This window comes from Triticum urartu, chromosome 7A (genome assembly GCF_056163025.1).
Source record: "Triticum urartu cultivar PI428250 chromosome 7A, HENAU_Tu73, whole genome shotgun sequence".
Lineage (NCBI taxonomy): Eukaryota > Viridiplantae > Streptophyta > Magnoliopsida > Poales > Poaceae > Triticum > Triticum urartu.
This window is the reverse complement of record NC_141879.1, coordinates 87,339,223-87,411,311: the sequence shown is the minus strand read 5'-3', so window position 1 is coordinate 87,411,311 and position 72,089 is coordinate 87,339,223.

Here is a 72,089-nt window from a genome sequence, read left to right as displayed (position 1 = left end):
TATGTTCTAAGATTGATGTTGCTACGACTTTGCTATGCTTAATGCTTGTCACTAGGGCCCGAGTGCCTTGATTTTAGATCTGAACCTATTATGTTTTCATGAATATATGTGAGTTCTTGATTCTATTTTGCAAGTCAATAGTCACCTACTATGTGTTATGATCCGGTAACCCCGAAGTGACAATAATCGGGACCACTTGTAACGCCCGGATAATCATGCTACAGTGATCTCACGTTAATGGTGACACGTCGCCTCTGTCACCGTAATTAATCTCGGGTTAATTCAAAACCGTTTCAAATTTAAATCCTAAATAAGTTAAACGACAAAAGTTTTCAAATATTTAAATAAAATGTTCGGGCTATGTCTAATATTGCATCGGTAATTATGGTGAAGTAAACACCTTTTTATAAAATGCCTAAATACTTTTAAATGAATTAAATAGGAAAGAGATAATAAAATAAAATAAATAAAAGGAAAACAGAAAACTAAAACAAGATAAAAAGAAAAAGAAAAGGAGAGAAGGCCACCCCCCCACTGGGCCAGACGGCCCAGCCGGCCAGGCCACCAACCGGCCCAACTGGGCAAAGGCCCAGCCGGCCAACCCCATTCCCCATATCCCCACGACCCAAACCCTAACCCCCACCCCGTCACCCACTCGCCCCCTTCCCCCCAGTCGCTCTCCCCCTCTTCTCGCCTCCTGATCCGATCTGGATCAGGGACGAACTGCCCCCCTCCCGCGACGCCAGCGCCCCACTTCCCCATCGCCTTGACCCCGACGCCGCGCCCCATCGCTCGTCGTCGTCCGAAGCCCGCGCCGCCGCCTGGACCTCGCCGCCTCGACCCCCGACGCCACCATCGCCTTCTTCCTCGCCGGCGCCATCGTCACCGGACCACCTCGACCCCATTGCCGAGACCCTACGCCCCGCCGTGAGCTCCGGCCTCCCTCCCTCTCTCCCCTGGCTCTCTGTCCCCGGCCATCGAGGCCCACTACCGCGCCGCCCCGCCCCACTCCCTGCTAGCGCTGCCGCCTGCGCCTGCTGCGCGCTGCTTAGGGCCGCCCGGCTCGCCACTGCCCGCGCTCCTCTTGCGCCCCTGCCGTTGCGTCCGCCGGGCCGCACCCCTTTCCCCACCGCTGGCGCTGCCGCCGGCCACTCCCTCTGCCCCGCTGCTCATCGCCATCGATCCGGCCGACCGCGCCGCGGTCGCCGCGATCCGTCCCCGTTCCTTGCCGCGCGAAGCACCTCGCCAGGCCGCGCTTGTCCCAGCCACCGCCGCACCCGCACCGGCCTCTACTGCAGTGCGCCGGCGCCCTCGAGAGGCCACGGCCTTGCCTTGCCCCCACCCCGGGTCGGTCTCGGTCTTCGCACGAGCGACGCCGGTGCCCGTTACCCGAACGCCCGCTAAGGCTCTCGCTGAGCCATTGACATGGGGGCCCCGCACAGAACGTTTTTTTTTTAAAAAGGAAGAAGAGAAGAATTAAAAAAATATAATAATAATAAAAATAAAATTAATTAATTAATTAATTAAGGAATTAATTAAGTTAATTAATTATAATTAGATTAACCTAATCACTAATTAACCTAATTAACTGTTAGTTAATTAAAACAGAGTATGACGAACGGGACCCACCTGTCAGGTTGACCAAGTCAACTACTGACGTCATGCTGACGTCATGATGATGTCAGTAGACACTATTCTGGATAAGGTTGATTAAATTAAATAAATAAATCCTAAAAATGATTTAAATCTTTTAAAATTAATATAAAATAAACCGTAGCTCGGATGGAAAAACTTTGTACATGAAAGTTGCTCAGAACGACGAGACGAATTTGAATACGCAGCCCGTTTATCCGCCACGCATCCCTAGCATAGCGAACACGCAACTTTCCCCCTCTGTTTCATCTGTCCGAAAACGCGAAACACCGGGGATACTTTCCCGGATGTTTTCCCCCCTTCACCGGTATCACCTCATACCGCGATAGGGCACCCCTAGCACCGATACTTGTCATGTCATGCATCGCTATGCATCTGTTTGCTTAAATATTTATTGTTTCTCCCCCCTCTTCTCTCGCTAGACACCGGGACCGACGCCGCTGCTACCCAGTACGACTACGGAGTTGACGATCCCTCTCTCTTGCCAGAGCAACCAGGCAAGCCCCCCCTTTGATCACCAGATATCGCCTACTCTCCTCTATACTGCTTGCATTAGAGTAGTGTAGCATGTTATTGCTTCCCGTTAATCCTATACTGATGCATAGCCTGTCCTTGCTACTACTGTTGTTACCTTACCTGCAATCCTAATGCTTAGTATAGGATGCTAGTTTTTCATCAGTGGCCCTACATCCTTGTCCGTCTGCCATGCTATACTATCGGGCCGTGATCACTCGGGAGTTGATCACGGGTATATACTATATACTTTATACATGATACATGTGGTGACTAAAGACGGGTCGGCTTGAGGAGCACCCGCGAGTGGATCTTTGAGGCGGAGCGACAGGGCAGGTTCCGACCACCTAGGAGAGAGGTGGGCCTGGCCCTGGTCGACGTTCGCGGATATTTAACACGCTTAACGAGATCTGGGTATTTGATCTGAGTTTGGCCATTTGGTCTATACGCACTAACCATCTACGCGGGAGTAGTTATGGGTATCCCGGCATCGTGGTATCAGCCGAAGCCTTCGTGACGTCAGCGACTGAGTGGCGCGCGCCGGATTGGAACGTAAGCCTGCTCTTGTATTAAGGGGGCTAGTTCTGCTTCCGGCCGCGTACGCAACGTGCAGGTGTGCTAAGGGCGATGGGCCCAGACCCCTGTGCGCTTAGGTTTAGACCGGCGTGCTGACCTCTCTGTTGTGCCTAGGTGGGGCTGCGACGTGTTGATCTTCCGAGGCCGGGCATGACCCAGGAAAGTGTGTCCGGCCAAATGGGATCGAGCGTGTTGGGGTATGTGGTGCACCCCTGCAGGGAAGTTAATCTATTCGAATAGCCGTGATCTTCGGTAATAGGACGACTTGGAGTTGTATCTTGACCTTATGACAACTAGAACCGGATACTTAATAAAACACACCCTTCCAAGTGCCAGATACAACCGGTGGTCGCTCTCTCACAGGGCGACGAGGGGAGGATCATCGGTTAGGGTTATGCTATGCGATGATACTTGGAGGACTTCAGTCTACTCCCTTCTACATGCTGCAAGACGGAGGCTGCCAGAAGCGTAGTCTTCGAAAGGATTAGCTATCCCCCTCTTATTCTGGCTTTTTGCAGTTCAGTCCACCGATATGGCCCTTTACACATTTACCCATGCATATGTAGTGTAGCTTCTTGCTTGCGAGTACTTTGGATGAGTACTCACGGTTGCTTTCTCCTTCTTTCCCTCTATCCCTTCTACCTGGTTGTCGCAACCAGATGTTGGAGCCCAGGAGCCAGACGCCACCGTCGACGACGACCCCTACTACACCGGAGGTGCCTACTACTACGTGATGCCCGCTGACGACGACCAGGAGTAGTTAGGAGGATCCCAGGCAGGAGGTCTGCGCCTCTTTCGATCTGTATCCCAGTTTGTGCTAGCCTTCTTAAGGCAAACTTGTTTAACTTATGTCTGTACTCAGATATTGTTGCTTCCGCTGACTCGTCTATGATCGAGCTCTTGTATTCGAGCCCTCGAGGCCCCTGGCTTGTAATATGATGCTTGTATGACTTATTTTATTTGTAGAGTTGTGTTGTGATATCTTCCCGTGAGTCCCTGATCTTGATCGTACACGTTTGCGTGTATGATTAGTGTACTATTGAATCGGGGGCGTCACAAGTTGGTATCAGAGCCGACTGCCTGTAGGAATCCCCCTTCCACACTCCTTGGCCGAAGTCGAGTCTAGACATTACAAAACCTTTTACTAACATGGCTGTGTGCCTTACGGGCCCACGTCGCCATCTGGGTGGTATTAGGATCTTTTACTCCTCGATCCTTACTCTGGGACTCTGAACCCTCTTCTACTCGGGTTAAACGATTTTACTAACTCTAACACTAGGATCCCGTGACCACGTTCACCCCAAAGTTGGATAAGCCCTAGTTATTCTTTAGAGTAGTACTTGAACATTATCCACATTGTCATTTGACTCCTGTGAAAACATCTTTGTTTTCAGATGGAACCCACGAGGCAGGTCGTGCGCCACACGACGGCCATTGGTGCCTCAGGATCACCTGCTGTGTTAGTTGAGATGATGACCTATCTGGGTTATCGCTGGCACCCTGAGTACACCGTCTATGAGGAGTATCAGGACTTCAACCAGGAGCAGTACCGTGCCATCGTCCACCTCTACTCTCGGGAGTATGACTCCACTACCGTGCTGCACACTGCTCATGGTGTTGGAGTGACTATCGATATGGCGGTCCACGATGATGCTTATGCTGCTCTGACACGTCTTCGTGGAGAGTATCAGGAGTTGGACACCTCCCCCTTCAGGCACATTGCTATCGCATCCGATGTTGGTGCGGAGGGATACTACACTGCTGCCTACTCCACTGTCACCCGAGAGCCCTTCTACCATCAGAACCTGGTTCTGCATGCTGATGGGCTGGATAGAGCTAACCGAGCTCTTCGCCACGAGTTGTACACCACCCGTCAGCACCTGTATCGTGCTCTGACGCTGTTGCACCCCTCTGTCCGCTCTGGTGATCTGTCGCGTTCTGCGATCTACCCTGCCCGGACCGTGATGCACCAGGGTGTCGGTTGGCCAGAGGTGGGAGGCTACCCTCCCGCACTTGGTCCTCTTCTGCCACTTGAGTGTCAGGTTCTGCACCAGAGTACCCGCGGACCCCAGGTTGCCGACGTGGTGTACCCGATGCCACACTACCATCTTTCAGGCAACAGCTACCTCCGCAGTACCGCGTGGGACTGATGTAGACTTGCTTGTTAGTGTTAGACGCATTCGCCGCGAGCCTGCGTGCCGCCTATGATGTCTTAGTCTATGTACCAGACTCTGTGTAACGAACTCCATGCATGATCTCTTTTGTAAGATATGCCGACTACTATGTAGTATCTATCGTGCTGCTTTCGTTGTGCATGTTTCATCATGAATGATTCTCGTCTTTGCACATTTCTCAATACTGAACTACCCCTGTTATATATTAGCAGGATGGTTAGACCAGGTGGTCGTGGTCGTGGTCGTGGTGGCAACGCCCCACCACCGCCTGAGTACATGGCTGGGATGATGCAACAGTTTGAGCTGAACCGTCAGTTCATGGAGAATATTATGGCTCAGTTTCCTCGCCCCAATATGAACCAGCAGCCAACCCAAGTGACTCTGCAGGATTTCATGCGCCTCAACCCAACCGTGTACCGCAGCTCAACTCAGCCTCTGGATGCTGATGACTGGCTCCGTGACATCACCTATGAGATGGAGTCTGCTGATGTAGCCCCTGCCAGCTATGTCACCTTTGCTTCCTTCTTCCTGAAAGGACCCGCAGCTCAATGGTGGGATAGCCACAGGCGTACTCTGCCAGCTGGAACAATCATCACCTGGCCAGACTTCCAAGCTGCCTTCCGTGCTCGCTTCATTCCTCAGGGAGTCATGGACCGGAAGAAGCGTGAGTTCCGCAATCTCACCCAAGGCAACAAAACTGTGGAAGCTTACCAGCGGGAGTTTCTTGACTTGTCCCGCTATGCTGAAGAAGACATCGCAACTGATGCACGCAGACAGGAGAAGTTCCGTGATGGCCTTCAAGCTGACATCAAGCTCGCACTTCTAGTGCATGACTTTGCTGATTTCGCCACTCTGGTGAACAAAGCCATCAATGTCGAAACTGGTCTGCAGGAATACCAGAGCTCTCACAAGCGCAGCCGTGACACGGGCTCATCTTCGGGCCCGTCCTCGCAGAAGCGCAAGATATGGATCCCCAACAGCATGTACCAGCCGGATGCACCTGCCCCAAGGCAGTCCTATGCTGCACCTCGTCTGCCTGCTCCTCCAACTAGGCAGACAAGACTTCCAGCTCCACCACCACAAGCTCCTGTTCCCACTCCCAATAATGGCCTCTGCTACAAGTGTGGTCAGCCAGGTCACCGTGCTAGGGATTGCAATCAAAACCAGAATCAACTGGCCCTCCCAGCAACTGGCCGTGGAAGCAACCAGCCTCACAACAACAGTGCCAAGTCTTATGGTCATGTTCATGCCAACCATGTTGATCTCAATGAAGTTCTAGACCAGCCTGCTACCGTGATGGGTACACTCCTCGTAAACTCAGTACCTGCATCTGTTTTATTCGATTCAGGGGCATCGCATTCATTCATGTTAGAAGATTTTGCATACAAGCATGACGTTAAATGTGAGGAGATGAACACTTCGGTATTGGTAAAAAACCCCGTGGGACAATGTCAAACCTCACTGGTTGGCATCGATGTCCCCGTGGAAATCGAAGGGCTGGAATTCTATGCCTCTCCCATTATCCTGAAGTCGTCTAACATCGACCTCATTCTGGGAATGGATTGGTTGAAAGCGCATACTGCTTCTATAGTTTGCGCCACTAAGGTCGTCCATCTGCTACACCCTTCTGACGAAATAATAGCTTACCAAGCTCATCTAGTTCAGAACGCCGAGGCACGACTTTATGCCTTGAATGCGTTGAACGCTGCACCACTCGAGGGCATTGAAAACATTCCCGTCATTCGTGAATTCCAAGATGTCTTCCCAGAAGAACTTCCAGGGATTCCCCCTGCTAGAGCTGTCGAATTCATCATCGACTTGAAACCCGGCACCACCCCTATAGCTAAACGACCCTATAAGATGCCGCCGCATGAACTCATTGAGCTTAAGGAGGAAATCGACAAATCTCTTGTCAAAGGTTTCATTCGCCCAAGTTGCTCTCCTTGGGGAGCACCTTCTCTCTTTGTTAAGAAAAAGGATGGGACAAACCGATTAGTCCAAGACTACCGTCCTATAAACCAAGCTACCATTTAGAATAAATATCCTCTTCCTCGGATCAATGATCTTTATGATCAACTGGCTGGTTCATCAGTGTTCTCCAAACTTGACTTGAGGTTGGGTTACCACCAGATCCGTGTTCGTGAGGAGGACATCCCAAAAACCGCCTTCGTGACTCGGTATGGGTCATACGAGTACACCGTCATGTCATTCGGCTTAACGAATGCTCCCGCCACCTTCTCTCGTCTGATGAATTATATATTCATGGATTACCCTCGACAAGTTCGTCGTGGTTTACCTGGACGATATCCTTGTATTTTCCAAGAACGAGGAAGAACATGCTGGACATTTGCATCTTGTGCTAGAGAAGCTTCGAGAACATCAACTGTATGCTAAGTATTCCAAGTGTGAATTCTGGCTCCCCGAAGTAACCTATCTTGGGCATGTCATCTCCAAGGATGGTATTACCGTCAACCCTGAACGAGTTCAGGCTATTCTCGATTGGACTCCTCCGAAGAATGTGAAGCAAGTCCGAAGTTTTCTCGGCCTCGCCAGCTACTGCCGTCGATTCGTCGAGAACTTCTCCAAGATTGCCAGGCCTCTGACTAATCTGTTGCATAAGGGTGTCAAGTTTGACTGGACAGACAAGTGTCAGGAAAGTTTCCAGGCGCTCAAAAACAAGTTGACTTCTGCCCCCGTACTTGCTCCACCTGATACTAAGAAGGACTTCGTCATTTACTGCGACGCTTCCCGTCAAGGATTAGGCTGTGTCGTAATGCAAGAGCGCAGAGTGATTGCTTATGCCTCTCGTCAACTGCGCCCTCACGAAGAAAACTACCCAGTTCATGACCTCGAGCTTGCTGCTGTCATTCATGCACTGAAGCAGTGGCGACATTACCTTCTCGGTAATCGTTGCGAGATCTTCACCGACCATCAAAGTCTGAAGTATCTGTTTACTCAGCCAGATTTGAACCTACGCCAGCAAAGATGGATGGAGACTGTTGCAGACTTTGACGTGGGTATATCCTATACCCCCGGCAAGGCTAATGTAATGGCTGATGCCTTGAGCCGCAAGTCTTACTGCAACCACCTCCAGGTCCACAAAGTTCAGCCCTCGCTTGCCGAAGAATTTAGAAGGCTGAACCTCAATATTGTTCCTCCGGGATCACTCGCTCCCCCTCCCGAAGATTTCCCCAAACGGAACCTCCATGTTGTTTCCAGGGGTTCTCTCAATACCCTGGTTGTGAAACCAGATCTTGTGGACACCATCAAATGGATACAGAAATGTGACGATGAAGTCCTCAAGATTAAGCGCGACCTAAAAAAAGGAAAGCCCTCATTCTTCACGATCACCGACGATGGCGCCTTGTATTTCAAAGGCCGCCTAGTGGTACCATGTTCGAAGAAAAATCTGGATAAGACTAAAAGGGTTATGCAAGAAGCCCATGATACGCCTCTGTCCATCCATCCTGGCAGTACAAAGATGTACCAGGATATTCGTCAGATTCTGGTGGTCTAATATGAAGCAGGACATTGCTCGTTATGTTGCTGAGTGTGACGTTTGTCGCCAAATCAAAGCAGAGCATCAAAAGCCTACTGGAACTCTGCAACCTATCTCTATTCCTGAATGGAAATGGGACCATGTTGAAATGGACTTCGTCACTGGATTTCCCAAATCGCAGAAAGGTAATGATGCTATTCTTGTCGTCATTGACCGGCTTTCCAAAGTTGCCCATTTTCTGGCGGTCAAAGAGACAATCACTGCTAGTCAGCTTGCCACTCTCTACATGGCCAGAATTGTTTCACTTCACGGAATTCCACTGGTTATCAGTTCAGACCGTGGCAGCTTATTCACTTCAAGGTTTTGGGCGAGTTTCCAAGAAGCTATGGGGACTCATCTGTCGTTCAGTACTGCGTTCCATCCTCAGTCGCAAGGACAGGTTGAACGTGTCAACCAAGTTCTCGAAGACATGCTTCGAGCTTGTGTAATCTCATTCGGCAAGAAATGGGAGGAATCTCTTCCATATGCCGAGTTCTCTTATAATAATAGCTATCAAGCTAGTCTGAAGATGTCCCCCTTCGAAGTGCTATATGGACGAAAGTGTCGAACCCCTCTGAACTGGTCAGAAACTGGGGAGCGTCCACTCTTCGGTCCGGATATTATCCAACAGGCCGAAGAACAAGTTCGCATTATTCGCGAGAATCTCAAGACTGCTCAGTCACGTCAGAAAAGTCAGTATGACCGACATCACCAAGACATGGTCTATCAACCTGGCGAAAAGGCTTATCTTCGAGTTACACCAATGAAGGGTGCACACCGCTTCGGGATCAAAGGAAAGCTAGCTCCCCGCTATATTGGTCCTTTCACTATTCTCGAAAGGCGTGGAAAGGTGGCATATCAACTGGAGCTTCCGCCGAACCTTTCTCAGGTTCACGATGTGTTCCACGTGTCACAACTCCGACGCTGCTTCAAGGACCCAATCCGAGCAGTGGATCATGAAGTGCTTGAATTGCAACAAGACCTCTCCTATAAAGAGCATCCGGTTCGCATTCTCGACCAAGCTGAACGCCGCACCCGTCAGAAGGCGATCAAGTTCCTCAAGGTCCAGTGGTCGAATCACTCTGAAGACGAAGCCACCTGGGAACGCGAGGATCGTCTTCGCGATGAATACCCTGCACTGTTTCCTTCTACCTCCTAAATCTCGGGACGAGATTTCTTGTAGTGGAGGAGATTTGTAACGCCCGGATAATCATGCTACAGTGATCTCACGTTAATGGTGACACGTCGCCTCTGTCACCGTAATTAATCTCGGGTTAATTCAAAACCGTTTCAAATTTAAATCCTAAATAAGTCAAACGACAAAAGTTTTCAAATATTAAAATAAAATGTTCGGGCTATGTCTAATATTGCATCGGTAATTATGGTGAAGTAAACACCTTTTTATAAAATGCCTAAATACTTTTAAATGAATTAAACAGGAAAGAGATAATAAAAGAAAATAAATAAAAGGAAAACAGAAAACTAAAACAAGATAAAAAGAAAAAGAAAAGGAGAGAAGGCCACCCCCCCCCACTGGGCCAGACGGCCCAGCCGGCCAGGCCACCAACCGGCCCAACTGGGCAAAGGCCCAGCCGGCCAACCCCATTCCCCATATTCCCACGACCCAAACCCTAACCCCCACCCCGTCACCCACTCGCCCCCTTCCCCCCAGTCGCTCTCCCCCCTCCTCTCGCCTCCCGATCCGATCTGGATCAGGGACGAACTGCCCCCCTCCCGCGACGCCAGCGCCCCACTTCCCCATCGCCTTGACCCCGACGCCGCGCCCCATCGCTCGTCGTCGTCCGAAGCCCGCGCCGCCGCCTGGACCTCGCCGCCACGACCCCCGACGCCACCATCGCCTTCCTCCTCGCCGGCGCCATCGTCACCGGACCACCTCGACCCCACTGCCGAGACCCTACGCCCCGCCGTGAGCTCCGGCCTCCCTCCCTCTCTCCCCTGGCTCTCTGTCCCCGGCCATCGAGGCCCACTACCGCGCCGCCCCGCCCCGCTCCCTGCTAGCGCTGCCGCCTGCGCCTGCTGCGCGCTGCTTAGGGCCGCCCGGCTCGCCACTGCCCGCGCTCCTCTTGTGCCCCTGCCGCTGCGTCCGCCGGGCCGCACCCCTTTCCCCACCGCTGGCGCTGCCGCCGGCCACTCCCTCTGCCTCGCTGCTCATCGCCATCGATCCGGCCGACCGCGCCGCGGTCGCCGCGACCGTCCCCGTTCCTTGCCGCGCGAAGCACCTCGCCGGGCCGCGCTTGTCCCAGCCACCGCCGCACCCGCACCGGCCTCTACTGCAGTGCGCCGGCGCCCTCGAGAGGCCACGGCCTTGCCTTGCCCCCACCCCGGGTCGGTCTCGGTCTTCGCACGAGCGACGCCGGTGCCCGTTACCCGAATGCCCGCTAAGGCTCTCGCTGAGCCATTGACATGGGGGCCCCGCACAGAACGTTTTTTTTTTAAAAAGGAAGAAGAGAAGAATTAAAAAAATATAATAATAATAAAATTAATTAATTAATTAATTAATTAATTAATTAAGGAATTAATTAAGTTAATTAATTATAATTAGATTAACCTAATCACTAATTAACCTAATTAACTGTTAGTTAATTAAAACAGAGTATGACGAACGGGACCCACCTGTCAGGTTGACCAAGTCAACTACTGACGTCATGCTGACGTCATGATGACGTCAGCAGACACTATTCTGGATAAGGTTGATTAAATTAAATAAATAAATCCTAAAAATGATTTAAATCTTTTAAAATTAATATAAAATAAACCGTAGCTCGGATGGAAAAACTTTGTACATGAAAGTTGCTCAGAACGATGAGACGAATTTGAATACGCAGCCCGTTTATCCGCCACACATCCCTAGCATAGCGAACACGCAACTTTCCTCCTCTGTTTCATCTGTCCGAAAACGCGAAACACCGGGGATACTTTCCCGGATGTTTTCCCCCCTTCACCGGTATCACCTCATACCGCGATAGGGCACCCCTAGCACCGATACTTGTCATGTCATGCATCGCTATGCATCTGTTTGCTTAAATATTTATTGTTTCTCCCCCCTCTTCTCTCGCTAGACACCGGGACCGACGCCGCTGCTACCCAGTACGACTACGGAGTTGACGATCCCTCTCTCTTGCCAGAGCAACCAGGCAAGCCCCCCCTTTGATCACCAGATATCGCCTACTCTCCTCTATACTGCTTGCATTAGAGTAGTGTAGCATGTTATTGCTTCCCGTTAATCCTATACTGATGCATAGCCTGTCCTTGCTACTACTGTTGTTACCTTACCTGCAATCCTAATGCTTAGTATAGGATGCTAGTTTTTCATCAGTGGCCCTACATCCTTGTCCGTCTGCCATGCTATACTATCGGGCCGTGATCACTCGGGAGTTGATCACGGGTATATACTATATACTTTATACATGATACATGTGGTGACTAAAGACGGGTCGGCTTGAGGAGCACCCGCGAGTGGATCTTTGAGGCGGAGCGACAGGGCAGGTTCCGACCACCTAGGAGAGAGGTGGGCCTGGCCCTGGTCGACGTTCGCGGATATTTAACACGCTTAACGAGATCTGGGTATTTGATCTGAGTTTGGCCATTTGGTCTATACGCACTAACCATCTACGCGGGAGTAGTTATGGGTATCCCGGCATCGTGGTATCAGCCGAAGCCTTCGTGACGTCAGCGACTGAGTGGCGCGCGCCGGATTGGAACGTAAGCCTGCTCTTGTATTAAGGGGGCTAGTTCTGCTTCCGGCCGCGTACGCAACGTGCAGGTGTGCTAAGGGCGATGGGCCCAGACCCCTGTGCGCTTAGGTTTAGACCGGCGTGCTGACCTCTCTGTTGTGCCTAGGTGGGGCTGCGACGTGTTGATCTTCCGAGGCCGGGCATGACCCAGGAAAGTGTGTCCGGCCAAATGGGATCGAGCGTGTTGGGGTATGTGGTGCACCCCTGCAGGGAAGTTAATCTATTCGAATAGCCGTGATCTTCGGTAATAGGACGACTTGGAGTTGTATCTTGACCTTATGACAACTAGAACCGGATACTTAATAAAACACACCCTTCCAAGTGCCAGATACAACCGGTGGTCGCTCTCTCACAGGGCGACGAGGGGAGGATCATCGGTTAGGGTTATGCTATGCGATGATACTTGGAGGACTTCAGTCTACTCCCTTCTACATGCTGCAAGACGGAGGCTGCCAGAAGCGTAGTCTTCGAAAGGATTAGCTATCCCCCTCTTATTCTGGCTTTCTGCAGTTCAGTCCACCGATATGGCCCTTTACACATTTACCCATGCATATGTAGTGTAGCTTCTTGCTTGTGAGTACTTTGGATGAGTACTCACGGTTGCTTTCTCCTTCTTTCCCTCTATCCCTTCTACCTGGTTGTCGCAACCAGATGTTGGAGCCCAGGAGCCAGACGCCACCGTCGACGACGACCCCTACTACACCGGAGGTGCCTACTACTACGTGATGCCCGTTGACGACGACCAGGAGTAGTTAGGAGGATCCCAGGCAGGAGGTCTGCGCCTCTTTCGATCTGTATCCCAGTTTGTGCTAGCCTTCTTAAGGCAAACTTGTTTAACTTATGTCTGTACTCAGATATTGTTGCTTCCGCTGACTCGTCTATGATCGAGCTCTTGTATTCGAGCCCTCGAGGCCCCTGGCTTGTAATATGATGCTTGTATGACTTATTTTATTTGTAGAGTTGTGTTGTGATATCTTCCTGTGAGTCCCTGATCTTGATCGTACACGTTTGCGTGTATGATTAGTGTACTATTGAATCGGGGGCGTCACACCACTCCTGATGATGACCGTAGTTTGAGGAGTTCATGTATTCACTAAGTGTTAATGCTTTGGACCGGTACTCTATTAAAAGTAGGCGTTAATATCCCTTAGTTTCCAATAGGTCCCCGCTGCCACGGGAGGGTAGGACAAAAGATGTCATGCATGTTCTTTTCCATAAGCATGTATGACTATATTCGGAATACATGCCTACATTACATTGATTAACTGGAGCTAGTTCTGTGTCACCCTATGTTATAACTGTTGCATGAGGAATCGCATCTGACATAATTATCCATCATTGATCCATTGCCTACGAGCTTTTCACATATTGATCTTTGCTTAGTTACTTTTTCGTTGCCACTGTTATGATTGCTACAAAAACTACTACTGTTACTTTTGCCACAGTTACCGTTACTTCCATACTATTTTGCTACTAAATACTTTGCTGCAGATATTAGGTCTTTCAAGTATGGTTGAATTGACAACTCAACTGCTAATACTTGAGAATATTCTTTGGCTCCCCTTGTGTCGAATCAATAAATTTGGGTTGAATACTCTACCCTCAAAAATTGTTGTGACCCCTATACTTGTGGGTTATCATATTCAATCCGATAACAACGAAATTTCAAAGGGAAAAAACTCAATTCATCACAACAAGATAGAGAGGGGAAAACACCATATGATCCAACTATATTAACAAAGCCTGTGATACATCAAGATCATGACATCTCAAGAACACGAGAGAGAGAGAGATTGAACACATAGCTACTGGTACAAACCCTCAACCCCGAGGGTGGACTACTCCCTCCTCACTGTTGTGGCCCCCGGGATGATGAAGATGGCCACCGGTGATGATTTCCCCCTCTAGCAGGGTGTCGGAACAGTGTCTAGATTGGTTTTCGGTGGCTATAGAGCCTTGCGGCGGCGGAACTTCTGATCTAGGTTAACCCCAAGGGTTTTTGGAATTTTTGGGAATTTATAGGGTAAAGAGGGGGTGCGGAAGGCCACCGAGGTGGGCACAACTCACTTGGGCGCGCCCTGGTGGGTTGTGCCCCCTCGGGGCACCCCCCAGGTGCTTCTCTAGCCCACTGGTGGTCTTCTGGTCCATAAAAAATCCACAAAAAGTTTCACGGTATTTGGACTCCGTTTGATATTGATCTCATGTGATGTAAAGAACAAGCAAAAACAGCAACTGGCACTAGGCACTGCATCATTAGGTTAGTCCCAAAAAATGATATAAAGTTGCTATAAAATGATTGTAAAACATCCAAGAATGATAATAAAACAGCATGAATACTTCATAAATTATCGATACGTTGGAGACGTATCAGATGCACAGCCTGGCGAGCTAGTGCCTCGAAACGATAACGAGGATGAGAGGATGTACCCTGAATTGGTTGATGAATGTAGCAAATGTGCAATGTAGGATGAATAACCGGAGGAGCCAACCGACCCTGCTAGATTTGATGACATTGATGATGAAGGGAAGGAAAAGAACACTGACATGTTGGATCCAGACGAATATGCTGGTGAGAACATGCCAACTATTGAGTGGGACAGGGACGGCCCTAAGCTTACTCTAGGAACAATATCTGAATCGATGATGGATTATCGGAATGTAGTGAGTACATGCTGCTTTCTTGCTCAAAATGTTTTTGTGATTTACAAGAGTGAACCCAGAAGGTTGACGGTTCACTGTCTATATGAGAGGTGTAGGTGGAGGTTGCATGCCTCCCGTATGCGTACAAGTAAATATATATAGGTATTTAATTTTGCACACAACATTAGTTTTAGTGATGCTTGATCCCTTTTCTTGGATACACTTGTTTCATTGAATTTCAAGTCAAACTAAACCCACATACACACACTTTCTGTCCTAGAGGGGGAGGCCCAAACAACAAATTAGCAAAAACTTGGTGGGTGGCAGATGCAATCATGGATTGGCTTAGAGAGACACCAACACTTGGTCCTACAGCACTACACAAGTTGTTGTTTGAGAAGTATAAGATGAGCATACCGTACATGAGGATTTTTTATGCAAAGGAAATGGTTCTTGACAGAATTACTGGTCCATGGAATGAATGTTTTGCTTAGTTGTACACCTACAAAGCTGAAGTGGAGATGGCAAGTCCAGGCAGTGTTATAGAGCTTGGCAAGCATATTGCGGAGTACAAAATTAGGGGGAAGACATTTTAGAAGGAATGTTTCAGGAGGGTTTTTGTTTGTTTCAAGCCTTGCTAGAAGAGGTTTCTTGACGGTTGCAGGCCTTATTTGGTTGTGGATACAACAACTTTGAAAGGAAGATTTAGGGGACAACTATTAGCTTCTTGCGTAGTTGATGCACACAAATGGCTTTTCCTAGTGGCATATGATGTGTTGGAGATGGAGTCATAGGAAAGTTGGGTGTGGTTTTTGAAGAATTTACGCAACATTATAGGGCAGCCACCAGGATTGACTATACACGCAGATGCTTGCTAGGGTTTAGAGACTGCAGTAGATGTAGTATTCCATGGAGTTGAGCATAGGGAATGTATGAGACACCTAGCTACTAATTTTGCAAAGAAATTCAAGGGGAAAGTGTATGATAAGAACCTAGCCAGCATCATACACTTGCAGCTTGAGGAAGCATAAGCACCACTTGAAAGTTTTGTATGCTAAAAATTCTGTTGTGTGGGAATACATGGAAGCATATCATGGAAAGGTGTTGTCAAGAAGCAAATTCAATAAAATATGCAAGGTAGACTATGTGACCAATAACCTTGTCGAGTGCTCTGGCAAGCATTTGACAAGATTAGGCAGATCATCATGATAAAGATGGATTAGCATAGAAGAACTGTAGATACACAATATGTTGGCCATGTCATAATCTCGTCTGTGATAATAAAAATAGGGAATGGAGGTATCTAGTGGATTTAAGTACTAAGACATGCAGCTGTAGGCAATGGCAGATCTGTGTGCAGCCATGCATGCATGCCCTATTTTTCATGACACTCATCGGGGTGAAGATGGTGAGGTTCATCAGTATGTGTCTCAACAATACTTCTTTATTGTGAAGTTTAAGGCAACATATGCTAAGAAAATGTCTGCATTGTTGGAAAAAGACCAATGGACGATCGTCGATCCAAATTTTAAGTTTCACGCTCTAGTTTTAGTTCGAGCAGCAGGAAGGCCGAGCAGCAGGAAGACCAATGGTAAACGTTGTGTAACAAATTTGAAACATGAGGTGTTATTTGATTGTCTTCCTTATGAGTGGCGGTCGGGGACGAGCGATGGCCTTTTCCTATCAATCTATCCCCCTAGGAGCATGCGCGTAATGCTTGGTTTTTGATGACTTGTAGATTTTTGCAATAAGTATGTGAGTTCTTTATGACTAATGTTGAGTCCATGGATTATACGCACTCTCACCCTTCCATCATTGCTAGCCTCTTTGGTACCGTGCATTGCCCTTTCTCATATTGAGAGTTGGTGCAAACTTCGCCGGTGCATCCAAACCCCGTGATATGATACGCTCTTTCACACATAAACCTCCTTATATCTTCCTCAAAACAGCCACCATACCTACCTATTATGGCATTTCCATAGCCATTCTGAGATATATTGCCATGCAACTTTCCACCGTTGCATTTATTATGGCACGCATCATCATTGTCATATTGCTTTGCATGATCATGTAGTTGACATCGTATTTGTGGCAAAGCCACCGTTCATAATTTTTCATACATGTCACTCTTGATTCATCGCAATCCTGGTACACCGCCGGAAGCATTCATATAGAGTCATACTTTGTTCTAGTATCGAGTTGTAATCATTGAGTTGTAAATAAATAGAAGTGTCATCATCATCATTTTCTAAAGCATTGTCCCAAGTGAGTAATTAAAAAGGCCATAAAAAAGAGAGAAGGCCCCCCCAAAAAACAGAAGGCCCAAAAAATGAGAGAAAAAGAGAGAAGGGACAATGCTACTATCCTTTGCCACACTTGTGCTTCAAAGTAGCACCATAATCCTCATGATAGAGAGTCTCTTGTTTTGTCACTTTCATATACTAGTGAGAATTTTTCATTATAGAACTTGGCTTGCATATTCCAACAATGGGCCTCCTCAAGTGCCCTAGGTCTTCGTGAGCAAGCAAGTTGGATGCACACCCACTTGGTTTCTTTTGTTGAGCTTTCATACATTTATAGCTCTAGTGCATCCGTTGCATGGCAATCCCTACTCCTTGCATTAACATCAATCGATGGGCATCTCCATAGCTCATTGATTAGCCTCGTTGATGTGAGACTTTCTCCTTTTGTCTTCTCCACATAACCCCCATCATCATATTCTATTCCACCCATAGTGCTATATCCATGGCTCACGCTCATGTATTGCGTGAAAGTTGAAAAAAGTTTGAGATTACTAAAGTGTGAAACAATTGCTTGGCTTGTCATCGGGGTTGTGCATGATGAGAACATTCTTGTGTGACGAAAATGGAGCATGACCAAACTATATGATTTTGTACGGATGAACTTTCTTTGGCCATGTTATTTTGAGAAGACATGATTGCTTATATAGTATGCTTGAAATATTATTATTTTTATGTCAATATTAAACTTTTATCTTGAATCTTTCGGATCTGAATTTTCATACCACAATTAAGAACAATTACATTGAAATTATGCCAAGTAGCAATACTCATCAAAAATTCTGTTTTTATCATTTACCTACTCAAGGACGAGCAGGAATTAAGCTTGGGGATGCTGATACATCTCCAACGTATCTATAATTTTTGATTGCTCCATGCTATATTATCTTCTGTTTTGGACATTATTGGTCTTTATTATGCACTTCTATATTATTTTTGGAACTAACCAATTGACCCATAGCCCAGTGCCAGTTACTGTTTTTCCCTTGTTTCAGTGTTTCGAAGAAAAGGAATATCAAACGGAGTCGAAACGGAATGAAACCTTTTGGAGAAGTTATTTTTGGAAGGAAAGCAACTTGGGAGACTTGGAGTCCACGTCAAGGAAGCTTCGAGGAAGCCACGAGGTAGGGGGCGCGCCCTCCACCCTCGTGGGCCCCTTGTGGCTCCCCTGACATACTTCTTCCTCCTATATATCTCCATATACCCTAAAACGACCAGGGAGCACAATAGATCGGGAGTTCCGCCGCCAGAAGCCTCCGTAGCCACAGAAAACCAATCTAGACTCGTTCTGGCACCCTGCCGGAGGGGGCAATCCCTCTCCGGTGGCCATCGTCATCATCCCGGTGCTCTCCATGACGAGGAGGGAGTAGTTCTCCCTCGGGGCTGAGGGTATGTACCAGTAGCTATGTGTTTGATCTCTCTCTCTCTCGTGTTCTTGAGGTGGTACGATCTTGATGTATCGCGAGCTTTGCTATTATATTTCGATCTTATGATGTTTCTCCCCCTCTACTCTCTTGTAATGGATTGAGTTTTCCCTTTGAAGTTATCTTATCGGACTGAGTCTTTAAGGATTTGAGAACACTTGATGTATGTCTTGCGTGGGATACCCGTGGTGACAATGGGATATTCTATTGATCCACTTGATGTATGTTTTGGTGATCAACTTGCGGGTTCCGCCCATGAACCTATGCATAGGGTTGGCACACGTTTTTGTCTTGACTCTCCGGTAGAAACTTTGGGGCACTCTTTGAGGTTCTATGTGTTGGTTGAATAGATGAATCTGAGATTGTGTGATGCATATCATATAATCATACCCACGGATACTTGAGGTGACATTGGAGTATCTAGCTAACATTAGGGTTTTGGTTGATTTGTGTCTTAAGGTGTTATTCTAGTATGAACTCTAGGGCTGTTTGTGACACTTATAGGAATAGCCCAACGGATTGATTGGAAAGAATAACTTTGAGGTGGTTTCGTACCCTACCATAATCTCTTTTTTTGTTCTCCGCTATTAGTGACTTTGGAGCGACTCTTTGTTGCATGTTGAGGGATAGTTATGTGATCCAATTATGTTATTATTGTTGAGAGGACTTGCACTAGTGAAAGTATGAACCCTAGGCCTTGTTTCCTAGCATTGCAATACCGTTTACGCTCACTTTTATCATTAGTTACCTTGCTGTTTTTATATTTCCATATTACAAAAACCTTTATCTACCATCCATATACCACTTGTATCACCATCTCTTCACCGAACTAGTGCACCTATACAATTTACCATTGTATTGGGTGTGTTGGGGACACAAGAGACTCTTTGTTATTTGGTTGCAGGGTTGCTTGAGAGAGACCATCTTCATCCTACGCCTCCTACGGATTGATAAACCTTAGGTCATCCACTTGAGGGAAATTTGCTACTGTCCTACAAACCTCTGCACTTGGAGGCCCAACAACGTCTACAAGAAGAAGGTTGTGTAGTAGACATCAAGCTCTTTTCTGATGCCGTTGCCGGGGAGGTGAGTGCTTGAAGGTATATATTTAGATCTTGCAATCGAGTCTTTTAGTTTCTTGTTTTATCACTAGTTTAGTCTATAAAAGAAAACTATAAAAAAAGGAATTAAGTTTGCCTCATACGCTTCATCTTTTTAATATCTTTCGTGAGTATGATGGAAAGGAAAATTGTGCCAAAGTGTTAGAAGAAGAATGCATTAAAATGTTTGGCACTAAATCTTTGAATGATGAGCATGATTGCAATGTTGTTAGTATGAACTCCTTGAATATCCATAGTACTAATGATGATTGCCCTACTTATGATGAAAATGTCTCCTATAAACATGTCAATTTTTGTGGAGTGCATTGGGTTTGTAAGTACACACCAACTAGGGAAGATAGATATTGCAAGAGGCATAAGTACTTACAAACTAAATTGTTGCCAGAAAGGCTAGATGATTGTGCTGAAAATTTAAATTTTATTGGCCGTACTTGTGGACTTTGCAATGAACAGGGTCATTTAGCTATCCAATGCAAATTGTTTCATGATCTAATCGTGTCCAAAAATTGTGATGACTTGATTTCCCTTGCACATTATAATGAACTCAGTTTGCTTATGGGTTACGAAGAAATGAAACATATAACTAAGCATCTTCCAGAATTTGCCCGTTATAAACTTCTTGGTTTTTATCTAGAGGAAATTTATATGTATTGTGCGGTGAATTGCATTGAAAATCCTTATATTGCCAATTACATAAAAAAAAAGAAAACAAATAGAGGATGAAGAGAATACTAACGAAAGGGAAGAGACTTCCCAATATTCTCCTATTATTTCTTATGATGAATCAGGTAACGAGGAGGAGCCTTCTATTCAACCAATCTCATTAATAAGGAGCTCCAAAAAGAGGATTGAACCCACATATGAGGTGAAGAAGAAGAAAATAAAAAGGAAGAGAGGTAACACTACTAGGGAAAAGGCTAGCAGCAACGCGGGTTTTAGGTGTATCAGTAGCGCGGGGACCGGCGCTACTAATAAGGCGCTACAGCTAACACGTAGCAGTAGCCCGTGCTCACCAGCGCTACTGCTACACAAGTGTAGCAGCAGCGCGCTTAATGGAAGCTCGCTACTGCTAATAGCTATAGCGCGCTTCTCCTGTGCGCGCTACTACTATTGGAAACCAGCGCTACTACTAACGAAATGGTGGTAGCGTGTCTATAATACCAGGCGCTACTAGCATTCTAGATACTAGTAGCGTACCATTTATTCCCAGGTACTAGTAACTAATTAGGGATTAAAAAAATAAAAACAAAAAATGCTGCATAAAATGCTGCAGCACAGAAAATAATCTAGGCAAGCAACTCAAATCCAACACTCAGATAGGATTTTGGAGCGTATTGTGAAGAACGTTAATTGAAACTCAAATCATCAATAGTAACAACACTTAGAGGACACCTTTCAAGGCTACACATATATTGGCACAATGTGACAGTTGTCCTCATGGTACAGAAAATGTGAAGTAATAGATCATACTATTTCAATGCGGCGATTGAGATAATACTAAAGTGCAGGAACATGGCAGTGGTCTTCGGTGCTTATGATTACGATCATGGTCGTCGCCGTCACTAGTTTCAAAGTTTTCAGTATCTGTAGCAATTAACCCTATGTGCATCTCTTCACAATAACCAAATCCGCAGGAAAAAATTCAACTTAGCATCTAGATTTTATCCATTGCCCTGAGTCCATGAGCATGTTCAATAAACACTAAATTAGAACATTACTACTATAAATACATGAGGCATTAGGACATAAAAGATATTCACTTAAATACATGGGGCATAAAAACCTATGACGATCGACAAAAAAGATATTCGGTTAAACTTAGGTCTCGCTGGGAAGGGCCTTATTAGATATGCACTGTAAGTACATAGATATTTCAGTTACAAAAAGATATTCGATTAAAAAGTGACAAATAACTCAATGAAACATGGACTATATATTTAAGTTACAAAATATATTTCAGCTTAGGAATGCAGTGTATAAATCAGATAGATAGATAACACTACCGAAGATAGAATCTGTCATGCATACAAAATACAGATGTGCATTCGAGAAAATCTGCAGCTATGCATTATAGTTGCTATAAAAAATACACTGTAAACCTATCTTCATTGTAAATTACTGTGATGTAAGATGCCACCAAAAAATGCATCTCCATGTGGTAATTTAGATCTTTGTTGACACTATACATAGGTTAGAGAAAACACTAACATTCAAGCAAAAAACAATAGCTTTGTTTAAGAACATGATACTGAGTACTTGCAATTTATCTTAAAATTTCAGGATCAAGAAGCTGATGGAAATGAAGGTGAAGTAAGAATGCGAGGACATGAGTCACACCTGCAAGATGAAGAGGATGCACCCCTTCATGTAAGCCAAATTAGCTTCTTGTGGAAGAGAAAACAGAGATCAGGTTGTTGTATCTAAATGGTTTGTAAAATATTGTATTTACGTAATCGTACGTACACGTTTACTGGATTTCTTTAGAATGGGGCACAAAACTAACAAGAATGCAAAAATATTTAGGTAAACTAGAAGTGACACATTACTGAAAATTACAGTCCAACACCACTTTAAATTCAGGCCACCATAAAGATAAGGAATACACATTACTGGGCAAAATGCACATTAAATTACACTATAATTACTGAAGTGGTAGTTTCAGTCTTTTAATAGTCTATCTTACACTGCACTTTTACATTGCAAGCACTAAGATTACAAAGGGAATTCACCGAAATTATATAGAGGTTTACACTGTAAGTATCAATATTAGATTGACTGAACTTATTCTTTGCACAAGTGAGAAATCTGAAACCCTTCTTGTACTTGTGCCACGGCTACTAGTACAATCTAAGCACTAACAACAATTGAGCAAGAAATATAGTGCACGACGAAACGAATACAACCATCTATCTAGTTGAAATGACAAATTGCAACTTATCAAATGTACAGAGAAGAAAGGGGTTCAGTTTTCAGAGTAGGGAGCAGAGAAGATAGATGTGACCTAACAAGCGGATGAGCGGGCAGACGAGATCCATGTCATCTTCTCACGGCCGAGCATAGATGCAGTGGCCTTCCTCGACCTTCGTTCGTCAAGGGTCCATGGCATGGAAGCGTGCTGGATGTCTCATGTGGAACATTCACGAGGATCTGACCCCTTCAATAAACATACAGCAAGGGATTGTAACAGACTTGCAACTTCTTATTCTTGAGTACCACATGAATAAGATTGAAATGCTAACTACATTCACAAACCGTTTCAGACTATGGACTTCCAAGAGTAACATGACAAAGGAAACCATCATCAACTAGTTTGTAAACCTAAGGAGTAAGATGATAGAACATCCAGTATGCTGAGCTGAATTCAAGTGTTCATTCCACGAAATAAAATTTGGCTAACACTTTTAATATAGTTGAATCAGCACATATACATGAACCTACTCTGGCGTAAGATCTAATCACTAAATCTACTCAAATATTTGACAAGCTAGTTATTGTCTATGAGAGCATCATTTCCTAGTTAGCAAATATTTTACAAAAACAACTACTGCAACAGCTTCAAAATAGAGTAAATACATACTTCCACAAAGCATAAACGCTGAACTTAATATAGATGTCATTGATAGAATTACTGATATGAATTGTTACATAGAGAATAACCAGGGTCGGAGGCTATTGAGCACCCATATCACTACATGGGTTGCTCTGCAGCAGCAAAAGAAGAAGAAGAGACAGAGGAGATGGGCAATAGAGGTACCTTCCATCCATGGCTTCAGGGTCGGAGCCTGCACCTAGCAGCTTCTCCATGGCCCGCCCCCTTCCTTCAACTTCCTGCACACAACCACGCGAACACACACATGCATCAGATCCTGGGAAACACATTTTCAGTGAAGCTAACACATTTTCTACAGAGCATTCCTTGTGGTAACGTCCGGCCAGAAGCAATTGCCTTGGAGCAGAGCATGTACATCATGCCTGCCTAGTTTCTTCAGTTGAGCAGAAACTAAACTATAGAGGGCTAGGATTGTTATCAAATTAGCAGAGGAGCACAAATTAAATGGATGTAGCAGGTAGTGAATGGATGGATAACTAAGCGAGCATGGGTTCTTACATAATGGGATTAATAAGGACCAGAACAGAAGTAATTGAGAGATTAAGGGGTCCAACGAAACCCTAGCTACTAGTAAGCTCTTACTGAATCAGCATTCAGCAACCCTAGGCTAGGCTAGGAAGAACAAGAAAGTGATCCCCGCCCGAATCCAGCGAAACCCTAGCAAGAAAGGAAGCAAGGAAGGGGGTGCTCTGCTCTGCCCTGCTCACCGGAGTTGGAGACGGAGAGGGTCACGGGTGGCAGAGGCATGGGGATGCGTGGGGGCACAGTGGAGGAGCCAATGCTGCTGGTGGTGCTATCGGGGCTCCTGCGCTTGGCCTTGGCCATGGTCCATCTCCGCGAAGTGCCGGCTCCAGCAGGTCTAGTCCCATGCCGACGCCGATGCCGCGGGGGAGGAGGTCGCGGTGCAGCGACATGCCATAGCGGAGGAGGAGCTGGCGGGGGCGGGCAGTGGCACGAGACGGGGAGCGGCGGGCGCGCGGCCGCCGGCGTGGCGCACACGGCAGGGGGCATGCGGGCGGACGGACGGAGGAGAGGAGGTCGAAGGGAGGCCGGCGGCGAGTGGGTTGGGAGAGGAGAGGAGGTTGGGGATATGGATCGGGTTGTGTGGTTTTTTTGAGACAGACGGGGGGTGGGTGGTGTGGGACGGTTGGTGGGGTGGGAGTGTGGATCTGGCAGGGGTGGACACGCTTAGTAGTAGCGTGGGGTCTTACCTGCGCTACTACTACTTATTTAGTAGTAGCGCCGGTTTTATATCCCTCGCTACTACTATGGCCGATCCCGTGGGCATTGTTGGAGACCATTTAGTAGCAGTGCGAGTTTATACCCCTCGCTACTACTATCAACTTAGTAGTAGAGCAGTTTTTATACCCCTCGCTACTACTAATTAGCAGTAGCGCCCATTTTTAAACCGCGCTACTGATAAACTTCTGTGTATAAGGTTTTCCTAGTAGTGTAAAAAGATATCTCTCCAAAATAATGTTGCTCCCATTGTTGTTATGCCTCATGAAAACAAATCAAAAATAATTGTGGAAGATGATGCACTTGATGATGATCTCGTTATGCCTATTGCTTGTTGTGATGATTATGATTGGGAAGATAATGATTCTTCTTATGATCTTGAAAATCTTTTTGGCACTTGCTTGGAAGAATATGATAATTCCTATACTATTTGTGCTATCCATATTATTAATGATGAAAGTGATTATGCTTATGATATGAAAAGGCCCAAGCTTGGGGATGCTATGTTTGAAGAAGATGATGTTTTGAGAATATATTTGCTGCAATTAATGTTTGTCCCAAGCTTGGGAAGCTATAGATGATATTTTTAGTCTCCCAAGTTTTGATATGCAAATTTATAATGATGATAGCATGCCTCCTACTTATGATGATTATATTGATGAAAGTGGGTTTGGAAGAGTGTCAATTTTAGGAAGTAATGATCCCACTATTTTGGAAGATGTTGAATCTTATTATGATAATTATGTATGTGAATTTGGAGAGGTCGTGACTTTATTTAGTGATGATTCCACTATCTTGGAAGAGGTTTCAATCGATTATGATGAGAACAAAGTTGCTAATTATGATAATTATTGTGATGATACATATGCTATAAAAAGTAGTGATGATTATATTTATAAAACTTGTCATGATTATGATTACCCTTTTTCTTATGATACTTCCACTATTCCGAATGAGAAGAATCTTGCTTATGTGGAGAGTAGTAAATTTTCTATGCTTGTAGATCATGAAAAGAATGCTTTAGGTGCTGGTTATATTGTTGAATTCATTCATGATGCTACTGAAAATTATTATGAGGGAGGAATATATGCTTGTAGGAATTGCAATAATATCAAGTTTCCTCTCTATGTGCCTAAACTTTTAAAGTTATGCTTGTTTTGCCTTCCTATGCTAGTTGATTATTGTTCACATAAGTTGTTTGCTCACAAAATCCCTATGCATAGGAAGTGGGTTAGACTTAAATGTGTTAGTCATATTCTTCATGATGCTCTCTTTATGTTTCAATCCTTATCTTTTATGTGAGCATCATTGAAATCATCATGCCTAGCTAGGGGCGTTAAACGATAGCGCTTGTTGGGAGGCAACCCAATTTTATTTTTATGCCTTGCTTTTTGATCCTGTTTAGTAATAAATAATTTACCTAGCCTCTGTTTTGGTTGTGTTTTTTGTGTTTAATTAGTGTTTGTGCCAAGTAGAACCGTTGGGAAGACTTGGGGAAAGTCTTGTTATCTTGCGGTAAAAAACAGAAACTTTAGCGCTCACGAGAACTGCTTCCATTTTTATTTGGAAAGTGATATTTAGTTAATTCTTTTTGCAGATGATTAATAGATAAATTCCTCACGTCCAGAAATTTATTTTAGAATTTTTGGGGTTCCAGATCTTGCGCTAGCTACATATTAGTACAGACTGTTCTGTTTTTGACAGATTCTGTTTTTCGTGTGTTGTTTGCTTATTTTGATGAATCTATGGCTAGTAAAATAGTTTATAAACCATAGAGAAGTTGGAATACAGTAGGTTTAACACCAATATAAATAAAGAATGAGTTCATTACAGTACCTTGAAGTAGTCTTTTGTTTTCTTTTACTAACGGAGCTTACGAGTTTTCTGTTAAGTTTTGTGTTGTGAAGTTTTCAAGTTTTGGGTAAAGATTCGATGGACTATGGAATAAGGTGTGGCAAGAGCCTAATATTGGGGATTCCCAAGGCACCCCAAGGTAATATTCAAGGAAAACCAAGAGCCTAAGCTTGGGGATGCCCCGGAAGGCATCCCCTCTTTCGTCTTCGTTCATCGGTAACTCTACTTGGAGCTATATTTTTATTCCCCACAAGATATGTGTTTTGCTTGGAGCGTCAATTCATTTTATTTAGTTTTTCTTTCTGCTTGAATAAAATACCAAGATCTGAAATTATTAAATGTTAGAGAGTCTTCACATGGTTGCATAATTATTCGACTACTCATTGATCTTCACTTATATCTTTCGGAGTAGTTTGTTGTTTGCTCTAGTACTTCACTTATATCTTTTAGAGCATGGTGGTAGTTTTATTTTGAAGAAATAGATGAACTCTCATGCTTCACTTAGATTATTTTGAGAGTATTAAATAGCATGGTAATTTGCTTAAATAATCCTAATATGCTAGGTATTCAAGATTAGTAAAAACTTTCTTATGAGTGTTTTGAATACTAAGAGAAGTTTGATGCTTGATGATTGTTTTGAGATATGGAGATAGTGATATCAAAGTTGTGCTAGTTGAGTAGTTGTGAATTTGAGGAATACCTGTGTTGAAGTTTGCAAGTCCTGTAGCATGCACGTATGGTAAACATTGTGTAACAAATTTGAAACATGTGGTGTTATTTGATTGTCTTCCTTATGAGTGGCGGTCGGGGACGAGCGATGGTCTTTTCCTATCAATCTATCCCCGTAGGAGCATGCGCGTAATACTTGGTTTTTGATGACTTGTAGATTTTTGCAATAAGTATGTGAGTTCTTTATGACTAATGTTGAGTCCATGGATTATACGCACTCTCACCCTTCCATCATTGCTAGCCTCTTCGGTACCGTGCATAGCCCTTTCTCATATTGAGAGTTGGTGCAAACTTCGCCAGTGCATCCAAACCCCGTCATATGATACGCTCTTTCACACATAAACCTCCTTATATCTTCCTCAAAACAGCCACCATACCTACCTATTATGGCATTTCCATAGCCATTCTGAGATATATTGCCATGCAACTTTCCACCGTTGCATTTATTATGGCACGCATCATCATTGTCATATTGCTTTGCATGATCATGTAGTTGACATCGTATTTGTGGCAAAGCCACCGTTCATAATTTTTCATACATGTCACTCTTGATTCATCGCAATCCTGGTACACCGCCGGAAGCATTCATATAGAGTCATACTTTGTTCTAGTATCGAGTTGTAATCATTGAGTTGTAAATAAATAGAAGTGTCATCATCATCATTTTCTAAAGCATTGTCCCAAGTGAGTAATTAAAAAGGCCATAAAAAAGAGAGAAGGCCCCCCCAAAAAACATAAGGCCCAAAAAATGAGAGAAAAAGAGAGAAGGGACAATGCTACTATCCTTTGCCACACTTGTGCTTCAAAGTAGCACCATAATCCTCATGATAGAGAGTCTCTTGTTTTGTCACTTTCATATACTAGTGGGAAATTTTCATTATAGAACTTGGCTTGTATATTCCAACAATGGGCCTCCTCAAGTGCCCTAGGTCTTCGTGAGCAAGCAAGTTGGATGCACACCCACTTAGTTTCTTTTGTTGAGCTTTCATACATTTATAGCTCTAGTGCATCCGTTGCATGGCAATCCCTACTCCTTGCATTAACATCAATCGATGGGCATCTCCATAGCTCATTGATTAGCCTCGTTGATGTGAGACTTTCTCCTTTTGTCTTCTCCACATAACCCCCATCATCATATTCTATTCCACCCATAGTGCTATATCCATGGCTCACGCTCATGTATTGCGTGAAAGTTGAAAAAAGTTTGAGATTACTAAAGTGTGAAACAATTGCTTGGCTTGTCATCGGGGTTGTGCATGATGAGAGCATTCTTGTGTGACAAAAATGGAGCATGACCAAACTATATGATTTTGTAGGGTTGAACTTTCTTTGGCCATGTTATTTTGAGAAGACATGATTGCTTAGTTAGTATGCTTGAAATATTATTATTTTTATGTCAATATTAAACTTTTATCTTGAATCTTTCGGATCTGAATTTTCATACACAATTAAGAAGAATTACATTGAAATTATGCCAAGTAGCAATACTCATCAAAAATTCTGTTTTTATAATTTACCTACTCAAGGACGAGCAGGAATTAAGCTTGGGGATGCTGATACATCTCCAACGTATCTATAATTTTTTATTGCTCCATGCTATATTATCTTCTGTTTTGGACATTATTGGGCTTTATTATGCACATTTATATTATTTTTGGAACTAACCAATTGACCCATAGCCCAGTGCCAGTTACTGTTTTTCCCTTGTTTCAATGTTTCGAAGAAAAGGAATATCAAACGGAGTCGAAACAGAATGAAACCTTCCGGAGAAGTTATTTTTGGAAGGAAAACAACCCGGGAGACTTGGAGTCCACGTCAAGGAAGCTTCGAGGAAGCCACGAGGTAGGGGGGTGGGCCCACCCCCCTAGGGCGCGCCCTCCACCCTCGTGGGCCCCTTGTGGCTCCCCGGACGTACTTCTTCCTCCCATATATCTCCATATACCCTAAAACGATCGGGGAGCACAATAGATCGGGAGTTCCGCCGCCAGAAGCCTCCGTAGCCACCGAAAACCAATCTAGACCCATTTCGGCACCCTGCCGGAGGGGGCAATCCCTCTCCGGTGGCCATCTTCATCATCCCGGTGCTCTCCATGACGAGGAGGGAGTAGTTCTCCCTCGGGGGTGAGGGTATGTACCAGTAGCTACGTGTTTGATCTCTCTATCTCGTGTTCTTGAGGTGGTACAATCTTGGTGTATCGCGAGCTTTGCAATTATATTAGGATCTTATGATGTTTCCCCCCTCTACTCTCTTGTAATGGATTGAATTTTCCCTTTGAAGTTATCTTATCGGATTGAGTCTTTAAGGATTTGAGAACACTTGATGTATGCCTTGTGTGGCATACCCGTGGTGACAATGTTGGGGAACGTAGTAATTTCAAAAAATTTCCTACGCACACGCAAGATCATGGTGATGCATAGCAACGAGAGGGGAGATTTTTGTCCACGTACCCTCGTAGACCGAAAGCGGAAGCGTTAGCACAACGCGGTTGATGTAGTCGTACGTCTTCACGATCCGACCGATCAACTACCGAACGTATGCACCTCCGAGTTCAACACTCGTTCAGCCTGATGACGTCCCTCGAACTCCGATACAGCCGAGTGTTGAGGGAGAGTTTCGTCAGCACGACGGCGTGGTGACGATGATGATGTTCTACCGACGCAGGGCTTCGCCTAAGCACTGCTACAGTATTACCGAGGTGGACTATGGTGGAGGGGGGCACCGTACATGGCTAAAAGATCAAACGATCAATTGTTGTGTCTATGGGGTGCCCCCTGCCCCTATATATAAAGGAGCAAGGGGGGTGCGGCCGGCCTAGAGAAGGGGCGCGCCAGGAGGACTCCTACTCCTACCGGGAGTAGGACTCCCCCTTTTCCTTGTTGGACTAGGAGAGAGAGGGGAAAGAGGTGGAGGAGAAGAAGGAAGGGGGGCGGCGCCCCCCTCTCCTTTTCCTATTCGGACTAGGGGGGAGGGGGCGCGGCCCATGCCCTGGCCGCCTCTCCTCTCTTTCCACCAAGGCCCACTAAGGCCCATTAAGTCCCCGGGGGGTTCCGGTAACCTCCCGGTGCTCCGGTAAAATCCCGATTTCACCCGGAACACTTCCGATATCCAAACATAGGCTTCCAATATATCAATCTTCATGTCTCGACCATTTCGAGACTCCTCGTCATGTCCGTGGTCACATCCGGGACTGCGAACAACCTTCGGTACATCAAAACATATAAACTCATAATATAACTGTCATCGAAACGTTAAGCGTGCGGACCCTACGGGTTCGAGAACTATGTAGACATGACCGAGACACGTCTCCGGTCAATAACCAATAGCAGAACCTGGATGTTCATATTGGCTCCCACATATTCTACGAAGATCTTTATCGGTCAGACCGCATAACAACATATGTTGTTCCCTTTGTCATCGGTATGTTACTTGCCCGAGATTCGATCGTTGGTATCTCAATACCTAGTTCAATCTCATTACCGACAAGTCTCTTTACTCGTTCTGTAATACATCATCCCGCAACTAACTCATTAGTTGCAATGCTTGCAAGGCTTAAGTGATGTGCATTACCGAGAGGGCCCAGAGATACCTCTCCGACAATCAGAGTGACAAATCCTAATCTCGAAATACGCCAACCCAACAAGTACCTTCGGAGACACCTGTAGAGCACCTTTATAATCACCCAGTTACGTTGTGATGTTTGGTAGCACACAGAGTGTTCCTCCGATAAACGGGAGTTGCATAATCTCATAGTCATAGGAACATGTATAAGTCATGAACAAAGCAATAGCAACATACTAAACGATTGGGTGCTAAGCTAACGGAATGGGTCAAGTCAATCACATCATTCTCCTAATGGTGTGATCCCTTTAATCAAATGACAACCCATGTAAATGGTTAGGAAACCTAACCATCTTTGATCAACGAGCTAGTCAAGTAGAGGCATACTAGTGACACTCTGTTTGTCTATGTATTCACACATGTATTATGTTTTCAGTTAATACAATTCTAGCATGAATAATAAACATTTATCATGATATAAGGAAATAAATAATAACTTTATTATTGCCTCTAGGGCATATTTCCTTCAGTCTCCCACTTGCACTAGAGTCAATAATCTAGATTACACAGTAATGATTCTAACACCTATGGAGCCTTGGTGCTGATCATGTTCTGCTCGTGGAAGAGGCTTAGTCAATGGGTCTGCAACATTCAGATCCGTATGTATCTTGCAAATTTCTATGTCTCCCACTTGGACTAAATCCCGGAAGGAATTGAAGCATCTCTTGATGTGCTTGGTTCTATTGTGAAATCTAGATTCCTTCGCCAAGGCAATTGCACCAGTATTGTCACAAAAGATTTTCATTGGACCCGATGCACCGGGTTACACCTAGATCGGATATGAACTCCTTCATCCAGACTCCTTCATTTGCTACTTCCGAAGCAGCTATGTACTCCGCTTCACACGTAGATCCCGCCACAACACTTTGTTTAGAACTGCACCAACTGACAGCTCCACCGTTCAATGTAAACACGTATCTAGTTTGCGATTTAGAATCATCTGGATTAGTGTCAAAGCTTGCATCAACGTAACCGTTTACGATGAGCTCTTTGTCACCTCCATAAACGAGAAACATATCCTTAGTCCTTTTCAGGTATTTCAGGATGTTCTTGACCACTGTCCAGTGATCCACTCCTGGATTACTTTGGTACCTCCCTGCTAGACTTATAGCAAGGCACACATCAGGTCTGGTACATAGCATTGCATACATGATAGAGCCTATGGCTGAAGCATAGGGAACATCTTTCATTTTCTCTCTATCTTCTGAAGTGGTCGGGCATTGAGTCTTACTCAACTTCACACCTTGTAACACAGGCAAGAACCCTTTCTTTGCTTGATCCATTTTGAACTTCTTCAAAACTCTGTCAAGGTATGTGCTTTGTGAAAGTCCAATTAAGCGTCTTGATCTATCTCTATAGATCTTGATGCCCAATACATAAGCAGCTTCACCGAGGTCTTTCATTGAAAAACTCTTATTCAAGTATCCTTTTATGCTATCCAGAAATTCTATATCATTTCCAATCAACAATATGTCATCCACATATAATATTAGAAATGCTACAGAGCTCCCACTCACTTTCTTGTAAATACAGGCTTCTCCAAAAGTCTGTATAAAACCAAATGCTTTGATCACACTATCAAAATGTTTATTCCAACTCCGAGAGGCTTGCACCAGTCCATAAATGGATCGCTGGAGCTTGCACACTTTGTTAGCTCCCTTTGGATCGACAAAACCTTCTGGTTGCATCATATACAACTCTTCTTCCAGAAATCCATTCAGGAATGCAATTTTGACATCCATTTGCCAAATTTCATAATCATAAAATGCGGCAATTGCTAACATGATTCGGACAGACTTAAGCATCGCTACGGGTGAGAAGGTCTCATCATAGTCAATCCCTTGAACTTGTCGAAAACCTTTTGCAACAAGTCAAGCTTTATAGACAGTAACATTACCGTCAGCGTCAGTCTTCTTCTTGAAGATCCATTTATTCTCAATTGCTTGCCGATCAACGGGCAAGTCAACCAAAGTCCACACTTTGTTCTCATACATGGATCCCATCTCAGATTTCATGGCCTCAAGCCATTTTGCGAAATCTGGGCTCACCATCGCTTCTTTATAGTTCGTAGGTTTGTCATGGTCTAGTAACATAACTTCCAGAATAGGATTACCGTACCACTCTGGCGCGGATCTTACTCTGGTTGACCTACGAGGTTCAGTAACAACTTGATCTAAAGTTTCATGATCATCATCATTAACTTCCTCACTAATTGGTGTAGGTGTCGCAGAAACCGGTTTCTGTGATGAACTACTTTCCAATAAGGGAGCAGGTACAGTTACCTCATCAAGTTCTACTTTCCTCTCACTCACTTCTTTTGAGAGAAACTCCTTCTCTAGAGAAACTCCGAATTTAGCAACAAAAGTCTTGCCTTCGGATCTGTGATAGGTGTACCCAACAGTCTCCTTTGGGTATCCTATGAAGACACATTTCTTCGATTTGGGTTCGAGCTTATCAGGTTGAAGCTTTTTCACATAAGCATCGCAGCCCCAAACTTTCAGAAACGACAACTTTGGTTTCTTACCAAACCACGGTTCATAAGGCGTCGTCTCAACGGATTTCGATGGTGCCCTATTTAAGGTGAATGCGGCCGTCTCTAAAGCATAACCCCAAAACGATAGCGGTAAATCAGTAAGAGACATCATAGATCGCACCATATCTAGTAAAGTACGATTACGACGTTCGGACACACCATTACGCTGTGGTGTTCCGGGTGGCGTGAGATGTGAAACTATTCCGCATTGTTTCAAATGAAGACCAAACTCATAACTCAAATATTCTCCTCCACGATCAGATCGTAGAAACTTTATTTTCTTGTTACGATGATTTTCAACTTCACTCTAAAATTCTTTGAACTTTTCAAATGTTTCAGACTTATGTTTCATTAAGTAGATATACCCATATCTGCTTAAATCATCTGTGAAGGTGAGAAAATAACAATATCCGCCACGAGCCTCAACATTCGTCAGACCACATACATCTGTATGTATGATCTCCAACAAGTTTGCTGCTCTCTCCATAGTTCCGGAGAATGGCGTTTTAGTCATCTTGCCCATGAGGCACGGTTTGCAAGCACCAAGTGATTTATAATCAAGTGGTTCTAAAATTCCATCAGTATGGAGATTCTTCATGCGCTTTACTCCGATATGACCTAAACGGCAGTGCCACAAATAAGTTGCACTATCATTATCAATTTTGCATCTTTTGGCTTCAATGTTATGAATATGTGTATCACCACTATCGAGATTTAGCAAAAATAGACCACTCTTCAAGGGTGCATGACCATAAAAGATATTACTCATATAAATAGAAAAACCATTATTCTCTGATTTAAATGAATAACCATTTTGCATCAAACAAGATCTAGATATAATGTTCATGCTCAACGCTGGCACCAAATAACAATTATTTAGGTCTAATACTAATCCCAAAGGTAGATGTAGAGGTAGCGCGCCGACCGCGATCACATCGACTTTGGAACCATTTCCCACGCGCATCGTCACCTCGTCCTTAGCTAATCTTCGCTTAATCTGTAGCCCCTGTTTTGAGTTGCAAATATTAGCAACAGAACCAGTATCAAATACCCAGGTTCTACTGCAAGCATTAGTAAGGTACACATCAATAACATGTATATCACATATACCTTTGTTCACCTTGCCATCCTTCTTATCCGCCAAATACTTGGGGTAGTTCCGCTTCCAGTGACCAGTCTGCTTGCAGTAGAAGCACTCAGTCTCAGGCTTAGGTCCAGACTTGGGTTTCTTCTCCTGAGCAGCAACTTGCTTGTTGTTCTTCTTGAAGTTCCCCTTTTTCTTCCCTTTGCCCTTTTTCTTGAAACTGGTGGTCTTATTGACCATCAACACTTGATGCTCCTTCTTGATTTCTACCTCCGCTGCCTTTAGCATTGCGAAGAGCTCGGGAATTGTCTTATCCATCCCTTGCATATTATAGTTCATCACGAAGCTCTTGTAGCTTGGTGGCAGTGATTGGAGATTCTGTCAATGATGCTATCATCCGGAAGATTAACTCCCAGTTGAATCAAGTGATTGCAGTACCCAAACATCTTGAGTATATGCTCACTGACAGAACTATTCTCCTCCATCTTGCAGCTGTAGAACTTATTGGAGACTTCATATATCTCAATCCGGGCATTCTTTTGAAATATTAACTTCAACTCCTGGAACATCTCATATGCTCCATAACGTTCAAAACGTCATTGAAGTCCCGATTCTAAGCCGTAAAGCATGGCACACTGAACTATTGAGTAGTCATCAACACGTGTCTGTCAGGCATTCACAATGTCTGCAGTTGCTAGTGCAGGTGGTACACCTAGCGGTGCTTCCAGGACGTAATTCTTCTAAGCAGCAATGAGGATAATCCTCAAGTTACGGACCCAGTCCGTGTAATTGCTACCATCATCTTTCAACTTTGCTTTCTCAAGGAACGCATTAAAATTCAACGGAACAACAGCACGGGCCATCTATCTACAATCAACATAGACAAGCAAGATACTATCAGGAACTAAGTTCATGATAAATTTAAGTTCAATTAATCATATTATTTAAGAACTCCCACTTAGATAGACATCCCTCTAATCCTCTAAGTGATCCCGTGATCCATATCAACTAAACCATGTCCGATCATCACGTGAGATGGAGTAGTTTCAATGGTGAACATCACTATGTTGATCATATCTACTATATGATTCACGCTCGACCTTTTGGTCTCCGTGTTCTGAGGCCATATATGTTATATGCTAGGCTCGTCAAGTTTAACTTGAGTATTCCGCGTGTGCAACTGTTTTGCACCCATTGTATTTGAACGTAGAGCCTATCACACCCGATCATCACATGGTGTCTTAGCACGAAGAACTTTCACAACGGTGCATACTCAGGGAGAACACTTATACTTTGATAATTTAGTGAGGGATCATCTTATAATGCTACCATCAATCAAAGCAAGATAAGATGCATAAAAGATAAACATCACATGCAATCAATATAAGTGATATGATATGGCCATCATCATCTTGTGCTTGTGATCTCCATCTCCGAAGCACCGTCATGATCACCATCGTCACCGGCGCGACACCTTGATCTCCATCATAGCATCGTTGTCGTCTCGCCAATCTTATGCTTCCACAACTATCGCTATCGCTTAGTGATAAAGTAAAGCATTACAGGGCGATTGCATTGCATACAATAAAGCGACAACCATATGGCTCCTGCCAGTTGCCGATAACTCTGTTACAAAGCATGATCATCTCATACAATAAAATTTAGCATCATGTCTTGACCATATCACATCACAACATGCCCTGCAAAAACAAGTTAGACGTCCTCTACTTTGTTGTTGCAAATTTTACGTGGCTGTTACTGGTTTAGCAAGAACCGTTCTTACCTACACATCAAAACCACAACGATAGTTTCTCAAGTTGGTGTTGTTTTAACCATCTCAAGGACCGGGCGTAGCCACACTCGGTTCAACTAAAGTTGGAGAAACTGACACCCGCCAGCCACTTGTGTGCAAAGCACGTCAGTAGAGCCAGTCTCGCGTTAGCGTACGCGTAATATCGGTCCGGGCCGCTTCATCCAACAATACCGCCGAACCAAAGTATGACATGCTGGTAAGCAGTATGACTTATATCGCCCACAACTCACTTGTGTTCTACTCGTGCATATGAAATCTACGCATAATACCTGGCTCTGATACCACTTTTGGGGAACATAGTAATTTCAAAAAAATTCCTACGCACACGCAAGATCATTGTGATGCATAGCAACGAGAGGGGAGATTGTTGTCCACGTACCCTCATAGACCGAAAGCAGAAGCGTTAGCACAACGCGGCTGATGTAGTCGTACGTCTTCACGATCCGACCAATCAAGTACCGAACGTACGTCTCCTCCGAGTTCAGCACACGTTCAGCCCGATGACGTCCCTTGAACTCCGATCCAGCCGAGTGTTAAGGGAGAGTTTCGTTAGCATGACGGCGTGGTGATGATGATGATGTTCTACTGATGCAGGGCTTCACCTAAGCACTGCTACAGTATTATCGAGGTGGACTATGGTGGAGGGGGGCACTGCACACGGCTAAAAGATCAAACGATCAGTTGTTGTGTCTATGGGGTGCCCCCCTGCCCCCGTATATAAAGAAGCAAGGGGGGGTGCGACCGGTGATGAAGCTATGTACCTAGGGTAGGGTCATGGACCTGTCCTAACTGCCCTACCCAAGGACATCTCTAGAAGAAATCACCTTTCAATCGACTTGAAGGTGTTCCACTCGACAGACTCGAAGTCACTCGACCAAGAAGCGATCACTCGACCAAGATCCAACCACTCGACGGCCAGGAGACCTAAAGTCACCCCGCACGCTAACGGTCGGTCATTAAATAGCTTTTATGGTCATCATAGCACTTTATTACTAGCGTTACCAGTAACGCCCTGCCTTAATGTACATTGAACCCTTCGTAACGTGGGCTGGCCGGGGTCCTGGCGCACTCTATATAAGCCACCCCCTCCTCCGAGACAAGGGTTCGCACCTTTGTAACTCATACTCACATAATCTAGTCGACCGCCTCCGGGCTCCGAGACGTAGGGTTTTTACTTCTTCCGAGAAGGGCCTGAACTCGTAAACCTTGCGTCCTTACAACTTCTCCGTAGCTAAGATCTCGCCTCTCCATACTTACCCCCCTACATTACTGTCAGACTTAGAACCACGACAGTTGGCGCCCACCGTGGGGCAAGTGTTTTAGCGTTTTGTTGGAGGAGTTGCGATCTTTTCCGACCCGAATCATCATGGTTTTCGACGGAGTTTTGGTGGAGGGCCGCGAGATCCGTCTCGACGCGCTCACGTTCATCGCCGACGACTCCGCCTGGCTTTAGGAGGCTCCGCTCGACGTGGACGCACTCCCTGTCTGCGGGGCAACGCACTTTAGCGCGTGCGTCCGCGGCGTTCTCCTGCGGCAATCGTCGACCCCCTACCGGTCGGCTCCTGTGTTGTCCTCCCTCCCTGTTTCCCGCCGGCGCAAGCGCTCCAGTCGGTCGAGACTTCAGCGGTGGGTGAGACACGCGGTGGCCCGTCAGTCGGCCATCCCTCAAGTCGCGGCGATTGAGCCCGACGAATCCCTCTACGGCCTGTTCAACCTGTCGACTGGCTCCGAAGAGACTGCATCCGAGTGCGACAGCAGTGATCCGGCGGCAGAGGTTCTGATGGTCGACGGACCGCCCAGTCCCCCCGGTTTCACCCGCACCGACGGAGGCACGGGAGGAGGCGACCCGTCGTGTCCCCATGAGGAGTATCTTCCCGAGCCTCTCACGTCGCTGCAGAGAGAAGAACTTCGCCGCCGGAATGTGGATGCGCTGCACACTCCTATCGTTGGAGAAACCCCCGAGGCTCGCGCCTTGGAGGATGCGCGCCTGGCAAACTTGGCCGGGCGCACTCGACTGGAGAACCTCCAGCGAGCACTCGACGAGCGGGCACGACAACGGGTTCCCGAATCCAGTCGACGTCAGCTCTTCCCGCCCCCGCAGGTATATCGGACTCCGATTCAGAATTTAGCAGCTGCAGCCCGTATAGCGGAGTCGATTCAGCCTTCCCAGTCAGAGGCTGGCAGAGGCTTGCTGCAGATCAGAGCGTTACTCCGGGAGATCAGAATTCCGTTGTTTCTCAGTCGCGGAACAGAATTCACAGCAGATCCGTTGCTGCGGACACAGTCCAGTCGGCTCACAGCCCGAGATCGCCCCCGAGGCGTGAGGGACGTGGAGACCGGCATGACCAGTATGGGAACCATGAGCAGTATGATCACCGAGTCGATTGTGACGGTCGACGTCGAGTGCCCACGCCTCCCCGAGGAGCGGGTCGTATGTGCCCCGCCAGCAGGACGACAGGCGCCCTCATAGTGGTGGGCAAAGGATTCCAGTCAACCCCAGAGGGCCAGGCTTTGACGCGAGATCCATCCTCGTCCAAGGTCTGGTCGACAGGAACAGGGCTCATCGAGAAGGCCACGACAGAGATGCGCCTGCCAGCAGCAGAGTACATATTTCGGGGCCAGAGTGCTTTAGTAGAGCCATCAGGGCTGCTGTGATTCCTCCCAATTTCAGGTTGGCGACTGGAGTCAGTAAATTCACTGGCGAGTCCAAGCCCGATACTTGGCTTGAGGACTACCGAGTGGCCGTCCAGATTGGTGGCGGCAATGATGAAGTGGCCATGAAGCACCCGCCTCTCATGTTGGAGGGCTCGGCCAGAGCGTGGCTAAACCAGCTAGCGCCTAGCAGCATTTACACTTGGGAAGATCTCTCCTGAGTGTTCGTCACCACATTTGAAGGCACATGCAAGCGACCAGCAGGACTGACGGAACTGCGGTCTTGTGTGCAAAAGCCGAATGAAACTTTGAGGGATTACATCCAGAGATGGATCACGTTACATCACTCGGTGGAGAATGTGCCTAACCACCAAGCAGTTTGTGCCTTCAAGGAAGGCGTCAAATACATAGAACTGAATTTGAAATTCGGTCGAACCGGAGATATGTCCCTGAATCGGATGATGGAGATTGCCACCAAGTACGCTAACGGCGAAGATGAGGATCGACTCAGGAGTGGCAACCTCAAGTCAGTCGCCCAGGAAACCGGAGGCAATTCCAGTCGGAAATAGAAGCGGAAAGCCGAGCCAGCGGCTCCCGGGGAAGCCTTAGCTTTGGCTGAAGGAAAGTCTAAAGGGAAACCTAAAGGGCCTTGGAACCCCAAAAAGGTTAAAGACCAGGAGGGAAATGATGTGTTGGACTTACTGTGTCTCGTCCACACGAAGAAAGATGAAGAGGGTAATTTTATTTACCCGAAACATACCACTCGGCAGTGTCGACTCTTGATCCAGCAGTTCCAGGGCAAGCAGCCCAGGGGAAAGGAAAAGGAGTCAGACAAGGTCGAGGACAAATAGGACAGTGATGACGGATACCCTCAAGTCAATTCCACCCTGATGATTTTTGCTGATGTTGAGAGCAAAAGTCGACTGAAAGTTATTAACCGAGAGGTGAATATGGTCGCTCCGGCGACACCTGGTTACCTGAAATGGTCTCAGACTGCCATAACATTCGACCAGTCCGACCACCCAACGCACATTGCCACCCCTGGGAGGCAAGCTTTGGTGGTCGACCCAGTTGTTGAAGGCACTCGACTGACCAAAGTCCTGATGGATGGTGGCAGTGGTTTGAACATATTATACGCTGAGACGTTGAAGGGGATGGGCATTCCGATGTCCAGACTCAGTGCCAGCAACATGAGGTTCCGTGGAGTCATTCCTGGGAAGAAGGCTGAATCACTCGACCAGATTGCTCTTGATGTGGTTTTCGGTGATTCCAAGAATTACCGCAAAGAAAAATTGACATTTGAAGTTGTAGACTTCCAGAGTGTCTATCACGCTATTTTGGGCAGGCCGGCTTATGCACGCTTCATGGCCCGACCATGTTACGTGTATCTCAAATTGAAGATGCCTGGCCCCAAAGGTGTGATCACCATTACGAGCAATCGGAAGAAAGCGGAAGAATGTTTTCAGAAGGGTTCGAAGATCGCCGATGCACAGGTGGCAGTGGTGGAGTTGCAGGAATACCAGAAGACTGTGGACCCGAGTGATCTGTTGCGAGCCAAGAAGCCCGCTACAGAGTTAGCTTTCCAGTTGACTGGCGACACGAAGACAGCTCACATCCACCCGACCGACCCCAGCGCCGCCCCGACTCATATCTCGACAACACTCGACTCCAAATAGGAAGAAGCGCTCATCCAGTTCCTCCGTGAGAACTGGGACATCTTCGCATGGAAGCCTTCTGACATGCCAGGTGTTCCCAGGGAGCTGGCTAAGCATCGCCTGAGAGTCGACTCAAAAGTAAAACCTGTCAAGGAACATCTTCGACGGTCCGCCGTCCAAAAGAGAAAAGCTATTGGTGAAGAGGTGGCTCGGCTCTTAGCAGCGGAGTTCATCCGAGAAATCTACCACTCCGAGTGGCTCCCCAAGAAGGACAAGTCACTTCGCATGTGCATTGACTTTAAACATATCAATCGGGCCTGCCCGAAAGATCATTTTCCTCTCCCTCGCATCAACCAGATAGTCGACTCGACTGCGGGATGTGAGCGACTGTCTTTTTTAGACGCCTATTCCGGGTACCATCAGATCCGTCATGGACCTGACGAGATCAAGACAGCTTTCATCACTCCATTCGGGTGCTTCTATTATGTTATCATGCCGTTCGGCCTCAAGAATGCCGGAGCCACATTCATGAGGATGATTCAGAAGTGTTTACTCACTCAAATCAGTCGGAACGTGGAAGCATACATGGATGATATTGTGGTCAAGTCACGGAAGGGTTCCGACCTGCTGACTGACCTTGCTGAAACCTTTGCCAACCTCAGGAGGTATGATATCAAGCTTAATCCATCAAAGTGTACATTTGGAGTCCCTGGCGGAAAGTTACTCGGCTTTCTTGTTTCCGAACGGGGAATCGACGCCAATCCAGAAAAAGTTGGCACTATACTCCGAATGAAAAGCCCCGTGCGAGTGCACGATGTCCAGAAGCTTACTGGTTGTTTGGCCGCCCTAAGTCAATTCATATCTCGTCTCGATGAAAAGGCATTACCTCTTTACCGATTGATGAAGAAGTCCAACAAGTTTGAGTGGACTCCCGAAGCTGATGCAGCGTTTGCAGAGCTCAAAGCTCTGCTCTCCACCCAGCCGATGCTTGCTGCCCCAATCAGCAAAGAGCCTTTGCTGCTTTACATTGCAGCCACAAGACAAGTCGTCAGTACGGTACTTACGGTCGAGCGGGAAGAAGAAGGGAAAACCTTCAAAGTTCAGCGCCCAGTATATTATATTTCTGAAGTCTTGACCCCATCGAAGCAAAGATATCCTCACTATCAGAAGCTTGTACATGGGATTTATATGACCACCAAGAAAGTTGCTCACTACTTCTCTGATCATTCCATTACAGTTGTCAGCGACGCTCCATTATCAGAGATCCTGCATAACAGGGATGCAACTGGTCGAGTGGCAAAATGGGCGATTGAACTCCTTCCCCTTGATATCAAGTTTGAGGCAAAGAAAGCTATCAAGTCCCAAGCAATCGCAGATTTCGTCACCGAGTGGATTGAACAGCAGCTGCCGACTCAGATTCACTCGGAGCATTGGACTATGTTTTTCGACGGCTCCAAGATGTTGAGTGGTTCCGGTGCCGGAGTGGTGTTGGTCTCCCCCAGAGGAGATAAACTCAGATATGTTCTTCAAATCCATTTTGATTCCTCCAATAACGAGGAAGAATATGAAGCACTTCTATATGGGTTGCGCATGGCCATCTCACACGGCGTCCGTCGCCTCATGGTCTATGGCGACTCAGATTTGGTCGTTAATCAGGTGATGAAGGAGTGGGATGTCAGAAGTCCAGCCATGTCTGGTTATTGCAATGCAGTGAGAAAGCTGGAGAAGAAATTCGAGGGGTTAGAGCTTCATCACATACCCCGACTGAAAAATCAAGCAGCTGATGATTTGGCAAAAATAGGTTCCAAAAGAGAAGCCATTCCCAGCAACGTGTTTTTGGAACACATCCACACACCATCAGTCCAGGAGGATCCCTTCATGGAAGAGGCCCCGTAGCCAAAAAGCGCCACGGATCCGACTGAAGTTGAAGTTCCAGCTGTGGTCAGTCTGATAATGGAAGTGCTCGTTATCACTCCTGTCTGGACAGAACCGTACATCGCGTACATCCTAAGGAAAGAACTCCCAGAAGACGAGGAAGAGGCTTGACAGATCGTTCGTCGATCCAAGGCCTTTACAGTCATAAAGGGACAGTTATATAGGGAAAGCGCGACTGGGGTCGGCCAGAAGTGTATCACACCAGAAGAAGGTCAGATGATCCTTAACGATATCCACTCGGGGACCTATGGTCATCATGCGTCCTCTCGGACCATTGTGGCTAAAGCATACCAAGCGGGGTTCTACTGGCCAAGGGCCAATGAGATGGCTAAAGAGATAGTCGACAAATGTGAAGGGTGTCAGTATTACTCCAATATGCCGCACAAGCCCGCGTCAGCCCTGAAAACCATTCCACTTGTCTGGCCCTTCACTGTTTGGGGGCTGGACATCGTTGGGCCACTGAGAACAGGCAGGAGCGGCTTCACTCATGTGCTGGTAGCAGTCGACAAGTTCACCAAATGGATTTAAGCCAAGCCTATCAAGAATCTCGATGCTTGCACCGCTATCGGTTTCATCAGAGAGTTGATATTCAGATATGGAGTTCCGCATAGTATCATCACGAACAATGGGTCAAACTTCGATTCCGACAAGTTCAGGGCCTTTTGCGCCTCTCAGGGCTCTCGGGTCGACTATGCTTCGGTCGCTCACCCCCAGTCGAATGGACAAGCAGAAAGGGCAAATGGCCTAATTCTCAAAGGACTGAAACCCCGATTGATGCGCGATCTCAAGCATGCAGCAGGTGCATGGGTCGACGAGCTCCCATCAGTCCTTTGGGGATTGAGGACAACCCCGAATCGATCGACCGGAAGAACCCCATTCTTTCTGGTCTACGGAGCCGAGGCAGTCTTACCGAGTGACCTGCTTCACAACGCTCCCAGAGTCGAGCTCTACTCAGAAGATGAAGCAGAACAAGCCCAGCAGGACGCGGTCGACCTCCTAGAAGAAGAAAGAGAAATGGCCCTGATCCGATCGACCATCTATCAGCAAGACTTGCGTCGATTCCATGCCAGAAACATGAAGAGCCAAGCCTTCCAAGAAGGAGACTTAGTCCTTCGAGTGGATCAGCAGAAACCACACAATCTTGCTCCTACTTGGGAAGGCCCCTTCATAGTCACCAGAGTCCTCCACAATGGAGCATACCACCTCTACAATGTCGATCGCCAGATTGATGAGCCACGAGCCTGGAATGCGGAGCTACTCCGCCCCTTTTATACTTGAATTCTCACTCGGATGAGATGTAATAAGAAAAACTCCTGTAGTTTATTTATCAAAAGACAAGAGTGTTATAATTCTCCCAGTGATCATTATTATTTTTGTTTGCGTAAGAAATCCCCTAGTGGGTGGCTTAGCCGCGAATCCGCTTCGCCTAAGTTTGAAAAAATCCTACCGAGTGGAGAGCAATCCTCCCACTCGGGGGCTTAGCTGCAGTCCAGTACTCGCCTAAGTTCTCTCACTTGAGGACTTAGCTGCAGTCAGGCACTCGCCTAAGTTTGAAAAAATCCTACCGAGTGGAGAGCAATCCTCCCACTCGGGGGCTTAGCTGCAGTCCAGTACTCGCCTAAGTTCCCTCACTTGAGGACTTAGCTGCAGTCAGGCACTCGCCTAAGTTTGAAAAAATCCTACCGAGTGGAGAGCAGTCCTCCCACTCGGGGGCTTAGCTACAGTCCAGTACTCGCCTAAGTTCTCTCACTTGAGGACTTAGCTGCAGTCAGGCACTCGCCTAAGTTTGAAAAAATCCTACCGAGCGAAGAGAAATCCTCCCACTCGGGGGCTTAGCTGCAGTCCAGTACTCGCCTAAGTTCTCTCACTTGAGGACTTAGCTGCAGTCAGGCACTCGCCTAAGTTTGAAAAAATCCTACCGAGTGGAGAGCAATCCTCCCACTCGGGGGCTTAGCTGCAGTCCAGTACTCGCCTAAGTTCCCTCACTTGAGGACTTGGCTGCAGTCAGGCACTCGCCTAAGTTTGAAAAAATCCTACCGAGTGGAGAGCAGTCCTCCCACTCGGAGGCTTAGCTACAGTCCAGTACTCGCCTAAGTTCTCTCACTTGAGGACTTAGCTGCAGTCCGGCACTCGCCTAAGTTTGAAAAAATCCTACCGAGCGAAGAGCAATCCTCCCACTCGGGGGCTTAGCTGCAGTCCAATACTCGCCTAAGTTCTCTCACTTGAGGACTTAGCTGCAGTCAGGCACTCGCCTAAGTTTGAAAAAATCCTACCGAGTGGAGAGCAATCCTCCCACTCGGGGGCTTAGCTGCAGTCCAGTACTCGCCTAAGTTCTCTCACTTGAGGACTTAGCTGCAGTCAGGCACTCGCCTAAGTTTGAAAAAAATCCTACCGAGTGGAGAGCAATCCTCCCACTCGGGGGCTTAGCCGCAGTCCAGTACTCGCCTAAGTTCCCTCACTTGAGGACTTAACTGCAGTCAGACACTCGCCTAAGTTTGAAAAAATTCTACCGAGTGGAGAGCAGTCCTCCCACTCGGGGGCTTAGCTGCAGTCCAGTACTCGCCTAAGTTCTCTCACTTGAGGACTTAGCTGCAGTCAGGCACTCCCCTAAGTTTGAAAAAATTCTACCGAGTGGAGAGCAGTCCACCCACTCGGGGGCTTAGCTGCAGTCTAGTACTCGCCTAAATTCTCTCACCTGAGGACTTAGCTGCAGTCAAGCACTCGCCTAAGTTTGAAAAAATCCTACCGAGTGGAGAGCAGTCCTCCCACTCGGGAGCTTAGCTGTGGTCCAGTACTCGCCTAAGTTCTCTCACTTGAGGACTTAGCTGCAGTCAGGCACTCGCCTAAGTTTGAAAAAATCCTACCGAGTGGAGAGCGATCCTCTCACTCGGGGGCTTAGCTGCAGTCCAGTACTCGCCTAAGTTCCCTCACTTGAGTACTTAGCTGCAGTCAGGCATTCGCCTAAGTTTGAAAAAATCCTACCGAGTGGAGAGCAGTCCTCCCACTTGGGGGCTTAGCTACAGTCCAGTACTCGCCTAAGTTCTCTCACTTGAGGACTTAGCTGCAGTCAGGCACTCGCCTAAGTTTGAAAAAATCCTACCGAGCGAAGAGCAATCCTCCCACTCGGGGGCTTAGCTGCAGTCCAGTACTCGCCTAAGTTCTCTCACTTGAGGACTTAGCTGCAGTCAGGCACTCGCCTAAGTTTGAAAAAAATCCTACCGAGTGGAGAGCAATCCTCCCACTCGGGGGCTTAGCTGCAGTCCAGTACTCGCCTAAGTTCCCTCACTTGAGGACTTAGCTGCAGTCAGGCACTCGCCTAAGTTTGAAAAAATCCTACCGAGTGGAGAGCAATCCTCCCACTCGGGGGCTTAGCTGCAGTCCAGTACTCGCCTAAGTTCCCTCACTTGAGGACTTAGCTGCAGTCAGGCACTCGCCTAAGTTTGAAAAAATCCTACCGAGTGGAGAGCAGTCCTCCCACTCGGGGGCTTAGCTACAGTCCAGTACTCGCCTAAGTTCTCTCACTTGAGGACTTAGCTGCAGTCAGGCACACGCCTAAGTTTGAAAAAATCCTACCGAGCGAAGAGCAATCCTCCCACTCGGGGGCTTAGCTGCAGTCCAGTACTCGCCTAAGTTCTCTCACTTGAGGACTTAGCTGCAGTCAGGCACTCGCCTAAGTTTGAAAAAATCCTACCGAGTGGAGAGCAGTCCTCCCACTCGGGGGCTTAGCTGCAGTCCAGTACTCGCCTAAGTTCTCTCACTTGAGGACTTAGCTGCAGTCAGGCACTCGCCTAAGTTTGAAAAAAATCCTACTGAGTGGGGAGCAATCCTCCCACTCGGGGGCTTAGCTGCAGTCCAGTACTCGCCTAAGTTCCCTCACTTGAGGACTTAACTGCAGTCAGACACTCACCTAAGTTTGAAAAAATCCTACCGAGTGGAGAGCAGTCCTCCCACTCGGGGGCTTAGCTGCAGTCCAGTACTCGCCTAAGTTCTCTCACTTGAGGACTTAGCTGCAGTCAGGCACTCGCCTAAGTTTGAAAAAATTCTACCGAGTGGAGAGCAGTCCTCCCACTTGGGGGCTTAGCTGCAGTCCAGTACTCGCCTAAATTCTCTCACTTGAGGACTTAGCTGCAGTCAAGCACTCGCCTAAGTTTGAAAAAATCCTACTGAGTGGAGAGCAGTCCTCCCACTCGGGAGCTTAGGTGCGGTCCAGTACTCGCCTAAGTTCTCTCACTTGAGGACTTAGCTGCAGTCAGGCACTCGCCTAAGTTTGAAAAATCCTACCGAGTGGAGAGCGATCCTCTCACTCAGGGGCTTAGCTGCAGTCCAGTACTCGCCTAAGTTCTCCCAAACACGTCTCAATCCTCAAGGACGACGAGGGGCAGGTCGACTGCCACCTTCTCCTGGAGAGCGTCGCCACAAATACAATGCGCGATTCATCCCGCTCTACAGTAACGAAGTACGGGTCGACTGCCACCTTCTCCTGGAGAGCTTCGCCACAAATACAATGTGCGCTCCGTCCCACTCTGCAGTGACGGGGTGTGGGTCGACCACCGCCTGCCCCTGGGGAGCTTCGCCACAAATACAAGACATGGGTCGACTGCTTCCCCCTCCTTCGGAGCTGCGCTGCGAATACAGAAAGTTGTCTCGAATAAAGATTGGGTTCACTCAACAGGAGATTCATAAAGATATTCAACGGTAAACCAAGTTCAGATAAAATTCTAAAGGTTCTGGATCACGGATCGAGGTACTCGGGCATGCAGCCCGAAAAAGTTTAATGGTTACAAAAACCACTCGGCATTCCGAGGCAAATTTAAGGTAGGACACAAGAGTTTGTTCACTCCGCGGGAGGAGGGCTGGCAGGCTCAACGAACTCGTCCAGGTCGACGCCATCGGCAATCCGAGTGGCGGCAGCTATGAAGGTCTCCATAAAAGTTCGGAAGTCGTGCTTCTGGGTGTTTGCGACCTTGATTGCGGCCAGCTTGTCTTGTCGCACCTCCTTGCAGTGGACACGAACCAAGGACAGAGCCACATCAGCGCCACAACGAGCAGAAGACTTCTTCCACTCCTGCACTCGGTCAGGGATTCCGTTAAGTCGAGCCATCAGAGACTCAAGATCGTTTTGGAGCGTAGCCTCTGGCCAGAGTGCCGGGTCGATCCGTGACATGGCGACCTTCAGTCGAGCCAAGTAGTCCACGGCACCGTCGATGCGAGATTCCAGTCGGAGCAGATTCATGGCAGTTTCATCTTTCAATGGAGAGTTGATTGGATCCAAACCTGGTTTGATCCTCCCAGTCTCTTCTTCAAAGTTCTGGCAAAACTCTGCATTCACGATCCAAGGATAAGTCAATCTTCATACACTGAGTCGACACAAAAAAAATCAGTCGGAACTAAATGTGCACCTTCAAGCTTGATATACAACTTCCTGGCAAGGCTCCTTAGGTAGCTCTCCAGATCGTCCCTCCTGCGAGCGATGCCTTCCATCTTTTCGCTCAGGTTGAGGTTTTCCTTCTTCTAGCGTGCGCACTCCCTGTTGGCTTCATTCAGAGCAGTCTTCAGCCTGGTATTCTCTTCTTCCAACTGGCCGACTGAAGCCAGCTTCTGTCCGGCCAGAGCGGTCCTGTCGTCAGCCTCCTTCTGGGCAGCAGCCAAATCCTGATCTTTTTTCGCCAAAGCTTCCCTTAGTTTTTCTGCAAAGAAATGATGATTGATTCAGAAATAGCAGAAGGATGCTCGAGCTGAAAACTGACTAGTCGACAAACTTGTCTTACCAGTGGCGCCATCTCTGACCGTCTGCAGTTCTGTCCTGGCCAGCTCCAAGTCAAGTTTCAGTTGAATCTGCTGCCTCTCCAAATCAGTGAAGCGAGCTCCAAGATCACAAGATTTCTGAAATCAAAGGGGAGAAATTATTCCATAGCAAAAACGACAAATACTAAGACTATAGTCGACTACCCGCGGTCCACCATAGTCTCGGGGACTACACCCAGTGGGTGCACTTTGCGTGCCCCCACCGGTTTTGATTCCACTCGACCGGCCCGCCGGAGTCGAGTTCAAAAAAAAGAGAGACAAAGTAGAACTCAGACCACAGTCGACTGCCAGCAGGTGCACTTTGCGTGCCCCCACCGGTTCTGATCCCACTCAACCGGATCGAGCGGAAGAAACAAACTACCAGTTCAGTTTTACTCGACAAAATACAAAGACTACGGTCAACTGCCAGCAGTCCGCCGTAGCCTCAGGGACTACACCCAGTGGGTGCACTCAGCGTGCTCCCACTAGTCCAAAAAATTCAATCGACACACCCAGTGGGTGTACAGATGAAAAGATTTTCGGAAAGAATCTTCAGATAGCATATCCTAACAGAACAAGCGGCGACCAACTAACCTGAACATTACTCTGGAGAGCCGAGCTGGCATCATAGGCGGCTTGGCTGGCGTCCCGCACCGTCTTCATCTTCTCCATCATAATGCCCGACTGGCGTATGGCTTCCCTAGCAGCATTCACCTCGTCCTCCAGGACATGATGGGTTGCAAAAAGTGAAGGCGGGTCGACAGGGGCCTGAGCAGTCAAAGAAGAAGGCAAGGCACTCGACAGGGGCTCCGCGAAGGTAACAGAGCCCCGATTGACGTCACCAGTGTCCTGAACGACTGGTTCCGCCCTCGGCGTCGACTGCAGCGCCTCACTTACAGGAGCTCGCCTACTCTTCCTCGTCAAAGACCTCTCGGGCTCTTCATCATCATCAGGGAGGTCAATAATGTTGGGAGCCGTACAAAGTTCAAATTGCCAAAATCACGTCACCCAATGATGCACGATGCAGTTGAATCGTCCAAAGAAAGATAGTATGGCAGAAATCATACCCGGATTAGAAGTGACCGCATCCTCCATCACCTCATCATTATCCCTGTAAGCTGAGGTCCTGGAAGTGGCAGCGCTAACAATTCCAAAGCTTGTCCAGTTAAAACAAGAAAAACAAACAGCGCGGAGCGTCGAGTGAATACAAGGAGAAACACTCACGTGGAGGCGACAGGGATATCGATCTTGATCTTTGGCAGTGCCTTCCGAGTCTTCGGCTCTGCAACTTTGGGGTGCTTTGGCGCCTTCTCAGTCGGGGTTGGTGAAGAGACCCGAGGACGCTTCGAAGACTGACCAGCCTGAGCAGTTGCCTTGTCGCGGGCACTCGGCCGTTCTTGGTCAAGCTTGGATCGTCTCTCTATGCGAGGAGGCGACTCAACTTCTTCCCCATCACTTGAGTCGTCACTTCCACCATCCCCTTCACCATCGGAAGTCCACTCACCACTTTCGCCACCACTCGCTTCGCCTTCTAGAGCTTGCTCTTGCTCCCCATTGGGCATCGAATACATTTCAATAATGGCCTGAAAGAAATCAGGGAGAAGAGAGTCAGTCGACGCAATACAGACAGCTGCGCGAGTGAATTCAGATTACAAGCAAAAACTCAGAATCAGACCTGCTCTGGTGCATGCGACTGGTCGAATGGGGGAACTCTCCTGGCTCCTCTGGGATTGTCCTTGTTCCCGGTAATGCTCGACAGCCACTTCTCCAGCGTGTCGTCATCGACCTCCTCCGGGTGGATCCGAGTGGAGTCTTCTAGACCCGAATACATCCACATCGGGTGGTCTCGGGCTTGGAGAGGCTGGATGCGCCGCTGAAGGAAGACCTCCAAGAGATCCATACTAGTGACCCCGTCACAAATGAGCTGGACCACTCGGTTGACCAACACCTTCACGTGCGCCTTCTCCTCCGGGAGCACCTTCAAAGGGGAGGGTTTTTCCACTCGGTCCATGGTAAAGGGAGGGAGGCCAGTCGATTGCCCTGGCGTCGACTGGTCTTTGCAGTAGAACCAGGTCGACTGCCATCCGCGAAGTGAATCGGGAAGAATCATGGCCGGAAAGGAGCTTTTTCCCCTCGTATGGATGCCAAGACCCCCACACATCTGGGTCACTTGGGTCCTCTCGTCACTCAGATTAGCCTTTTTCACTGTCTGGGAGCGACAAGTGAAAATATGCTTGAAAAGACCCCAGTGAGGTCGACAACCCAAGAAGTTCTCACACAAGGAAATGAACGCGGCAAGATAAACGATTGAGTTGGGAGTAAAATGGTGGAGTTGAGCCCCAAAGAAGTTCAGAAACCCTCGGAAGAAAGGATGAGGAGGCAAGGAAAACCCACGGTCGACGTGGGTGGCAAGAAGAACGCGCTCACCCTCCCGGGGTTGAGGCTCGGATTCCTTCCCCGGAAGCCGCGCCGAGTCGTAGGGGATCAGCCCTCCCTCGGCCAGGTCGTCGAGGTCTTCTTGGGAGATCCTTGAGTGGATCCAATCGCCCTGGATCCAACCCCTCGGCAGGCCAGTCCGCAAGGAAGATCCGCCCCAGCTCGTCGCCTTCCCCTTTGACCTCGCCGTCGCCTTCTTTGCCTGCTCCAGAGCCGCTGTCTTCTCCTTCACCATTGTCGCCGACGAGACGCGTGTGGCGCGGTGGCGCTGGAGCGAGAGCGAGCACAGAGGAGAGGCGTGAGGAGGAGAAGAGATAATGGGGCGCACTATTCGGGAGACTCCAGTCCAACGCCTTATATGAGGCCGCTTCCAAGTGTCTGACAAGTAGGCCCAGATGGCTCTGTCAAATCCCATAACGACCGCACGAGCGATACGTGGCGAAAAAGGTGGCGCAGGGATCGAGGCGGCTCTGCTCTATCTCGTCTGATTACTGCGGCCTCCCCCGTCCCGCGCGCTTCCCAAAATTCGGATCCCACTAAATCCACGGGCAGCAAATAAGTTGTCAGACCAAAGATCTCCTCCGCACCGTCACTCGGAGCCTTACAAGTAAAGAAACTCACTCGGCGAAGAGTTAAGAATGGATCAAGGCGACTGAAAAGGAAGTTGCTGCCATCACTCGGGTCAATTGATCCAGAGCAAGATATGCTCACGGCATGAAAAACGAGTCGGAGAGGTCCTCAACTCCTTCCCCACTCAAACCTTGATCCATTCGGGGGCTAATGATGAAGCTATGTACCTAGGGTAGGGTCATGGACTTGTCCTAACTGCCCTACCCAAGGACATCTCTAGAAGAAATCACCTTTCAATCGACTTGAAGGTGTTCCACTCGACAGACTCGAAGTCACTCGACCAAGAAGCGATCACTCGACCAAGATCCAACCACTCGACGGCCAGGAGACCTAAAGTCACCCCGCACGCTAACGGTCGGTCATTAAATAGCTTTTATGGTCATCATAGCACTTTATTACTAGCGTTACCAGTAACGCCCTACCTTAATGTACATTGAACCCTTCGTAACGTGGGCTGGCCGGGGTCCTGGCGCACTCTATATAAGCCACCCCCCTCCTCCGAGACAAGGGTTCGCACCTCTGTAACTCATACTCACATAATCCAGTCGACCGCCTCCGGGCTCCGAGACGTAGGGTTTTTACTTCTTCCGAGAAGGGCCTGAACTCGTAAACCTTGCGTCCTTACAACTTCTCCATAGCTAAGATCTCTCTCTCCATACTTACCCCCCGACATTACTGTCAGACTTAGAACCACGACAGCCGGCCTAGAGAAGGGGCACGCCAGGAGGAGTCCTACTCCTACCGGGAGTAGGACTCTCCCCTTTCCTTGTTGGACTAGGAGAGAGAGGGGAAAGAGGTGGAGGAGAAGAAGGAAGGGGGCGCCGCCCCCCTCTCCTTGTCCTATTCGGACTAGGGGGGAGGGGGCGCGGCCCATGCCCTGGCCGCCTCTCCTCTCTTTCCACCAAGGCCCACTGAGGCCCATTAAGTCCCCAGGGGGTTCTGGTAACCTCCCGGTACCCCGGTAAAATCCCGATTTCACCCGGAACACTTCTGATATCCAAACATAGGCTTCCAATATATCAATATTCATGTCTCGACCATTTCGAGACTCCTTGTCATGTCCGGGATCACATCCGGGACTCCGAACAACCTTCGGTACATCAAAACATATAAACTCATAATATAACTGTCATCGAAATGTTAAGCGTGCAGACCCTATGGGTTCGAGAACTATGTAGACATGACCGAGACACGTCTCCGGTCAATAACCAATAGGGGAACCTGGATTTTCATATTGGCTCACACATATTCTACGAAGATCTTTATCGGTCAGACCGCATAACAACATATGTTGTTCCCTTTACTCGTTACCGACAAGTCTCTTTACTCATTCCGTAATACATCGTCCCGCAACTAACTCATTAGTTGCAATGCTTGCAAGGCTTAAGTGATGTGCATTACCGAGAGGGCCCAGAGATACCTCTCCGACAATCGGAGTGACAAATCCTAATCTCAAAATACGCCAACCCAACAAGTACCTTCGGAGACACCTGTAGAGTACCTTTATAATCACCCAGTTACGTTGTGACGTTTGGTAGCACACAAAGTGTTCCTCCGGTAAATGGGAGTTGCATAATCTCATAGTCATAGGAACATGTATAAGTCATGAAGAAAGCAATAGCAACATACTAAACGATCGGGGTGCTAAGCTAACAGAATGGGTCAAGTCAATCACATCATTCTCCTAATGGTGTGATCCCGTTAATCAAATGACAACCCATGTCAATGGTTAGGAAACTTAACCATCTTTGATCAACGAGCTAGTCAAGTAGAGGCATACAAGTGACACTCTGTTTGTCTATGTATTCACACATGTATTATGTTTCCGGTTAATACAATTCTAGCATGAATAATAAACATTTATCATGATATAAAGAAATAAATAATAACTTTATTATTGCCTCTAGGGCATATTCCTTCAGACAATGGGGTATTCTATTGATCCACTTGATGTATGTTTTGGTGATCAACTTGCGGGTTCCGCCCATGAACCTATGCATAGGGGTTGGCACACGTTTTCGTCTTGACTCTCCGGTAGAAACTTTGGGGCACTCTTTGAGGTTCTATGTGTTGGTTGAATAGATGAATCTGAGATTGTGTGATGCATATCGTATAATCATACCCACAGATACTTGAGGTGACATTGGAGTATCTAGGTGACATTAGGGTTTTGGTTGATTTGTGTCTTAAGGTGTTATTCTAGTATGAACTCTAGGGCTTTTTGTGACACTTATAGGAATAGCCCAACGGATTGATTGGAAAGAATAACTTTGAGGTGGTTTTATACCCTACCATAATCTCTTCGTTTGTTCTCTGCTATTAGTGACTTTGGAGTGACTCTTTGTTGCATGTTGAGGGATAGTTATGTGATCCAATTATGTTATTATTGTTGAGAGGACTTGCACTAGTGAAAGTATGAACCCTAGGCCTTGTTTCCTAGCATTGCAATACCGTTTACGCTCACTTTTATAATTAGTTACCTTGCTGTTTTTATATTTTCATATTACAAAAACCTTTATCTACCATCCATATACCACTTGTATCACCATCTCTTCGCCGAACTAGTGCACCTATACAATTTACCATTGTATTGGGTGTGTTGGGGACACAAGAGACTCTTTGTTATCTGGTTTCAGGGTTGCTTGAGAGAGTCCATCTTCATCCTATGCCTCCTATGGACTGATAAACCATAGGTCATCCACTTGAGGGAAATTTGCTACTGTCCTACAAACCTCTGCACTTGGAGGCCCAACAACGTCTACAAAAAGAAGGTTGTGTAGTAGACATCAGTAAGCCAGATTCTAAGCCAGATCGCAAGCCAGATTGTAAGCCGGCAGTTAAGAAGCCCATGCATGGTGAGAAGCCCGTGGAGAGAAGCCCGTGAGGAGAATTCGGAATAATTTAAGTCTTAATCCGAGTTGGACTCTACATGTAACCCGCCCCTTCAACTTATATAAGGAGGGCAAGGTACCCCAAGAAGGACAGGAAATAATCGTTAAGGCTAGACACAACTAGGAGAGCCAGTTTACGGCGGCTCCCTCATGAGCATAATGAGACCTAGCCACAAACAGCATGTAGGGTTGTTACCGGATGATGTTTCCCGGGGCCCGGAGCTGTTTAAACCCTTGTCTTGCGTTGCGTCTCTCGATTCCTATCAACCCCTCTCAAGCTATCACATAGATGCGTTGGGCTCACAACTAAGTCCTCACACTAGGACATCTGCCGTGACAATTCCACGACAGTTGGCACCCATCATGGGGCTCGTGCACGGTGGTGATGAGTTCTTAGAGGGATCTCTCCCAGGGATCAAGGAGTTCACAATTTTCCAGATGAAGAAGTGCCGGTTTGAAAGCAACTTGCATCAATTTCAAGTTCATCAGTCCAGATTCATCATCTATGAGATTTAAGGTAGAAGAGAAAATATGGTTGCTACCTATGCGCCGCCACAAGCATATATGGCGGTCCATCCGTCCAGATCAAATCCCGAAGAGACTACGCACCGCTGATGCTACCAGTTATCACAGGAAATAGAGACAAGTGCTACTGCTATATCCACGTGCAACTACAAGTGTTAATTAAAAGACTACTGGGCAGAATCGTCGAGTTCTTGTCCTAGAAGAAGAGGAATCGTCAACGACCAGGGGCAGGAGAGGGACAGACTCGTCAACCTGACTCTGAGTCACCTCCGATTCGCGTGATCACTGATTTGTTGAGCCGCCCCTGCCTTTACACCGCTCTGAGTCGCCACATTGCTGGCCCCGTGATGCTAACCCACCGGCTGATGTGTCTGTCATTAGATCCGCCTGCTTGTTGGTTTCGCTCCGCCACGCTGGACCTGCCATGTTTAACCTGCCGTTGTGAGGGGAACGTCGGGCAAGCCGTCGTTCGAGTGCTGACTTCCACCAAGAATCGCCACGGTTTGCCTCATTTTTGCCTTGAGAGCTATTTGACCTTTCGCCGTTGTCATGGCCGCGTTTTGGAGCTGCCCGAATCTGCCACTGCAGCAGCCAACAAAGGGCGCCTCGGGCTGACCTTCAACTCACCTTGCTGCGCAAACCGCCTAGCTGCGCAGGCTGCCTTCCCTTGTGTTTCATCTGCGTCTCGGTTTCAATCATCATGGCCCTAAGTTGCTCCACCTCGGCACCGAGCTGTCCTCGCTTCTCCTTTTCCCACAAGACTCGCCGTGGGGCATTGAGGGAGTCCTGGATTAAGGGGTCCTCGGGCGTCCGGCCTATGTGACGTTGGCCGGACTGATGGGCCGTGAAGATACAAGACAGAAGACTTCCTCCCATGTCCGGATGGGACTCTCCTTTGCGTGGAAGGCAAGCTTGGCGTTCGGATATGAAGATTCCTTCCTCTGTAAAACCGACTATGTACAATCCTAGGCCCCTCTAGTATCTATATAAACCGGAGGGTTTAGTCCGTAGAGGCGATCACAATCATATAGGCTAGACATCTAGGGTTTAGCCATTAAGATCTCGTGGTAGATCAACTCTTGTAATCCTCATATTCATTAAGATCAATCAAGCAGGAAGTAGGGTATTACCTCCATCAAGAGGGCCCGAACCTGGGAAAACATCGTGTCGCCTGTCTCCTGTTACCATCGACCTTAGACGCACAGTTCGGACCCCCTACCCGAGCCTGCGCACCGGACTGTGCTCGCACGCCTCCCATTCAGTCAAGGTCAAGCAGTTGTCCACGTGGCACCTCCTACAGCCATTAAAACCAAGACATGTGGCGTCACGTGAATGGTTAACAGAACGCACATGGTTTGAATTATACAAACGTTTGAGATATTAAAGTGGCAGCCATTTTTTCAAAATTCCTTTCTTGGCTGTCATTATTCGAGTGCGCCTTCTCTCAAAATAGACATGAAAAATACCACATCATGTCGGGTGCCATTCCATGATAGCATGCCAAGTTTCATGAATTTCAGACGAGTTTTCGATTTACTAGAATTTAAAAACCAGGCATCTCAATGTTTTGTCGGCAATCAACGGTGCCCTGGTGTTTGAAATTCATTCCCATTTCTTGCATGGGACCTAAGCATGCACCCAAGGACACATATTTGATTTTTTAACCAATTTATATGCAATGGAGCATGTGCATGTAGTTCAAATTTGAATTATGCACATAAATGTATTGAAAACTCAGTTAATGCATAAAAATGTCCAAAAGAACCCCCAAAACCCACAAAAATTGACACAACACTCCTGTTGTTCTATGTTGACACTAGAAAAAATTTGGAAGCAATAAGCGTCAGTGGATATCGTGTCGTCCCGAAAGGTGGGATGTTCCCTATCGAAACCATGATGCTTGTTGTGAGAAGCTCTGGTTTGTGAGAAGCATATACCCAAACCTGCCCCAAATGGGACAAAAATTTTACCACGATATGTTGATGCCGCTCCATGAAAGCATGCCAAGTATCATGAATTTTAGACGAGTTTTGGATTTACTATAATTTAAAAACAAGGCATCTCAATGTTTTGCCGGCAATCAACGGTGCCCTGGTGTTTGAAATTCATTCCCATTTCTTGCATGGGACCTAAGCATGCACCCAAGGACACAGATTTGATTTTTCAACCAATTTATATGCACTGGAGCATGTGCATGTAGTTCAAATTTGAATTATGCACATAAATGCATTGAAAACTCAGTTAATGCATAAAAATGTCCAAACGAACCCCGAAAAATCCCAAAAATTGACACAACACTCCTGTTGTTCTATGTTGACACGAGAATTTTTTTGAAAGCAATAAGAGGCAATGGATATCGTTTCGTCCCGAAAGGTGGGACGTTCCCTACCGAAACCATCATGCTTGTTGTGAGAAGCTCTGGTTTGTGAGAAGCATATACCCGAACCTGCCCCAAATGGGAGTTTTTTTAACACGGCATGTTGATGCCGCTCCATGATAGCATGCCAAGTTTCATGAATTTCAGACGAGTTTTGGATTACTAGAATTTAAAAACCAGGCATCTCAATGTTTTGCTGGCAATCAACAGTGCCCTGGTGTTTGAATTTCATTCCCATCTCTTGCATGGGACCTAGAAATTCACCCAAGGACACAGATTAGATTTTTCAAGCAACCTTAGTGCATTGGAGCATGTGCTTGTAGTTCAAATTTGAATTATGCACATAAAATGCCTAGAAACCCCAGTTAATGCATAAAAAGTCCAAACGAACCCCAAAAAATCACAAAAATTGACACAACACTCCTGTTGTTCTATGTTGACACTAGAAATTTTTTGAAAGCAATAAGAGGCAATGGATATCGTTTCGTCCCCAAAGGTGGGACGTTCCCTATCGAAACCATCATGCTTGTTGTGAGAAGCTCTGGTTTGTGAGAAGCTTATACCCGAACCTGCCCAAAATGGGACAAATATTTTACCACGGCATGTTGATGCCGCTCCATGATAGCATGCCAAGTTTCATGAATTTCATACGAGTTTTGGATTTACTAGAATTTAAAAACCAGGCATCTCAACATTTTGCCGGCAATCAACAGTGCCCTGGTGTTTGAATTTCATTCCCATCTCTTGCATGGGACCTAGAAATTCACCCAAGGACACACATGTGATTTTTCAACCAACTTTAGTGCATTGGAGCATGTGCTTGTAGTTCAAATTTGAATTATGCACGTAAAATGCCTAGAAAACCTAGTTAATGTATAAAAAGGCCAAACGAACCCCAAAAACTTCCAAGATTGAACACAACACTCCTTTTGTTCTATGTTGACACTTGATTTTTTTTTGAAAGCAATAAGACGCAACTGATATCGTCCCGTCCCCAAAGGTGGTACGTTCCCTATCGAAACCATCATGCTTGTTGTGAGAAGCTTATACCCAAACCTGCCCCCAATGGGACAAAATTTTCACCACGGCATGTTGATGCCGCTCCATGATAGCATGCCAAGTTTCGTGAATTTCAGACGAGTTTTGGATTTACTAGAACTTAAAAACCAGGCATCTCAACGTTTTGCCGATAATCAACAGTGCCATGGTGTTTGAATTTCATTCCCATCTCTTGCATGGGACCTAGAAATTCACCCAAGGACACACATGTGATTTTTCAACAAACTTTGGTGCATTGGAGCATGTGATTGTAGTTCAAATTAGAATTATGCACATAAAATGCCTAGAAAACACAGTTAATGTATAAAAAAAGGCCAAACGAACCCCGAAAAATTCCAAGATTGAACACAACACTCCGTTGTTCTATGTTGACACTAGAATTTTTTTGAAATCAATAAGAGCCAATGGATATTGTCTCGTCCCCAAAGGTGGTATGTTGCCTATCGAAACCATCATGCTTGTTGTGAGAAGCTGAAGCTCTGGTTTGTGAGAAGCTTAAACCCAAGCCTACCCCAAATGGGACAAAATTTTCACCACGGCATGTTGATGCCGCTCCATGATAGCATGCCAAGTTTCATGAATTTTAGACGAGTTTTGGATTTACTAGAATTTAAAACCCAGGTATCTCAACATTTTGTCGGCAATCAACAGTGCCCTTGTGTTTGAAATTCATTCCCATATCTTGCATGGGACCTAGAAATTCACCCAAGGACACACATGTGATTTTTCAACCAACTTTAGTGCATTGGAGCATGTGCTTGTAGTTCAAATATGAATTATGCACATAAAATGCCTAGAAAACCCAGTTAATGTATAAAAAAGGCCAAACGAACCCCAAAAAATTCATTCCCATTTCTTCCATGGGACCTAAGCATGACATAGATTTGATTTTCAACCAATTTGTATGCACTGGAGCATGTGCATGTAGTTTAATTTTCAATTGTGCACTTGAAATGGCTACAAAACCAGTTTAATGTATGAAATGTCCAAACAAACCCTGAATAATTCCAATTCTTTTACGACACACATACAGTTGCATGTTCACTACAGATAAAAGGTCTAGCAATTCAAACACCGTCCATTGCCGCTGTGACCCCATTTTGTAATTCAAATCAAGTAGATCCCACACAGTTTATTCTCACCAACCGTGTGAGATGTAGTACAAAATATCTTGGAGCACCGTCGGTGTATGGTACGCCTATGTCTTACGCGAGAAGGTGCGTCGGCTACAGTCCACAGGCGGCGTGTCAAGCACACTAGCTCGCTCCCCCAAAACTCCCGCCTCTGCATCCCTCTCAATCTCGAAAATATCTACCGCCTGGAAGGTTTTAATGTTTGATAGCACATGATTAGTATGTGCGGACCTTGTGTGATGTTTGTCACTCCCTCTCTGCTTCATTCCCGTGATTCAAATTTTCAGTAGCCTTGGCATTTTACTCCCGCCTCTGCATCCCTCGCAATCTCAAAAATATCTGCTCGCCCTTGATCCAAATTTTCAGTAGCACCGCCTTGTTACTCCCGCCTAGTAAAATTTTTAGTTGCCACAGTATTTCCTCAAACACAACCTCCGCTCACACACACACACACACACACACAACCCTCGAAACCATTGGTAGGTCGCCGCCATCACCGACGCCTCCATCCTCAACCTCTGCCTGTGTGCCGGGGAGCTCGAGTAGCCAATGGCCAAAAAGAGGTTTATCACAGCCTTTTTGCCCGACGCCGGCGAGGTGGCCGCCGAGGTGTCCCCGTCGTCCTCCGCGGGCCCGATCCGCCGTCGCCGGTCCCCCAATCCACCCACCGCCGCGCCCCTACGCTGGTTCGAGGACTTCCCCGTGCTCCCCCGGACACGGCAGCCGACGAAGTCCTACCTCGGGGTCCAGCAGCGGCGTTGGGGGATGTGGGTCGCCGAGATTACAGATCGAGAGACCCACACCCGCCCCTAGCACGATAGCTTCCACAACGCTGAGCTCGTGGCCATGGAGTACGACCGTTGGCAGGTCCGCTACCACGGTGCGGCGGCTAGGCTCAATTTCCCCTTCGGCACATGTCCGGTCCACCTCGTTTCGTCGGAGCCAGGGGTGGTGAGCTCGGCTATGGCGTGGGAGGACTTTGAGGCATGGGAGCATCTCGAGGCCGGGGCTGCTGACGAGGCCTACATGCAAGAGCTCCACCGGCAGCAACCGGAGCTCGTGGAGGCGGAGCGGGCGATCTATGCCGGCGCGGAGGGCGGCGAGGTTATTGCGCTCTCCTTCGATGACGAGGTCAAAGGCGGCGAGGACGGCAGCGCGGAGGGCGGCGAGGTTATCGCGCTCTCCTCGATGATGAGGTCGAAGGCGGCAGCAACGAAGGCGTGGAGGGCATCGGGTGGGCCCCAAGGACGAGGAGATCGACGTCGACGTGTGGAGGAGTGCCTTCCCCAATGACCCCAACAACGGTACTAGCCCGGACCCGGCTCGCGGCACACCATACATGACGAGGAAGGATTGGCTCGACCTCTACTTTGACCGAAAGTAGTTTAGCTTAGTTTAAATTTATGTTTTAAGTTCGGTTATGCAAAACTATCTATGTTTATGTTTGAATGCATGCTACTTTCGGTTGAACCTGCTTTGAACTTGATCAAATTGAAGTTTACAACATTAAGTTTAGGGGATCAACTAGAAAAGGCCAAAAATTGCTGGAGTATATATATATACACACATATATATCCACTAAGGGTTTTAGTCCTTTAACTTTTTAAGGATCGCCTAGAGATGTCCTTATGACTTGTTTATTTCAGTTCTTCACAATGTGATGCTCTATATGTGCAACTATTTGCTGTGCAGATCAATTTCATCAATAACAGTTTTAACAATACCACTATGAATTACGATATTTGGTTGTTGTTAAGGATATTTCAGTTAACATGCCTTTTCATTTTTCAATTGTTGTTTAGCAACATGCATTGTACTGAATGACTAAATAGCAACAAGGAAGAGTGTTACCTTAATGTTCTGATGATGTCTAGATAAAATCTTATATAATGGGATGGATGGAGTGTTGTACTACATCATTTTTCAATTGTTGTTTAGCTTCTAATATTAACTTGGTGCTTTTAGGTACATATATCATTGCCAAAGATCCACACTTAGACCCTTTCTGTGTATGGGGCACTGAGATATTCATGAACCAGCATCAAGTGAGGAAACTGATAAAGATTGTTGCTAAAATGGGTCAAAAGATGCCAATCGAACTATCTGTTTACACTTTATGCAAGACAACAGTGAACTGCAGGATGGTAAGTAAGAACCCTGTAGCCTTCTTTTTACTGCCCGTAATGAGTTGTGGTAGATGACAATATCTGAATCTTTTTTCTTTTGCAGTGGATCCTGAAGCAGTTTACTCAAGATTACCTCTCAAACTACATGATTGGCGTCCGGCCATCACAAGGGGTTGGACTAGAGTCCTTCATGCATTCTGCATCCAGGAGAGCACAATAGGGCCATTCCGCTTCACCTTGTTCAGCAACTGGAATGTTTGTCGCCTCTTTCTTTACCATTTTTAATAGTACAAGTATAGAACCCTAGTACATCATTTTTTATTTGGTGCTTCTGTAATTCTTAAACATATGTACCTATGAATCGAATAATGCATTGGTTGTTTGAACCTGATGGGTATGAATAAAGCTATAGCCTAGTTTCAAGTTTAAATTAGGTACAATTTTAAATAGCAGCAATCAAATTAGGGTGAAATTACATTGTGCGGGTCATTACGGCACACACGGTTGGTAAAACACAAACGTTTGCGATATACACCATAATCTAAGACAGTTCACAGAGAGGAAACGTGTGCAAGCATGCACACAGTTGCCGTTTGCTAAGCGTGTGTGATGTTAGGCACTATCACATACGGTGCGGGAAAACTAAATGTGTGTGATTGTCTACCTATCGTATACGGTTTATAATCATGAACTGTTTGTGATGTGCCAGGCATCGTAAATCTCCCGTGCCTAGAATCTGCCTAGAAAACTCCCGTGCCTCGAATCTGCCTGGTTTTAGGCAGAACCACAAAACTTCGACTACGATGGCAATGCGAGCACAAACGAGTGGCAAGGATGAAGCGTTTGGGATATTTGAGATATCGGGATCAGTTATTGTAAGTGCATCTAGTGCCCTTTAGTGATTTTGGTGTATTGAAGACTTATAGGTTAACGAACTAATGTGTTTATGAGTGTACACAGGTCTAGAAGTCTATGAGGAGTTTGATATTTACAGAGAAATTCGACCCCTAAAAATGAAGTTCTTCGACTGAAGACTTTGGCTTTCTGAAGACTTTATGAAGACTTTGAAAGTGAATAATTGGTGCAATCCTGAAGACTTGGTATTCATTCGAGGAGCATGAAGCATGAAGACTTTTGTTTTCGTAGTTTCATTTTCTCTTTCTTGAGTCATAGGAAACACCGTACTATTAAAGGGGGTCGAGGAAATACTAAGGAAAAATTTCCATGTGATGCTCAACTCAAATCCTACCTACCAATCCTTTCGAGTGAAGCCATTGGAAATCTCATACAGTTCAGTCAAATTTCTTCAGTGATAGAGACCAAGTTCTTCTGGTCACTGAGGAATTTGTTCTGACTAAGGAGTTAGGAATTCGCCAGTGCGGATTGCCTACACAGTGAGGAACATGATAGCCCTAAGGAATTTGTTAGTTAAATTTCCGACCGTTGGTGTGCTACGCGCCAGCTGTCCCAAAATATCCTTCCACCTAACGGTCATATCATTGAAGGGCATTTATGTCTTATCATGTCGGGCTGCTCCCTAGGCTATAAATAGCCGCCCCCTAAAACCACTAGATGGTTGGCTGCTCCGAGAGAAACTGACACTTGTCATTTGAGAGCATCCCATCCTCCGAGGACTTTGAGTGAAAATCATCAAGTGAGGAAAATCCAAACCCACACACCTACAAACCCAAAGTGATTGAGCATCACTGAAGAGATTGATCATGCGTGGATCCGATGCTTGTTACCTTTGAAGACTATGCATCTTCCAGATGGTTAGGTGTCATGGTCTAGAGCATCCAAGAGAAAATTGTGGATCGCCAAGTGACCAAGTCTGTGAAGGTTTGGAAGTCACCTGAAGACTTACCACGAGTGATTGGTCGAGGTCTGTGTGACCTTAGCTCAAGGGGAATACAGTGAGGACTGAGTGTTCTGAACTGCATGTTCAGAACTGGGTGTCCGGGACTGTGTGTCCTCCGGTTTAAATACCTAGCCGCCCTAACCAGACGTATAACTGTCACAAAAGTTGGAACTGGTCTACCAAATCATTGTCTTCACCAAGTTACCTGGTTCCATTTCCTCAACCGAAGAATATCATATGTAGCCATCTGTGCAAAGGGCAGTATGGCAGAGTGAGTGCTCTGGAGACAGCTAAGCTTATCTGGGACAGGCTGTCCAAGGTTAATGAGGGAGTCTCAACACAGCGTGACTCTCGAGTTGACGTTCTTCGAAATCTCTTCAACCGCTTCAAAAGACTCGACAATGAAAATGTTCAGCAAACCTTCGATCGCCTCACTGACATCTCAAACGAGCTTCAAGCACTTGGTGCCGCTGATATCACCGACCATGAGGTGGTGAAGAAATTGCTGAGATCGCTTGATTCCTCATTTGATACCTTGGCATTGATGATACAAGAATGTGGAGACTACAAGTCACTTGATCCCGCTGATATCCTTGAGAGACTAAACACTCATGAGTTCTAGCTTGCTGAGAAGAGAGATCTCTATGGACCAAGTTATGGTAGATCACGGGCTCTAAAGGCCAAGGCAGTATCCGAATCTGATGGTGAAGATTCTGACAGCAGCCTTGGTGACCCCGAAGAACTGAGCCAGGAGCTAGCAATGCTCGTGAGGAAGTTCCAAAAGTTTTCAAGACGTGGTCATTTTGGTAAATCCTCAAGAGGTGGTGACTTGAGATCAGATTCCTCATCCCATGAATACAAGAAGAGACTCTGCCATAAATGCAAAAAACCTGGACACTACATTCAAGATTGTCCTCAGTGGGAAAAGGAATCAAAGAAGAATAAGAAGAAGTACAAGGATTACAGTTTTGATGATTCAAAGAAGAAGAAGACATCTTCAAAGTCCTCGTCATCAAGACCCTCAAGGTCCTCATCTCACAAGAAGAGCAGTGATACGTCTCCAACGTATCTATAATTTTTGATTGCTCCATGCTATATTATCTACTGTTTTGGACTATATTGGGCTTTATTTTCCACTTTTATATTATTTTTTGGGACTAACCTATTAACCGGAGGCCCAGCCCAGAATTGTTGTTTTTTTCCTATTTCAGTGTTTCAGAGAAACAGAATATCAAACGGAGTCCAAACGGAATAAAACCTTCGGGAACGTGATTTTCTCACCGAACGTGATTCAGGAGACTTGGACCCTACTCTAAGGAGTCAAAGAGGCGGTCACGAGGGTGGGGGCGCCCCCCCTAGGGTGCGCCCCCTGCCTCGTGGGCCCCTTGGTGCTCCACCGACGTACTCCTTCCTCCTATATATACCTACGTACCCCCAAACGAACAGGACAGAGCCAAAAACCTAATTCCACCGCCACAACTTTCTGTATCCACGAGATCCCATCTTGGGGCTTGTTCCGGAGCTCTGTCGACAGGGTCGTCATCACGGAGGGCTTCTACATCATCATAGCCTCTCCGATGAAGTGTGAGTAGTTTACCTCAGACCTTCGGGTCCATAGTTAGTAGCTAGATGGCTTCTTCTCTCTTTTTGGATCTCAATACAAAGTTCTCCCCCTCTCTTGTGGAGATCTATTCGATGTAATCTTCTTCCTTTTGCGGTGTGTTTGTTTAGACCGATGAATTGTGGGTTTATGATCAAGTCTATCTATGAATAATATTTGAATCTTCTCTGAACTCTTTTATGTATGATTGGTTATCTTTGCAAGTCTCTTCGAATTATCCGTTTGGTTTGGCCAACTAGATTGGTAGTTCTTGCCATGGGAGAAGTGCTTAGCTTTGGGTTCGATCTTGCGATGTCCTTTCCCAGTGACAGAAGGGGCAGCAAGGCATGTATTGTATCGTTGCCATCGAGGATAACAAGATGGGGTTTATTTCATATTGCATGAATTTATCTCTACATCATGTCATCTTGCTTAAGGCATTACTCTGTTTTTAACTTAATACTCTAGATGCATGCTGGATAGCGGTCGATGAGTGGAGTAATAGTAGTAGATGCAGAATCGTTTCGGTGTACTTGTCACGGACGTGATGCCTATATACATGATCATGCCTAGATATTTTCCTAACTATGCTCAATTCTGTCAATTGCTCAACAGTAATTTGTTCACCCACCGTAGAATACTTATGCTCTTGAGAGAAGCCACTGGTGAAACATATGGCCCCCGGGTCTATTCTCATCATATTAATCTCCATCACTTTAATCTTGTTTTGCTTTTTTACTTTTCCTTTTACTTTTCACTTTGCATCTCTATACCAAAAATATTATATCTATCAGATCTCACTCTCGTAAGTGACCGTGAAGGGGCTGATAATCTGAAAGCACAAGTGCTCCCTAGGTGGTTTTGATAATTGATGACAACATAACTCTTGTTGGACTAACATTTCTATCTAGCATGTTTCAGATAAGTTCAACAATGGAGTGGCATGGACTAAAGGTTGTGGGAACTCCTTCAAGATGCTAAGGACAAAGGATTGGCTAAAGCTTCAAGCTCAAGACTCTTCATTTTATATTTTAGTGATCCAAGATCACATTGAGTCCATAGGAAAAGCCAATACTATCAAGGAGGGATGAGGTGTTGCTTAATGAGCCTCTTGCTTCATGTGCTTAATGATATGCTCCAAAATCCTCAGCTACTTTCCCACTTCCACATATGACCCAAACCCAAAGCCAAACTCGGACCAACCGATTATTCCTATCCGGAGCCACCGAGTTTCACCTGTCATAGCCACTGCCAGAAACCCTAATCAGTACGGTCTCACCGATGGGATCTCGGTCTCACCGAGATGGGCTTGCAAACTCTCTGTTACCTATTGCAATATTTTTGGTCCCACCGAGATATGCAATCGGCCCCACCGAGTTTGCTTGGCCAACTCTCTGTTTCACTTATTACCCAAATCGGTCCCACCGTGTTTGAGTAATCAGTCAAACCGAGTTTTGGATTTACCCTAACCCTAGCACATCGGTCCCACCGAGTTGATCCAGTCGGTCCCACCGAAAATCTCTAACGGTCACTAGGTTTCCTATTTCGGCCTGACCGAGTTTGTTGATTCGGTCCCACCGAGATTGGTAAATCGTGTGTAACGGTTGGATTTTGTGTGGAGGCTATATATACCCCTCCACCTCCTCTTCATTCGTAGAGAGAGCCATCAGACTACGCCTACACTTCCAGCATCCTATTTCTGAGAGAGAACTACCTACTCATGTGTTGAGGCCAAGATATTCCATTCCTACCATATGAATCTTGATCTCTAGCTTTCCCCAAGTTGCTTTCCACTCAAACCTTCTTTCCACCAGATCCAAATCCTATGAGAGAGAGTTGAGTGTTGGGGAGACTATCATTTGAAGCACAAGAGCAAGGAGTTCATTACCTACACACCATTTGTTACTTCTTGGAGAGTGGTGTCTCCTAGATTGGCTAGGTGTTACTTGGGAGCCTCCGACAAGATTGTGGAGTTGAACCAAGGAGTTTGTAAGGGCAAGGAGATCGCCTACTTCATGAAGATCTACCACTAGTGAGGCAAGTCCTTCGTGGGCGATGGCCATGGTGGGATAGACAAGGTTGCTTCTTCATGGACCCTTCGTGGGTGGTTGCTTCTTCGTGGACCCTTCGTGGGTGGAGCCCTCCGTGGACTCGCGCAACCATTACCCTTCATGGGTGGAGCCCTCTGTGGACTCACGCAACCGTTACCCTTCGTGGGTTGAAGTCTCCATCAACGTGGATGTAGGATAGCACCACCTATCCGAACCACGGGAAAAACATCCGTGTCTCCAATTGCGTTTGAATTCTCCAAACCCTTCCCCTTACATTCTTGCAAGTTGCATGTTTACATTCCGCTGCTCATATACTCTTTGCATGCTTGCTTGATATGTATTGTGTATGTTGAAATTGTGCCTAAAACTCCACTCAAACCAAAAAGGCCTAAAAATTGCAACTTTAGCACTAAGTGTCTAATCACCCCCCCCCCTCTAGACACATCTACTTCTAGATCCTACATAATCCCTAATCGCGTTGGTTACGAGTAGCTATCGTTTTGTGCAGGTACGAGGGACTTGAGCGTGGCCTCCTACTGGATTGATACCTTGGTTCTCAAAAACTGAGGGAAATACTTACGCTACTCTGCTGCATCATCCCTTCCTCTTCGGGGAAATCCAATGCAAGCTCAAGAGGTAGCAAGAAGGATTTCTGGCGCCGTTGCCGGGGAGTCTACGCAAAAATTCAACATACCAAGTACCCATCACAATCCCTATATCTCGCATTACATTATTTGTCATTTTCCTCTCGTTTTCCTCTCCCCCACTTCACCCTTGCCCTTTTATTTGCCCTCTCTTTCCCAATCTCCTTCTCCTCCCTCTCTTTTCCGGTTGCCTTTTTGTTTGCTCGTGTGTTGGACTGCTTGTTTGTCGCGATGGCTCAAGATACTACCAAATTGTGTGACTTCACCAATACCAATAATAATGATTTCCTTAGCACTCCGATTGCTCCTCTTGCCAATACTAAATCTTGTGAAATCAATACTGCTTTGTTGAATCTTGTTATGAAAGATCAATTTGCCGGCCTTCCTAGTGAAGATGTCGCTACTCATCTGAGTAGCTTCGTTGATTTATGTGATATCCAAAAGAAAAAAGATGTCGATAATGATGTCATTAAATTGAAGCTATTTCCTTTTTCGCTTAGAGATCGTGCTAAAGCTTGGTTTTCGTCTTTGCCTAAAAATAGTATTGATTCTTGGAACAAGTGCAAAGATGCTTTTATCTCTAAGTATTTCCCTCCCGCTAAGATCATCTCTCTTAGAAACGATATTATGAACTTTAAGCAACTTGATCATGAACATGTTGCACAAGCTTGGGAGAGAATGAAATTAATGAGACGTAATTTCCCTACTCATGGCTTGAATTTGTGGATGATTATACAAAAAATTTATGCCGGATTGAATTTTGCTTCTAGAAATCGTTTAGATCCGGCCGCGGGAGGCACTTTTATGGAAATCACTTTAGGAGATGCTACTAAACTCCTAGATAATATTATGGTTAATTATTCTCAATGGCATACTGAAAGATCTTCTAATAAAAAGTGCATGCGATAGAAGAAATCAATGTTTTGAGTGGAAAGATGGATGAACTTATGAAATTATTTGCTACTAAGAGTGTTTCTTCTGATCCTAATGATATTCCTTTGTCTACTTTGATTGAGAATAACAATGAATCTATGGATATGAATTTTGTTGGTAGGAATAATTTTGGTAACAACGCTTATAGAGGGAATTTTAATCCTAGGCCATATCCTAGTAATCCTTCTAATAATTATGGGAATTCCTACAACAACTCTTATGGAAATTATAATAAGATGCCCTATGAATTTGAGAATAGTGTTAAAGAGTTTATGAATTCACAAAAGAATTTTAATGCTTTGCTTGAAGAGAAATTGCTTAAAGTTGATGATTTGGCTAGGAACGTTGATAGAATTTCTCTTGAGGTTGATTCTTTAAAGCTTAGATCTATTCCCCCTAAGCATGATATCAATGAGTCTCTCAAAGCCATGAGAATTTCCATTAATGAGTGCAAGGAAAGAACCGCTAGGATGCGCGCTTCCAAAGATGCCTTTATTAAAGCGTGTTCTTCCAATTCCTATGAAAATCAAGATGAAGATCTAAAATTTATTGATGTGTCTCCTATTAAATCTTTGTTTTGCAATATGAATCTTGATGAAACTGCATATGATCTTCCTTTACCTAGAAGGCGTTCTAAAAATTCAGAGTATTTAGATCTTTATGATGAAATTGATGAAAGTGGGATTGAAAGAAATAAAAATCTAGATGTTGCTAAACCCACTATATTGGATTTCAAGGAATTTAATTATTAAAGTTGCTCTTTAATAGATTGTATTTCCTTGTTGCAATCCGTGCTAAATTCTCCACATGCTTATAGTCAAAATAAAGCCTTCACCGAACATATTGTTGATGCCTTGATGCAATCTTATGAAGAAAAACTTGAGTTGAAAGTTTCTATCCCTAGAAAACTCTATGATGAGTGGGAACCAACTATTAAAATTAAAATTAAAGATCATGAGTTTTATGCTTTGTGTGATTTGGGTGCTAGTGTCTCCACTATCCCCAAAACTTTGTGTGATTTGCTAGATTTCCGCAATTTTGATGATTGCTCTCTAAACTTGCATCTTGCGGATTCCACTATTAAGAAACCAATGGGAAGGCTTAATGATGTTCTTATTGTTGCAAATAGAAATTATGTGCCCATAGATTTCATTGTTCTTCATATAGATTGCAATCCTTCTTGCCCTATTATTCTTGGTAGACCATTCCTTAGAACGGTTGGTGCGATTATTGATATAAAGGAAGGGAATATTAGATTTCAATTTCCATTAAAAAAGGGCATGGAACACTTTCCGAGAAAGAAAATAAAATTGCCATATGAAACTATCATGAGAGCCACTTATGGATTGCCTACCAAAGATGGCAATACCTAGATCTATCCTCGCTTTTATGCCTAGCTAGGGGCGTTAAACGATAGCGCTTGTTGGGAGGCAACCCAATTTTATTTTTATTCCTTGCTTTTTGCTCCTGTTTAGTAAAATAAATTATTTAGCCTCTGTTTTCGTTGTGTTTTTTGTGTTTAATTAGTGTTTGTGCCAAGTAGAACCATTGGGAAGACTTGGGGAAAGTCTTGTTGAACTTGCTGTAAAAATCAGAAACTTTAGCGCTCATGAGAACTGCTTTCATTTTTATTTGAAGAGTGCTATTTAGTTAATTCTTTTTGCAGATAATTAATAGATAAATTCCTCACGTCCAGCAATTTATTTTAGAATTTTTGGGGTTCCATATCTTGCGCTAGCTACAGATTACTACAGACTGTTCTGTTTTTTGACAGATTCTCTTTTTCGTGTGTTGTTTGCTTATTTTGATGAATCTATGGTTAGTAAAATAGTTTATAATCCATAGAGAAGTTGGAATACAGTAGGTTTAACACCAATATAAATAAAGAATGAGTTCATTACAGTACCTTGAAGTGGTCTTTTGTTTTCTTTCGCTAACGGAGCTCACGAGTTTTCTACTTTAAGTTTTGTGTTATGAAGTTTTCAAGTTTTGGGTGAATTCTTGTGATGGATTATGGAACAAGGAGTGGAAAGAGACTAAGATTGGGGATGCCCATGGCACCCCCAAGATAATCCAAGGACACCAAAAATTCAAAGCTTGGGGATGCCCCGGAAGGCATCCCCTCTTTCGTCCACTTCCATCGGTAATTTACTTGGAGCTATATTTTTATTCACCAACATGATATGTGTTTTGCTTGGAGCGTCTTGTATTATTTGTGTCTTTGTGTTTTAGTATGCCACAATCATCCTTGCTGTGCACACCTTTTGAGAGAGCCATACATGAATTAAAATTTGATAGAATACTCTATGTGCTTCACTTATATCTTTTGAGCTATGTAGTTTTACTCTATGTGCTTCACTTATATCTTTTGAGCATTATAATTTTGCCCTATGTGCTTCACTTATATCTTTAGAGCTATGTAATTTTGCTCTATGTGCTTCACTTATATCTGTTAGCGTTATAATTTTGCTCTATGTGCTTCACATAGATCTTTTAGAGCACGGTGGTTGTCGGTGTCAAAACCGGCGGATCTCGGGTAGGGGGTCCCGAACTATGCGTCTAGGCCGGATGGTAACGGGAGACTGGGGACACTTTGTTTTACCCAGGTTCGGGCCCTCTCGATGGAGGTAAAACCCTACTCCTGCTTGATTAATATTGAAGATATGGGTAGTACAAGAGTAGATCTACCACGAGATCAAGGAGGCTAAACCCTAGAAGCTAGCCTATGGTATGATTGTGTATGGAGTTGATCCTCTACGGGCTACAACCCTCCGGTTTATATAGACACCGGATAGGGTTAGGGTTACACAGAGTCGGTTACAATGGTAGGAGATCTTGAATATCGCATCGCCAAGCTTGCCTTCCACGCCAAGGAAAGTCCCATCCGGACACGGGACGAAGTCTTCAATCTTATATCTTCATAGTCCAGGAGTCCGGCTGAAGGTATAGTCCGGCTATCCGAACACCCCCTAATCCAGGACTCCCTCAGTAGCCCCTGAACCAGGCTTCAATGACGACGAGTCCGGCGTGCAAATTGTCTTCGGCATTGCAAGGCGGGTTCCTCCTCCAAGTCCTTCATAGAAGATTGTAATCACCAAGAGTAGTGTCCGGCTCTGTAAAATAAGTTTCCACATATTGCTATAGAGAGAATAATATTAACACAAAACAAATCTGCTGACGTATTCTGCAGTGCGCCATCACACTACAACCAAGTCCTTTACTCGAATCATTTTTACTTTTCCACCTCAGCATGTTTTGCGAGGTGGTTTCCTTGGCACGTCTTGTCAAAGCAGAGATCGTGTACCCTTTTTACGGGATTCTCATTAATACAGATGTGGGTAACCCAACCGCGCCATTTATCACGGCGCTCGGGAGGCAAGCGAGTTTTATTAGGCAAGTGGGGACGCATAACCGCATCCGCCTATATAAGGGGATAAGGATCCACCCTATTTACCTACGCCTTCTTCCTCCCTTGCCTACCCATCTCTCGCGCACCCGAGCTCCAGCGCCCAAGCCCACACTTCCCACCTCAACCTTCTCCAGCAATGTCCGAAGCGGGAGGCAAATGGATGGTCTCCACCGTTACGGAGGACAAAATCAAGAAGCTAAGGAAGGCCGGGTATCT